This window comes from Somniosus microcephalus, chromosome 2, assembly GCF_052327205.1.
Source record: "Somniosus microcephalus isolate GS21.2 chromosome 2, FLI_Smic_1.0, whole genome shotgun sequence".
Taxonomy (NCBI): domain Eukaryota; kingdom Metazoa; phylum Chordata; class Chondrichthyes; order Squaliformes; family Somniosidae; genus Somniosus; species Somniosus microcephalus.
In genome coordinates, this window is record NC_140988.1 from 372,667,882 (window position 1) to 372,739,970 (window position 72,089).

Genomic DNA, 72,089 nt, shown 5'->3' on the forward strand with positions numbered 1-72,089 from the left:
CATAGCGAGAGGATTCGAGTACAGGAACAAGGATGTCTTGCTGCAGTTGTACAGGGCCTTGGTGAGACCACATCGTGAGTATTGTGTGCAGTTTTGGTCCCTTATCTGAGGAAGGATGTTCTTGCCATGGAGAGAGTGCAGCGAAGATTCACCAGACTGATACCTGGAATGGCAGGAATGACGTATGAGGAGAGATTGGGTTGATTAGGCTTATATTCGCTAGAGTTTAGAAGAATGAGTGGGGATCTCATTGAAACTTATAAAATTCTAACAGGACTAGACAGACTAGATGCAGGAAGGATGTTCCCGATGGCGGGGGAGTCCAGAAACAGGGGTCACAGTCTAAGGATAAGGAGTAAGCCATTTAGGACTGAGTTGAGGAGGAATTTCTTCACCCAGAGAGTGGTGAACCTGTGGAATTCTCTACCACACAGGGCCGTTGAGGCCAATTCATTAAATATATTCAAGAAGAATTTGGATATATTTCTTGAGGCTAAAGGGATCAAGGGATATGGGGAGAAAGCAGGGACGTGGTACTGAATTTGGATGATCAGCCATGATCTCATTAAATGGCGGAGCGGGCTCGAGGGGCCGAATGGTCTACTCCTGCTCCTATCTTCTGTTTCTATGCTGCCCGGGATGCCAGGGATGACCTCACCATGGCCAGATTTACTTCACTTGATGCTGTACACCCTGGCTGCCACATGATGCGCCAGGTTGGCACCACCCCACACAAACACCATAAAACATCCCTACAATGCCCAAGCCATTCCTTTCACACTCATCACCATTGCGGAGGGTACCGTTATGTCTCACCATTCATTGCAACTCACTAAGCCACTTCCAAAGGTGCACACAAATCTGATCAAGAACGCAAAGTGTTGAAAATAAAGATTTCAATGTTTGACACCACATTAACAGAAACTTCACATGAACATTGGCTAAAACACACAAATGCCTACCCTGGTGTGTTGTTAGTTGATATGATTGGACGAGGATGAGGGTGAGTGTGAGGGGTGGCTAGTGAGATGGGGAAGTGATAATGTCGATAGAGAGGGATGGGTGGAGGTTCAAGGTGAGTTGGTGTGAGTAACGGTGTGCAGGAGTAGGGTAGGGAAGGCAGAGTGATGGGGATGTGATGAGTGGCACAGCAGGATGAGGTTGAGTGTGGCATGGCAGTAACGTTTCATGATCGACTGAGATCATTGAAAGGTTTGTGCCACTGCAGCCAGGCACTCCTGACGACATCCCTGCTTGTGTCCCCCTGTGTAATGTGCAACCAGACTGCGTTGATCTCCTGGGGTGGTCTCTTCCGCCCATTGGAAGGGAAGAGAACCTCCCTGTGTGCTGTGACTCCCTCCATAAGCATATGGAGGGAGTCATGGGAGAGCCTGGGTGCAACCCTGCACCTCTGTGCAGTGATTGTCAGTGTTTGCAGCACCTCAAAAAGGGGTTGGAGGAGGCTCGTGTGGAGCATAAACACCGGCACGGACCAGTTGGGCCGAATGGCGTCTTTCTGTGCTGTAGACTCGATGTAAGTGAGAGCGTGTTCCCTTGGCATTGGTAACCCTGGGCTAAGTGTGGGGAGTGGGTGGGGAGGTGGGGGCTGGAATGTAGCCAGGGCTCCTACTCCTGATTACTATCTAGTGCCCAGTGCTACATATGTGTTTCTAACATGGTGCATACCACAGTCAAATAGCCTTCTGGTCGACACATGCAGGTGAGGTATTGGCATACCTGGCATGAGTCACCAGCCTCCCGAGAGGAAGGGAGAAAAGGGAAGAGAATTAGGTTGAAAATTGCTGTGGTGCATTCTCCTCTGGGACCTCCCAGTGGGTGTGCAACAGGGGCAATGCATGTGAAGTGCTGTGCACCTGCAAGAGGAGATCTGCTCCCAGCCTTCTAGTCACAGGCAGTTTTCAACACCTGGATGCTCCCTGTCAGTCTTGGCTCATTAGTAGCGCTCTCACCTCAAAGCCAGAAGGCCGTGAGATCAAGTCCCACCCCAGAGACTTGAGCTCAAAATCCAGGCTGAGACTCTCAGTGCAGTGCTGAAAGTGTGCTGCACTGTTGGAGGTGCCATCTTTCGGATGAGACGTTAAACCGAGGATCCATCTGCCCTCTCAGGTGGATGTAAAAGATCCCATGGGGTACAGTAGCATAGTGGTTATGTTACTGAACTAGTAATCCAGAGGCCTGGACTAATAATCCTTATAGATGATGGGAGATCAAATCCCACCATGGCAGTTGGGGAATTTAAATTCTGTTAATTAAATAAATCTGGAATTAAAAAGCTACCACCAGTAATGGTGAACCATAAAACTACCAGATTATTGTAAAAACCCATCTGGTTTACTAATGTCCTTAAGGGAAGGAAACCTGCCATCTTACCTGGTCTGGCCTATATGTGATGCCAGACCACAGCAATGTTGGTTGACTCTTAACTGTAATGATCAATAACATGTCATTCTATAGTGGGCACTAGGTGGAGTCGTAGAGCTGTGTAGAGCTGTATATAGCTGTATGTATATAAGACTACACTACCCAGCTGTATAGATATTAAGACTACATTACCCATGGGGCACTAGGCTACCCACAAGGCAACAGTCAAGATGGCAGCCTGCACACAGGAGCACACATGCTGCATCTCTACAGGTACTGTACCTGGAGAACGTGTACTGAGTAAATGACTAGCTAGAAGCTAGCTGTGTTCATAATAAGAATGTCTAGTTATTAATGAACATAACATTAACTGCCCTCTGAAATGGCCTAACGAGACACTCAATTGTACCAAACCGCTACAACAAAGTCAGCATTGTGGGAGCGCCTTCACCACACGGACTGCGGCGGTTCAAGGCGGCGGCTCACCGCCACCTTCTCGAGGACAATTAGGGATGGGCAATAAATGCTGGCCTTGCCAGTGATGCCCACATCCCATGAACGAATAAAACTGTTTCGGAGAAGAGCAGGGGAGTTCTCCCCAGTGTCCTGGTCTAATATTTATCCCTCAACCAACATCACTGAAATCAGATTATCTGGTCATTGTCACATTGCTGTTTGTGGGAGCTTGTTGTGTGCAAATTGGCTGCCGCGTTTCCTACATTACAACAGTGACTACATTTCAAAAAGTGCTTTATGAAGTCCTGAGTGAAAGGTGCTATAGAAATGCAAGTCTTTTTTTATTTTTGGATAGCTTCCCCTCCCTGTCCTGGCCCACTCCTTAGCAGGGTCTTGCAGTGGGATTGGAGGGGGAGTGGGCGGGTGGTGTGGCAGCTACAAGCCTGAGAAGCTTTCAACAACAACAACAACCTGCATTTATATAGCACCTTTCAAATATTAAAACATCCCGAGGAGCGCTTTCAGACAACCTTTGACACCGATCCACATTAGGAGATGAGGGCAGGTGACCAAAAGCTTGGTCAAAGAGTTAGGTTTTAAGGAGCGTCTTAAAGGAGGAAAGAGAGGTAGAGAGGCGGAGAGGTTTGGGGGGGGCGGGGGTGGAATTCCAGAGCTTGGGGCCCAGGCAGCTGAAGGCACGGCCACCAATGGTGGAGCGATTAAAATCGGGGATGCTCAAGAGGCCAGAATTAGAGGAGGTTACAGAGACAAACCTCTCCACCTCTTTACCTCTCTCTCCTCCTTTAAGCTGCTCCTTCTAACCTACCTCTTTGAACAAAGTTTAGAGTCATAGAGGCATAAGTCATAGAGTTATACAGCACAGAAAGAGGCCCTTTGGCCCATCGCATCCGCGCCGGACAGCAAGCCCTGTCTAATCTAATCCCATTTTCCAGCATTTGGTCCGTAGCCTTGTATGCTATGGCATTTCAAGTGCTCATCTAAATGCTTCTTGAATGTTGTGAGGGTTCCTGCCTCTACCACCCTTTCAGGCAGTGAGTTCCAGATTCCAACCACCCTCTGGGTGAAAAAGTTTTTCCTCAAATCCCCTCTAAACCTCCTGCCCCTTACCTTGAAACTATGCCCCCTTGTATTGACCCCTCTACTAAGGGGAAAAGTTCCTTTCTATCCACCCTATCTATGCCCCTCATAATTTTGTACACCTCAATCAGGTCCCCCCTCAGCCTTCTCTGCTCCAAGGAAAACAACCCCAGCCTGTCCAGTCTTTCTTCATAGCTGAAGCGCTCCAGCCCAGGTAACATCCTGGTGAATCTCCTCTGCACCCTCTCCAAAGCAATCACGTCCTTGTTTAGGTCATACTGTCTCATTATCTGGCTCGGTGTCAAATTTAATCTGATAATGTTCCTTGGGACGTTTTACTACGTTAAAAACAAGTTGACGTAAGAAAACTACTAGGCACTTGGTCTAAACGTTAAACAAAGCTTTAATCAACTGTTTTACAACATGGAGGTCTAGTTGTGTCCTTCACTAGTTCCTGTTAAGAATGTCCTGCGCAAGCTGGGCCCGTGCCCGAGTATTTATACTCTCCCTGGACAGTGCCACCCGCAGGCTCTGTATTCATAAGTCTTTCTTTCATGAATGACTGATTCATGTCAGAAGTTGCTGTTTTTTTTGCCACGTCTTGAACTCATTCTTAGCAGCCTTTGTCTATAAATGACGAAATTCACTTTCCTAATGCAAGGAAGTCCCCAGACAGCTGGGTAGGGTGCCGGAGAGACCCTGACATAACGTGTCAACCGCCCCTTCATTTTACTCTTTGCTGCGATCTGGGAACTCAGCATTGCCAAGGCACGGGGGGGAAGAGGAGAAGGTCCCCTACTGAGTCCGTCCGCATTCACAGCCCAACCTGTGCCTTGAGGTCGCGCCGGGGAGCCAGTATCAGCGCCAGCGTGCCGAACGCAGCTCTATGACATCCCGCCGTCCGCCATCTTGAACGCCCCTCTAAAAGGACACAAGGGGTGTAGGGGAAGGCAAAGCAGATTCAAGCAATTGTGTTAATGGCTCGTGTTACAGCCTGAAGAATCTAATTCAGTCACAAAACATGCAGTGCTCACTCACAAAGCCTCTGTGGGAGACTGCTGCCCAGATTAACATGGCACTAAATCATTCCAATTACAAATTTAGATCAGATTTGGCCATTTAAAGCTAAGCCTGCAATAATATCAGGATTCCCTGTAAGTGTGGAGCAGTTATGAATAGAAGCCCAGTGCAGGAAGAGAAATTGAGCCGGCTGTTTAACTTTATGCTGTTTAATCTTATTCCATTATGCTCAGCGCACTTAAATTACATGACGTTTAAATTTGGAATAATGTTTTTTAAATTAAATTCCAGGGATAATGGGAGTCGCTGGCAAGGCCAGCATTTCTTGCCCATCGCTGCAGGAGTTCCTCAGGGCAGTATCCTTGGCCCAACTGCTTCATCAATGACCTTCCCTCTGTCGTAAGGTCAGAAGTGGGAATGTTCGCTGATGATTGCACAGTGTTCAGTTCCATTCGCAACCCCTCAGATAATGAAGCAGTCCGTGCCCGCGTGCAGCCCGACCTGGACAACATCCAAGCTTGGGCTGATAAGTGGCAAGTAACATTCGCGCCACACAAGTGCCAGGCAATCTGGTCCCAGCAGATAAGTCACCAGGACCAGATGGGATGCATCCTAGGATGCTGAGGGAAGTGAAGGAAGAAATCGTGGAGGTACTGGCCATAATATTCCAATCCTCCTTAGAAACGGGGGTTGTGCCAGAGGACTGGAGAATTGCAAACGTTACACCATTGTTCTAAAAAGGATGTAAAGATAAACCCAGCAACTACAGGCCAGTCGGTTTAACCTCAATAGTGCGGAAGCTTTTAGAAACAATAATCAGGGACAAAATTAACAGTCACTTGGACAAGTGTGGATTAATTATGGAAAGCCAGTATGGATTTGTTAAAGGCAAATCATGTTTAACTAACTTGATTGAGTTTTTTGATTGGGTAACAGAGCGGGTTGATGAAGGTAATGCGGTTGATGTGGTGTACATGGATTTCCAAAAGGCGTTCGACAAAGTGCCACATAATAGGCTTGCCAGCAAAGTTGAAGCCCATGGAATAAAAGGGACAGTGGCAGCATGAATACAAAATTGGCTAAGTGACAGGAAACAGAGAGTAGTGGTGAATGGTTGTTTTTCAGACTGGAGGAAGGTACACAGTGGTGTTCCCCAGGGGTCGGCTCTAGGACCACTGCTTTTTTTGATATATATTAATGATTTGGATGTGGGTGGACAGGGCACAATTTCAAAATTTGCAGGTGACACAAAACTTGGAAGTATAGTGAACAGTGAGGAGAAGAGTGATAGACTTCAAGAGGACATAGACAGGCTGGTGGAATGGGCGGACACGTGGCAGATGAAATTTAACGCAGAAAAGTGCAAAGTGATATTGGTAGAAAGAATGAGGAGAGGAAATATAAACTAAAGGGTACAATCCTAAAGGGGGTGCATGAACAGAGAGACCTCTGGGTATGTGTGCACAAATCATTGAAGGTGGCAGGGCAGGTTGAGAAAGCAGTAAAAAAGCTTACCGGATCCTGGGCTTCATGAACAGAGGCATAGGGCTGGATATTCATTGGGCCGTGGAGGTGGGATTGGAGGCGTGTGGGGGGTTAAAATCATGAAATCGGGGGGCACGAACCCATCCCGCCCCCAACCCGCCTCCATGCCAGTTTCAAAGGAGGCAGGTACCCAATCTGTGCTGGGAGCCGCCTCCCCGAGGCGGGAAGGGGATTAGTGCCAATTAACTGCCTGTTAACAGGCAGTTTTTAGCCTAATCCCTATTTTTATTCCTGAAGTGTGGGATTCCCGACGGCTCCAAACCACGCCAAGTTAGCGAGGCGGACCGTCGGGCTGAAGGGCTTGGAGGGTTCGAGATGTCTGGTGTTCAGGTGAGTGATGGGTGCATGAGTGCAGAGGTAAGTGTGTTTGGTGTGTGTAAAGTGTTTAAATAAGTTTTACTTACCTTTACAGCCTTCTTTCCTTCAGGTCTCGGGAGTCCCTCATCTCACCGGCACAGAAAGCAGAATGGCCGCGAGCTGTCAAAAGTTGCAGCATTCAGCTTTCTGTTCTGGAGAGATCTCTAAATCAGCCTGAGAGGAAGGAATTAACTTGGAGTACAGATTGTCAGTTTTTGACAGCTTCAAACAGCTGTCAAACACTGATATTTCATCTGTCAAAATCTCTTGACAGATGAAATGTCAATCTGTGATATCACCTGTTGCCGGGTGGCCCTTAATTGGCCTGCTGAGCCCGCTGGGCGGGCTCAACAAGGTCAAACAAGTGAAATCACGTGGGTTGGCCACATCTCGATGGAGGCGGGACTACAACCCCAAAAGCTGTAGTCCCGCCTCCTACCCGACTCCAGTATCAAAATCCAGCCCATAGAGTACAAAAGCATGGAAATTATACTGAACCTGTATAAAACACTGGTTCGGCCTCAACTGGAGTATTGTGTCCAATTCTGGACTCCGCACTTTAAGAAGGATGTGAAGGCCTTAGGGTGCAGAAAAGATTTATGAGAATGATTCCAGGGATGAGGGACTTCAGTTATGTGGATAGATTGGAGAAGCTGGGGTTGTTCTCCTTAGAGCAGTGAAGATTGAGAGGAGATTTGATGGAGGTGTTCAAAATCATGAGGGGTCTGGACAACGTAGATAGAGAGAAACTGTTCCCATTGGCGGAAGGGTCGAGAACCAGAGGACACAGATTTAAAGTGGTTGGCAGAAGAACCAAAGGCGACATGAGGAAAAACTTTGTTACTCAGCGAGTGGTTATGATCTGGAATGCACTGCCTGAAAGGGTGGTGGAGGCAGACTCAATCACAGCTTTCAAAAGGAAGTTGGGTAAGTACCTGAAGGAAACAAATTTACAGGGCTACGGGGAAAGGGCGGGGGAGTGGGGCTAGCAGAGAGCTGGCACGGGCTTGATGGGCCAAATGGCCTTCTTCCGTGCTGTAACCATTCTATGATTCTAATGACTATCTGCATCTCCTTCCCTGAAGGACATTAGTGAACCAGTCTGGGTTTTTAAAACAATCCCACAGCTTCATGTTCACTTTTAATGAGACCAGCTTTTCACTTCCAGGTTTTTTTTACCACTAAATTCAAACTGCCATGGTGGGATTTGAACATACGTTCTCTGGATTACTAGTCCAGTAAAATAACCACTACACTAACATTACATATTACACAGAATTACATTGCACAGAAACAGGCCATTCGGCCCAACTGGTCTGTGCCGGTGTTTATGCTCCACACAAGCCTCCTCCCACCCCTCTTCATCTCACCCTATCAAGATATCCTTCTATTCCTTTCGTGTGCTTATCCAGTTTCCCCTTACATGCACCTGTGCTACTCTCCTCCACCACTCCCTGTGGTAGCGAGTTCCACATTCTCACCCTCTCTGGATAAAGAAGTTTCTCCTGAATTCCCTATTGGATTTGTTAGTGACTATCTTGTATTTTACAGCCCCTAGATCTGTTCTTGCCTGCATGTGGAAACATTTTCTCTACATCTACGTTATCAAACCCTTTCATAATCTCAAAGTCCTCTATCAGGTCACCCCTCAGCCTTCTCCTTTCTAGAAAAAAGAGCCCCAGCCTGTTCAGTCTTTCCTGATAAGTATAACCTCCCAGTTCTGGTACCATCCTTGTAAATCTTTTCTTGCACCTTCTCCAGTGCCTCTATATCCTTTTTTATAACACGGAGACCGGACCTGTGCACAGTATTCTAAACACCCAACGCAGGAGACTGCTGAGGGGAGAAACATAGAAACATAGAAGATAGGAGCAGGAGTAGGCCATTCGGCCCCTCGAGCCTGCTCCGCCAGTCAATGAGATCATGGCTGATCATCCAAATTCAGTACCCTGTCCCTGCCTTCTCCCCATATCCCTTGATCCCTTTAGCCTTAAGAAATATATCCAACTCTTTCTTGAATATATTTAATGAACTGGCCTCCACCGCCCTCTGTGGCAGAGAATTCCACAGGTTCACCACTCTCTGGGTGAAGAAATTCCTCCTCATTTCAGTCCTAAACGGCTTACCCCTTATCGTTAGACTATGACCCCTGGTTCTGGACTCTCCGGCCATCAGAAACATCCTTCCTGCATCTAGTCTGTCCAGGCCTGACAGAATTTTATAGGTTTCGATGAGATCCCCTCTCAATCTTCTAAACTCCAGCGAGTATAAGCCCAATCGACACAATCTCTCCTCGTACGTCATTCCTGCCATCCCAGGTATCAGCCTGGTGAATCTTCGCTGCACTCCTTCCATGGCAAGGACGTCCTTCCTCAGATAAGGAGAACGTCCTTCCTCAGATAAGGGAGGCTCCATTAATAAAAAAATAAATAAGTACTACTTATATTTCACAGAATCACACAGTGGAGATAGAGGCCATTTCGGCCCATCGAGCCTGCACCGACACATATCCCACCCTATCCCCGTAACCCCACGTATTTAATCCCCCTAACACTAAGGGTCAATTTATCATGGCCAATCAACCTAACCCGCACATCTTTGGACTGTGGGAGGAAACCGGAGCACCCCCACGCAAACACGGGGAGAATGTGCAAATTCCACACAGTCACCCAAGGCCGGATTTGAACCCGGGTCCCTGGTGCTAGTGAGGCAACAGTGCTAACCACTATGCCACCGTGCTGTTTCAAATAATCTGCGTGAATTTCCACGCCTTGACTCTGTGCCGTAAAATTGAAAAAAAACACCTCCAAAGGTGCCAAGTGCCGAGAGCTGGTCTCAGGGTTGTGAGCTTGCACGACACCAGGCAAAGCTTCGGGGGAGAACATTACTGCCCAGTTCCACCAGGTGGTGCCGTTAACACAGAATTGTTTCACGGGCTGCCCGTCAGTATTTTCAGCTGTGACAAACCTTGACAGTATTTACACAAAGGTCTCACTTTGGATTTAATCTGCTGTCGACACTATCCTGATGAAAGGGAAGAAGGACTCATAATCTATTTTCCCTTTCTTTATCAATTTCTTGGTCCTCCTTTGCTGAATTCTAAAATCCTCCCAATCCTCAGGCTTACTGCTCTTTTTGGCCACATTATAAGCCTCTTCCTTTGATCTAATACTATCTTTAACTTCTCTTGTTAGCCCCGGTTGGACCACTTTTCCTGTGGGGCTTTTTGTGCCTTAAAGGAATGTATATTTGTTGTAAATTATGTATTAATTCTTTAAATGTTACCCATTGCTTGTCTACTGTCATACCTTTTAATGTGGTTTCCCAAACTACGTTAGCCAACTTGCCCCCTCATACCTACATAGTTTGCTTTGTTTAGATTTAAGACCCTAGTTTCGGATATAATATAATATGATTGAATTTTACATTAAGTTTGAGAGTGATGTAGTCCAATCTGAAACTAAGGTCTTCAATCTAAACAGAGGAAACTACAAGGGTATGAGGGACAAGTTGGCCATGGTAGATTGGGAGACTACACTAAAAGGTATGAAGGTGGACATACAATGGCTAACATTCAAGGAAATAATGCATCATTTGCAACAAACATATATTCCTCTAGGGCATAAAAACCCAACAGGAAAAGTGATCCAACCATGGCTAACAAAAGAAATTAAAGCTAGTATTAAGTCAAAGGAGGAAGCTTATAAAGTTGCCAGAAAAAGCAGTCAGCCTGAGGATTGGGATATTTTTAGAAATCAGCAAAGGGGGACCAAGAAATTGATAAAGAAAGGGAAAATGGAATATGAGCACAAACTAGCGAAAAATATAAAAACGGATTGTAAAAGCTTCTATAGGTATGTGAAAAGGAAAAGACTGGCGAAGGTAAATGTAGGTCCTTTACAGTCAGAGACGGCAGAATTTATAATGGGGAATGAGGAAATGGCAGAGAAATTAAATAAATACTTTGTTTCTGTCTTCATGGAGGAAGACACAAAAACCCTCCCAGAAATACGAGAAAACCAAGGGTGTGGCGCGAATGAGGAACTTAAAGAAATTATTATTAGTAAAAAAACAGTACTAGCAAAATTAATGGGACTAAAAGTTAATAAATCTCAAGGACCGGATGACCTACATTCTAGGGTTTTGAAAGAGGTGGCCATTGGGATAGTGGACGCATTGGTTGTCATCTTCCAAAATTCTATAGATTCTGGAACGGTTCCTGCAGATTGGAGGATAGCAAATGTATCCCCGCTATTTAAGAAAGGAGGGAGAGAGAAAACAGGGAACTACATACCTGTTAGCTTCACATCAGTAGTTGGGAAAATGCTGGAACCTATTATAAAGGATGCAATAACTGGGCACTTAGAAACTAATAGTAAGATTGGGCAGAATCAACATGGATTTATGAAAGGGAAATCCTGTTTAACAAACCTATTGGAGTTATAGAGTCATAGTTATACAGCACAGAAAGAGGCCCTTCGGCCCATTGTGTCTGCGCGGCCATCAAGCCCTGTCTATTCTAATCCCATTTTCCAGCACTTGGTCCATAGCCTTGTATGCAATGGCATTTCAAGTGCTCATCTAAATGCTTCTTGAATGTTGTGAGGGTTCCTGCCTCTACCACCCTTTCAGGCAGTGAGTTCCAGATTCCAACCACCCTCTGGGTGAAAAAGTTTTTCCTCAAATCCCCTCTAAACCTCCTGGCCTAGAAATTCATTGTAGCCACTTTTGGGGCGGTAAAGTCGGGCGGCCGCTAAAGTTTGCGCCCGCCGCCAAATCGAGGCCACTTCTCCGATATTCATTAGCTTCGCCCTAAGAGTTTGCTCGAGCGCTAAAACTGGCGCTGGACGCCTCTCTTTAGGCGCTAAGCCGGAGGTGCTGAGCGAGAGCGCCGAGGCCGGGCGCAGCGCAGGTGCGGCCATCTCGTGATTGACAGCAGACACCCTGGCGCCGGCCAGCTCTTAAGGGGGAAGGGTCGACTTGGTCTGCTGCCACGCCCTGGATAGTGGAGCCCTCCAGCTAGGCCTGAACACTGCTGCTGGACCCAAATAGCGCCTGAAGCCATGCAGAAGGCCCGTGAACGAGCGCAGCGCTTCTCAGAGCGTGATCTGAGTGTGCTGGTTGGTGGTGTGGAGAAGAGGCGCCATATTTTGTACCCGGACAATGGCAGGAAGGCGCCGGTCCGCGTCTACCGGAGAGCCTGGAGGCATGTCGCCAGCAAGCTGTCAGCCAACAGCGAGGTCCCCAGGACCGGTGTCCAATGCCGCAAAAAGTTTAATGACCTCACTCGGATTGTCAGGGTGAGTACCCTTTACAGTGACCTCCTCATCCTTGCATGTGCACCTCACATTATGGGCAAAGGGACCTGAAAGCCCTAATGGCCAGCCCTCATCCAGCAGCTATGGGACAGGCATGAACATCAATTGCACATTCTGCACTTAACACACTGGCCAAGCTATTCCACCATGGGAGGCAGTGCACACAAGATCAGGGCGACACACTGGCCAGGCTATTCCACCATGGGAGGCAGTGCACACAAGATCAGGGTGACACACTGGCCAGGCTATTCCACATGGGAGGCAGTGCACACAAGATCAGGGCGACAAACTGGCCAGGCTATTCCACCATGGGAGGCAGTGCACACAAGATCAGGGCGACACACTGGCCAGGCTATTCCACCATGGGAGGCAGTGCACACAAGATCAGGGTGACACACTGGCCAGGCTATTCCACATGGGAGGCAGTGCACACAAGATCAGGGCGACAAACTGGCCAGGCTATTCCACCATGGGAGGCAGTGCACACAAGATCAGGGCGACACACTGGCCAGGCTATCCCACCATGGGAGGCAGTGCACACAAGATCAGGGCGACACACTGGCCAGGCTATTCCACCATGGGAGGCAGTGCACACAAGATCAGGGCGACACACTGTACTTAGAGGCCGTCCTTTCTCTTGCAGGCCAAGCTGGCCAATAACAAGAAGAGCCGGACTGCGACCGGGGGAGGCCGACCCCAGATCCAGCCGCTCACCGAGCTGCAACATCGCGTGGAGCGCATCATGGGTGGCCGGGTGATTGGCCCCGTTGCATGTGGAGATGCCGACCCTGTTCTGGGCACCAATGGTAAGGACATCACCTTTTGGACCTCTCTCGTCCCACTTGCGCATCAGATCTACATCCTTTGCCACTGTCCGACCAATGCGCTGAATGCCACCACTCATGCATCCCTCGCTGATGCCCTCTCCTCACTCAAAAGCTACTCTTGTGCCTTCCTGCTTTCAGATGGTGAGGAGGAGGTCCCTGAACTTGCCAGTGACAGCCCCTCAGAAGAGGAGGAGGAGGAGGAGCAAGAGGAAGGCGGCCCATCAGGGGAACCCTCAGCCGCGGCAACCCATGCGAATGTAGGGGACACGTCTTCCCTGGAGGGGAGTGTGGCGGAAGTGTCGGAGGGGAGGGGAGCTCATGGGACCTGCGGCCTGCAGAAACGTGGGAGGGGGGTGGAAGCTCGGTGGCCTTCTCCCCAGAGGGGGGAAGGGTCGGAGGGGAGTCCAATTGCTGGGCCCAGCGGCGTCCAGCAACGCAGGAAGGGTCAGCCAGCTCGGCGGCCTTCTCCCCAGAGGGAGAGTCCGGCCTCCAGTCCGGAGATGGTCTTCGCCGAGGAGATGGAACGCCTCGTGGACTTGTCCGCGGACTCGGAGCGCCGGCACACGGAGCTCATGGGGGTAGCGGCACGGTTGCCTCTCCCCCCTCCCTCTCTCCCCCTGTCCCACTCTCCTCTGTCCCACTCTCCTCCTGCCCCTCTCTCTTTCAGTCCCTCTCGCCCCTGTCTCTCTTTCACCCCGTCCCTCTCTACCCCTGTCCCTCTCTTCCCCTGTCCCACTCTCCCCTGTCCCTCTCTCCCCCTGTCCCTCTCTCTCCCCCTGTCCCTCCCTCTCCCCCTCCCTCTCTCCCCCTGTCCCTCTCTCCCCCTGTCCCACTCTCCTCTGTCCCACTCTCCTCCTGCCCCTCTCTCTTTCAGTCCCTCTAGCCCCTGTCTCTCTTTCGCCCCGTCCCGCTCTACCCCTGTCCCTCTCTCCCCCAGTCCCTCCCTCCCTTGTCCCTCTCTACCCCTGTCCCTCTCTCCCCTTGTCACTCTCTCCCCATCCCTCTCCCCCTGTCCCACTCACCCTCAGTTTCTCTCTTCCCCGTCACTCTATTCCCCGTCTATCTCTCCCCCGACCCTTTCTCCCCCTGACCCTCTCTCCCCGTCCCTCTCTCCCCCTGTCCCTCTCTCCCCCTGTCCCTCTCTCCCCGTCCCTCTCTCCCCCTGTCCCTCTCTCTCTCCCTGTCCCTCGCTCCCCCTGTCCCTCTCTCCCCGTCCCTCTCTCCCCCTGTCCCTCTCTCTCCCCCTGTCCATCTCTCTCCCCCTGTCCCTCTCTCTCCCCCTGTCCCTCTCTCTCCCCCTGTCCCTCTCTCTCCCCCTGTCCTTCTCTCTCCCCCCGTCCCTCTCTTTCCCCCTGTCCCTCTCTCTCTCCCCCTGTCCCTCTCTCTCCCCCTGTCCCTCTCTCTCCCCCGTCCCTCTCTCTCCCCGTCCCTCTCTCTCCCCCTGTCCCTCTCTCTCCCCCGTCCCTCTCTCTCCCCCTGTCACTCTCTCTCCCCCTGTCCCTCTCTCTCCCCCCGTCCCCCTCTCTCCCCCTGTCCCTCTCTCTCCCCCTGTCCCTCTCTCTCCCCCTGTCCCTCTCTCTCCCCCTGTCCCTCTCTCTCCCCCGTCACTCTCTCTCCCCCTGTCCCTCGCTCCCCCTGTCACACTCTCTCTCCACCTGTCCCTCTCTCACCCCCTGTCCCTCTCTCTCCCCCTGTCCCTCTCTCCCCCTGTCCCTCTCTCTCCCCCTGTCCCTCTCTCTCCCCCTGTCACTCTCTCTCCCCTGTCCCTCTCTCGCCCTGTCCCTCTCTCTCCCCCTGTCCCTCTCTCCCCCGTCCCTCTCTCTCCCCCTGTCCCTCTCTCTCCCCCTGTCCCTCTCTCTCCCCGTCCCTCTCTCTCCCCTGTCCCTCTCTCCCCCGTCCCTCTCTCTCCCCCTGTCCCTCTCTCCCCCGTCCCTCTCTCTCCCCCTGTCCCTCTCTCTCCCCCTGTCCCTCGCTCCCCCTGTCCTTCTCTCTCCCCCTGTCCCTCTCTCTCCCCCTGTCCCTCTCTCTCCCCCTGTCCCTCTCTCTCCCCCTGTCACTCTCTCTCCCCCTGTCCCTTTCTCTCTCCGTCCCTTTCTCCCCCGTCTCTCTCTCTCTCCCTGTCCCTCGCTCCCCCTGTCCCTCTCTCTCCCCCTGTCCCTCCCTCTCCCCCTGCCCCTCTCTCTCCCCCTGTCCCTCGCTCCCCCTGTCCCTCTCTCCCCCCCTGTCCCTCTCTCTCCCCCTGTCACTCTCTCTCCCCCTGTCCCTCTCTCTCCCCCTGTCCCTCTCGCCCCCTGTCCCTCTCTCCCTGTCCCTCGCTCCCCCTGTCCCTCTCTCCCCATCCCTTTCTCACTCTGTCCCTCTCTCTCCCCCTGTCCCTCTCTCTCCCCCTGTCACTCTCTCTCCCCCTGTCCCTCTCTCTCCCCCTGTCCCTCGCTCCCCCTGTCCCTCTCTCTCCCCCTGTCCCTCTCTCTCCCCCTGTCACTCTCTCTCCCCCTGTCCCTCTCTCTCCCCCTGTCCCTCGCTCCCCCTGTCCCTCTCTCTCCCCCGTCCCTCGCTCCCTCTGTCCCTCGCTCCCCCTGTCCCTCTCTCTCCCCCGTCACTCTCTCTCCCCCTGTCCCTCTCTCTCCCCCTGTCCCTCGCTCCCCCTGTCCCTCTCTCTCCCCCTGTCCCTCTCTCTCCCCCTGTTCCTCGCTCCCCCTGTCCCTCTCTCTCCCCATCCCTTTCTCTCTCTCTCCCTTTCTCACTCTGTCCCTCTCTCTCCCCTGTCCCTCTCTCCCCCTGTCCCTCTCTCTCTCTGTCCCTCTCTAACCCCAGGCCCTCTCTCCCCTGTCCCTCTTTCTTTGAGGATATAACTAGTGGAATAGACAAAGGGGAACCGGTAGATGTGGTGTATTTGGATTTTCAGAAGGTCTTCGATAAGGTCCCACACAAGAGGTTGGTGAACAAAATTAGGACACATGGAATTGGGGGTAATATACTAGCATGGATTGAGAATTGGTTAACAGACAGAAAACAAAGAGTAGGGATAAACAGGTCTTTTTCAGGATGGCAGGCTGTGACTAGTGGGGTACCGCAAGGATTGGTGCTTGGGCCCCAACTATTCACAATCTATATCAATGATTTGGATGAGGGGACTAAATGTAACATTTCCACATTTGCTGATGATACAAAGCTAGGTGGCAGTATCAGTTGTGAAGAGGATGTGAAGAAGCTTCAAGGGGATCTCGACAGGCTCAGTGAGTGAGCTAGAACATGGCAGATGGAATATAATGTGGATAAATGTGAAGTTATCACTTTGGTAGAAAAAACAGAAAGGCAGAGTATTTCCTAAATGGTGAAAGATTGGGGAATGCAGATGCTCAAAGGGACCTGGGTGTCCTTGTACATGAGTCACTGAAAGTGAATGTGTAGGTGCAGCAAGCCATTAGGAAGGCAAATGGTATGCTGGCCTTCATTACAAGAGAATTTGAGTACAGGAGTAAAGAAGTCTTACTCCAATTATATAGGGCCTTGGTGAGACCACACCTGGAGTACTGTGTACAATTTTGGTCTCCTTATCTAAGGAAGGATATACTTGCCATAGAGGGAGTGCAACGAAGGTTCATGAGATTGATTCCTAGGATGGCGGGACTGTCGTATGAGAAGAGATTGAGTAAACTAGGCCTGTATTCTCTAGAATTCAGAAGAATGAGAGGGGATCTCATTGAAGCATACAAAATTATTACAGGGCTTGATAGGGTGGATGCTGGGAGAATGTTTTCCTTAGCTGGGAAGTCTAGAACCAGGGGCCATAGCCTTAAGATAAATGGTAGGCCATTCAGGACTGAGATGAGAAGAAATTTCTTCACACAGAGGGCGGTGAATCTTTGGAATTCTCTACCCCAGAGGGCTGTGGAGGCTCAGTCATTGGGTATATTCAAAACAGAAGTCAATTGATTTTTGACTAGTAAGGGCATCAAGGGATATGGCGATAGGGCCGGTGAATGGAGTTGAGGCAGAAGATCAGCCATGATCTCATTGAATGGCGGAGCAGGCTCGAAGGGCCGAATGGCCTACTCCTGCTCCTATTTCTTATGTTCTTATTTAACTAAATCACTTTCAAACTCAATATAAAATTCGATCATATTATGGTCACTCTTCTCTAAAGGCCCCTTAACAACAAGGTTATTAATTAACCCTTTCGCATTGCACAATACTAGATCTAAAATAGCCTGTTCCCTAGTTGGTTCCTCAACATACTGATCTAGAAAACTATTTGATTCAGATTCAGATTCAGATTCAGATTAGATTTATTTGCCATATGTACCAAGTACAATGGAATGCTTGTTCCCCGTAGGGACGCGTCAGCTATACATACAGCGCCGCGTTCAGAGTCAATACAATGGCTTCCCGTGGCAGTGGGAGCACGATGTCCCTCAGCCGCTCCGTCCTCCTCTTCACCGCGGCCTCCTCCTCACTGTTGCCGGCTCCACGTGTGGTGACCTGCTTCTCCCGCTCTGGGCCACCATGCCCGGCTCCCCTCCTCCCATCCGGACTGCGAGTTACCCGAAATGGAGCTGCCGGCCGACGTGCTGTAGCGTGTCGTGAGTCTGCTGCTGCTGCTCGTTGCGCTGCGCTCCTCTGCCCGACTCGCATACATTCCATGAATTTGTCCTCCACACTATTACTGCAAATTTGGTTTGCCCGGTCTATATGTAGATTAAAGTCCCCCATGATTATTACCCATGATACATACGCCTCTAATTTCCTGATTTATACTCTGCCCTACATTACAACTATTGTTTGGGGGCCTGTAAACAATTCCCATCAATGTCTTCTGCCTCTTGCTGTTTCTTAGCTCCACCCAAACTGATTCTACTTCTTGATTTTCGGACCTAAGATCCTTTCTCTCTACTGTCTTTACCCCATCCTTTATTATCAGGGCTACCCATCCTCCTTTTCCATTTTGCCTATCTCTTCTAAAAGTTAAGTATCCTGGAATATTTAGTTCCCAACTTTGGCCACATTGCAACCACGTCTCCGTAATGGCTATTAGATCAAACCTATTAATTCCTATCTGCGCTATTATTTCATTTATTTTGTTGCGAATGCTTTGCGCATTCAGATATAGTGCCTTTAGCTTTGACATAATTCTATTTTTCCCTGATGTCACCTTATTACCTTTGTTACTCTCTCTGTCCCTTCCTGACACACACTGCTTATTTTTACCCAAAACTCTACTCTGCTCTAGAGCCTTGACATTTCTCTCGCTGCTTTTAAATTTACTCTTACCTGCATCCTCCCGCCTACCCTTCATTAGTTTAAAGCCCTGTCTACTGCCCTAATTATTCGGTTTGCAAGGACGCTGGTCCCAGCCCGGTTTAAGTGGAGCCCGTCCCAAAGGAACAGCTCCCTCTTTCCCCAGTACTGGTGCCAGTGCCCCATGAACTGAAACTCCTTCCTCCCACACCACTCTTTGAGCCACGCATTTAAACCTCTAATCTGTTTGTCCCTGTGCCAATTTGCGCGTGGCTCAGGTAACAATCCAGAGATTATTACCTTTGAGATTCTGCTTTTTAATTTGGATCCTAGCTCCTCAAACTCCCTCAGCAGAACCTCATTCCTAGTTCTACCTATGCCGTTTGTTCCGACATGGACCACGACAACGGAATCCTCCCCCTCCCACTCCAAGTTCTCCTCCAGCCGCAGGAGATGTCTTTAACGCTGACACCAGGCAGGCAAAACAGCCTTCAGAACTCTCGGTTACGGCTGCAGCGAACGGAATCTATCCCCCTGACTATACTGTCCTCTACCATAGAAACATAGAAACATAGAAGATAGGAGCAGGAGTAGGCCATTCGGCCCCTCGAGCCTGCTCCGCCATTCAATGAGATCATGGCTGATCATCCAAATACAGTACCCTGTCCCTGCTTTCTCCCCATATCCCTTGATCCCTTTAGCTTTAAGAAATATATCCAACTCCTCCTTGAATATATTTAATGAATTGGCCTCTACTGCATTGTGTGGTAGAGAATTCCACAGGTACACCACTCTCTGGGTGAAGAAATTCCTCCTCATCTCTGTCCTAAATGGCTTACCCCTTATCCTTAGAATGTGATGCCTGGTCCTGGACTCCCCGGACATCGGGAACATCCATCCTGCATCTAGTCTGTCTAGTCCTGTTAGAATTTTATAAGTTTCAATGAGATCCCCTCTCATTCTTCTAAACACGAGTGAATATAAGCCTAATCGACCCAATCTCTCCTCATATGTAATTCCTGCCATCCCAGGTTTCAGTCTGGTGAATCTTCGCTGCACTCTCTCCATGGCAAGAACATCCTTCCTCAGATACGGCGACCAAAACTGCACACAATACTCAAGGTGTTGTCTCACCAAGGCCGTGTACAACTGCAGCAAGACATCCTTGCTCCTGTACTCAAATCCTCTCGCTATGAAGGCCAACATACCATTTGCCTTCTTAACCGCCTGCTGCACCTGCATGCTTACCTTCAGCGACTGGTGCACAAGGACACCCACATTGTGAATAGCTGGTGCCCTAGCACCGATCCCTGCGGTACCCCACTAGTCACTGCCTGCCACTCAAAAAAAGACCCGTTTATTCCAACTCTTTGCTTTCTGTCCGCCAACCAGTTCTCTATCCAAGTCATTACCTTACCCCCAAACCCATGTGCTTTAACTTTGCACTATAATCTCTTATGTGGGACCTTATCGAAAGCCTTCTGAAAGTCCAAATGCACCACATCCACTAGTTCTCCCTTATCTATTCTACCAGTTACATCCTCAAAAAATTCCAGTAGATTAGTCAAGCATGATTTACCTTTTGTGAATCCATGTTGACTTTGTCCGATCCTGTCACTGTTTTCCAAGTGCTCTGCTATTACATCTTTTATAATGGACTCTAGCATTTTCCCCACTACCGATGTCAGGCTTACTGGTCTATAATTCCCCGTTTTCTCTCTACCACCTTTTTTGAACATTAGCTACCCTCCAGTCCATGGGAACTGTTCCAGAGTCTATAGAATTTTGGAAGATGACCAGCAATGCATCTACTATTTCTAGGGCCACTTCCTTAAGTACCCTAGGATGTAGATTATCAGGCGCTGGGGATTTATCGGCCTTCAATCCCGTCAATTTCCCTAACACCATTACCCTACAAATACTGATTTCATTCAGTTCCTCCCTCTCATTAAACCCTATGTTCCCCGACATCTCTGGGAGGTTATTTGTGTCCTCCTTTGTGAAGACAGAACCAAAGTATGTATTTAACTGGTCTGCCATTTATTTGTTCCCCGTTATAAATTCCCCTGATTCTGACTGCAAGGGACCTACGCTTGACTTCACCAATCTTTTTTCTCTTCACATATCTATAGAAGCTTTTACAGTCAGTTTTTATGTTCCCTGAAAGCTTACTCTCATACTCTATTTTCCCCCCCTTAATTAATCCCTTTGTCCTCCTTTGCTGAATCCTAAACTGCTCCCAATCCTCAGGTTTGCTGCTTTTTCTGGCCAATTTATATGTCCTCTCCTTGGATCTTATGCTATCCCTAATTTCCCTTGTTAGCCACGGTTGAGTCACCTTCTTTGTTTTATTTTTATGCCAAATGGGATGAACAAATTCTGTAGTTCATCTATGCGATCTTTAAATGTTTGCCATTGCCTATCCACCGTCAAACCTTTAAATAATGTTCCTCAATCCATCCTAGCTAACTCGCGCCTCATACCATCATAGTTTACTTTATTTAAATTCAGAACCCCAGTGTCTGTGTCAAATACTTCACTCTCCATCTTAATGAAGAATTCTATCATATTATGATCACTTCGCCGCAAGGGGCCTCGCACAACAAGATTGCTAATTAATCCTTTCTCATTACATAATACCCAGTCTAATATGACCTGATCTCTAGTTGGTTCCTCGACATATTGGTCGAGGTAACCATCCCGTATACACTCCAGGAATTCCTCCTCCACAGTATTGTTACTAATTTGGTTAGCCCAATCTATATGTAGATTAAAGTCACCCATGATAACTGCTGTGCCCTTATTGCATGCATCTCTAATTTCCCCTTTAATGCCATCCCCAACCTCAGCATTACTGTTTGTGGGTCTGTGTACAGCTCCCACTAATGTTTTCTGCCCCTTGGTATTTCTCAGCTCTACCCATACAGATTTTACATCATCAGAGCTAATATCCTTCCTTACTATTGTGTTAATCTCCTCTTTTACTAGCAATGGTACCCCACCTCCTTTTCATTTTTGCCTGTCTTTTCTGAATATTGAATACCCCTGGATGTTGAATTCCCAGCCTTGGTCACACTGGAGCCATGTCTCCGTAATCCCAGTTATAGTGTTTAAGGGATGGTTATCTGGATCAATATGTCGAGGAACCAACTCGGGAACAGGCTATATTGGACTGGGTACTGTGCAATGAGAAGGGACTAATCAGTAATCTTGTTGTACGGGGACCCTTGGGTCAGAGCGATCATAACATGATCGATTTCTCACTCGAAATGGAGAGCGAAGAAATTGACTCAGAGACTAAGGTCCTGAATTTAAACAAGGGGAATTATGATGCCATGAGACGGGAACTGAGTAGGTCTGATTGGACAACGTTCCTGAGAGGACTGGAGGTAGATAAACAATGGCAAACATTTAAAGATAGAATGACAAAATTGCAAAAATTGTTTATACCAATCTGGCATAAAAGGAAATCTAAAAAGGTGACTCAACCGTGGATAACAGGGGAAATTAGAGACAGCATAAAATCCAAAGATAGGGCGTATAAAATAGCCAAAAAAAGCGCCAGAGCGGAAGATTGGGAACAGTTTAAGATAGAGCAAAGGAGGGCAAAGGGCATGATCAAGAGGGGCAAAATAGCTTACGAAAACAAGCTGGCGGAAAATATAAAAACTAACTCCAAAAGCTTTTATAAATATATCAAAAGGAAAAGACTGGTGAAAACCAAAGTTGGTCCATTGCAGTCAGATACGGGGGAATATATAATGGGAAATAAGGAAATGGCAGATCAACTAAATGCATACTTTGGGTCAGTCTTTACGAAGGAAGACACAAAAAACCTCCCTGGGATATCGGGAAAAATAGGGACATTGGCAAAGGAGGAACTGACGCAAATCAATATCTCTAAGGATATGGTGTTAAGGAAGCTAAAGGGATTGAAGGTGGACAAATCCCCAGGGCCTGATAACATGCATCCTAGGGTACTGAAGGAGGTGGCCCTAGAGATAGCGGATGCACTAAGGATGATTTTTCAGAATTCATTAGACTCGGGAACAGTGCCGATGGATTGGAGGGTAGCTAACGTTACCCCACTATTCAAAAAGGGGGGTAGGGAAAAAGCAGGTAATTACAGACCTGTAAGCCTTACATCAGTTGTGGGCAAAATGCTGGAGTCCATCATTAAGGATGAAATAGCGGAGCACTTAGCAAATGGGGACAGGATAGGACAGAGTCAACATGGATTTACAAAGGGTAAATCGTGCTTGACTAATCTATTGGAATTTTTTGAGGGAGTAACTGGTAGAATAGATGGGGGAGAGCCAGTAGATGTGGTGTACCTGGACTTCCAAAAGGCCTTCGATAAGGTCCCACATAAAAGATTAGCATGGAAAATTGAGGCTCATGGGATAAAGGGGAAAGTTTTGGCGTGGATAGGGAACTGGCTGTCAGATAGAAAACAGAGAGTTGGAATAAACGGCTCATTTTCTGAATGGCAGGCAGTAACAAGTGGGGTACCACAGGGATCTGTCCTGGGCCCCCAGCTGTTCACAATTTACATTAATGACCTGGATCAGGGAGTCGGATGCAGCATTTCCAAATTTGCAGACGACACTAAACTAGGAGGTGGGGTGGGCTCAGAGGAAGAGACCAGGAAGCTCCAGAGCGATTTGGACAGACTGGGCGATTGGGCGGATAAATGGCAGATGCACTATAATGTGGACAAGTGCGAAGTTATCCACCTTGGGTGCAGGAACGGGAGGGCAAATTATTATTTAAATGGCAATAGATTGGGAGAGGGGGAAGTACAGAGAGACCTGGGTGTTCTTGTACACCAGTCACTGAAGGCGAGCATGCAGGTGCAACAGGCGGTCAAGAAGGCAAACGGTATGCTGGCCTTCATAGCAAAAGGGTTAGAATACAGGAACAGGGATACCTTGCTGCAGCTGTACAGGGCACTGGTGAGACCACACCTCGAGTACTGTGTACAGTTTTGGTCGCCTCATCTGAGGAAGGATGTTCTTGCCATGGAGGGGGTGCAGCGGCGATTCACCAGGCTGATACCAGGAATGGCGGGAATGACCTATGAGGAGAGACTATGTAGTTTAGGGATGTACACACTGGAGTTTAGAAGATTGAGAGGGGACCTCATAGAAGTGTATAAAATTCTGACAGGTCTAGACAGACTGGATGCAGAAGGAATGTTTCCCTTGGCGGGTGAGAACAGAACTAGAGGACATAATTTAAGGATAAGGGCTAAACCATTTAGGACAGAGATGAGGGGGAATTTCTTCACTCAGAGAGTGGTGAACCTGTGGAACTCATTGCCACAGAGGGCAGTGTACGCCAGCTCATTAAATATATTTAAGAGGGAATTAGATATATTTCTACGGGCAAAAGGGGTTAAGGGTTACGGAGAGAAGGCGGGGACGGGATACTGAATTAAAGGATCAGCCATGATCTCATTAAATGGCGGAGCAGGCACGAAGGGCCGAATGGCCTACTCCTGCTCCTATCTTCTATGTATCTATGTATCTATATATATCATATCCATTTACATCTATTTGTGCAGCTAATTCATCCACCTTATTATGAATGCTCCTCGCATTAAGACACAAAGCCTTCAGGCTTGGTTTTTTAACACTCTTAGACCTTTTAGAATTATTATTTACTGTGGCATGTTTGATTTAAACCCTTGCTTTCTCTGACTACCACTTTTGCTTTTCTCCTTCCTGTCTTTTGCTTCTATCCTTGCTTCCCTTTCCTCTGTCTCCCTGCACAGGTTCCCAACCCCCTACCATTTTAGTTTAAACCTTCCCCAACAGCACTAGCAAGCACTCCCCCTAGGACATCAGTCCCAGTCCTGCCCAGGTGCAAGCCATTCCGGTTGTTCTTGTCCCACCTCCCCCAGAACCGGTTCCAATGTCCCAGGAATTTGAATCCCTCCCCCTTGCACCATTCCTCTAGCCACGTAATCACCTGAAATATCCTTCTATTTCTACTCTGACTAGCACGTGGCACTGGTAGCAATCCTGAGATTACTACCTTTGAGGTCCTATTTTTTAATTTGCCTCCTAACTCCCTATATTCGGCTTTTAGGACCTCATCCCGGTTTTTACCTATATCGTTGGTACCTATATGCACCATGACAACTGGCTGTTCACCCTCTCCCTCCAGAATGCTCTGCAGCTGCTCCGAGACATCCTTGACCCTTGCACCAGGGAGGCAATATACCATCCTGGAGTCTCGTTTGCGGCCGCAGAAACGCCTATCTATTCCCCTTACAATAGAATCCCCTATCACTATAGCTCTCCCGCCCTTTTTCCTCCTGTCCTGTGCAGCAGAACCACCCACGGTGCCAGGAAGTTGGCTGCTGCTGCCTTCCCCCGATAAGCCATCTCCCTCAACAATATCCAAATTGGTATATCTGTGTGAGAGGGGGATGGCCACAGGGGACTCCTGCACTACCTGCCTGCGCCTACTACTCTGCCTGTTGGTCACCCATTCCCTTCCTGCCTGTGCAGCCTTTACCTGCGGTGTGACCAACTCCCTAAACGTGCTATCCACAATGTCCTCAGCATCGCAAATGCTCCAGTATGTATCCATTCACAGCTGTCAGAGGCTGCAGCTGGATACACTTCCCGCACACATGGTCGTCAGGGACACAGTAAGTGTCCCTGATTTCTCACATAGCGCAGGAGGAGCATGCCACAGGGCTGAGCTGTCCTGCCATGACTTACCCTTTAATTATTTCAAATTAATTTAAATCAAATCAATACCACTAATTACACTACAATTAAATGATATTCTCAAGGGCCCTTGGTTACTAGCACTCCCCGATACACAACAGGGACCTTAGAAACTAACCACAAAAATTAAGACCTTCTAAATTTTATAAACTATTAATCTTAACTGTCAAACTATAGAGTAGTATAAATACTCACCTGGCCGTACTCACCCAACCCTCTGCTTCCTCTTGCCCGCGTCACTTTTTGAATCGTGACGTGGCTCCAGAACGCTGCCGCCGGTCTGTGAGATTGGTAAGCCTTGCACCGCCGCTCTCTCCGCCCCCGACACTGGCTTCAATCAGTTCCCTCCCCTTGTGCCGACGTCACTTTTGACTTCTGACATCACTCTTTGAAAATTCTGCCAGTGTTGTGTTGGTACCGCCACCGCCACCTCGCCGCTCCTCCCAGGTCCGCGCTGCCGCCGCTGCTGCTGCTGCTGTGGGGCCTACCTGCGCCTCGGGCTCACTTTATACCGCCGCTGCCGCCTCGCCATTTCTCCCAGGTCCACTCTGCCGCCGCCGCTGCTGCTGCTACCAAAACTACATTCCCTTTCACTCCCCCCACTTGAATGGCCTCCTGCACCATGGTGCCATGGTCAGCTTGCTCATCCATCCTGCAGGCTTTTCCCTTGTCCACACAGGCAGCAAGAACCTCATACCTGTTGGACCAGGGCAAAGGCTGAGGCTCCTCCAGTACTGCCCCTGGGGTTCCCTTACCTGCCTGAGTTGCAGTCACACCCTCGTGTTCCTGACAATAACCAGACCTGTACCACTGCCTAACCTAAGGGGTGTGACTGCTTCCTGGATCAAAGTAAGATCCAGGTAACTCTGCCCATCCCTGATGCCCCGCAATGTCTGCACCTCGGGCTCCAGCTCAAAAACTGTGAACTGATGTTCCTCAAGATGCAGGCACTTACTGCAAACGTGGTTGTCCAGGATCACAATGCTCTCCACAAACTCCCACGTGCTGCAGTTGCGACACACCACCTGCACTGCCATCCCTCTATGAACTTGTTTTATTTAATTTCATTTAATTAAATCTGTAATTAGGTAACTTGACTACTTACATGACCTAGATTAAGTTATGGGTACTGAAATTAAATATCTACCTATAACACAAAGCACTACAAGTGTAGGCAAAAAGCAACAACTCCTTCCCTCTCTTCTCCAAATTCCCAAATAAAACACACTGTTTAAATACACTCCATTTTAATCCCGCTCTGTGCAGACCGCTCTGTGCTCGGCAGACGTGTTTACTCTTATACTCTAGGAGCCTCACCCAATTTACAAGTGATGACTCAGCTCCTCTGCTCCTGGTGATGAGCGCCTGTTCAAGACAAACACTAACAGCTGACTGACAGTTAACTGCCACAGGCAGGCAGCTTCTGCTAACTACAGTTTTTAAAGTTCTAGGTTAAAATCAAAATGTTAAACTAAATTTCACTTTTTACGTCTACTACTTACCCAATAATTACCAGAAATTCCCACTCTTTCCAAATTCCCAAATAAAAGTACACTCCATTTTAATCCCACTCTGTGCAGACCACTTCAGCCACTCCCTGTGGTAGCGAGTTCCACATTCTCACCACTCTTTGGGTAAAGAAGTTTCTTCTGAATTCCCTGACATAAGAAAACTACTAGGCACTTGGTCTAAGCATTAAACAAAGCGTTAATCAACTGTTTTGCAACATGGAGGTCTAGTTGTGTCCTTCACTAGTTCCTGCTAAGAATGTCCTGCACAAGCTGGGCCCGTGCCCAAGTATTTATACTCTGCCTGGACAGCGCCACCCACAGGCCGCTCAGTATTATTTCATAAGTCTTTCTTTCATGAATGACTGATTCATGTCATTTCCTATCTTAATCTGTATCTTAACTTCATCTACCCACCATAACCCTTAATACCCTTGCCTAACAAAAATCTATCAATCTCAGTTTTGGAATTTTCAATTGACCCCCCCCCCCAGCCTCGACAGCTTTTTTGGGGGGAGAGTTCCAGATTTCCACCACCCTTTGTGTGAAGACATGCTTCCTGACATCACCCCCTGAAAGGACTGGCTCTAATTTTAAGGTTACGCCCCCTTGTTCAGGACTCCCCCCACCAGAGGAAAGAGTTTCTATCTACACGATCAATGCCTTTTTAAAGATCTTCAGGCAGTGTTCCTGGGCTAGAGAGCACGAGGACAGATTGAGTTTGGCCATGATTGGTTCTAAGTTATCCGAGAAGCTGCGATGCGGGGAATTGCAGACATTGAAAGAAGAATGAGCTAGATGGGCTGAATGGGCTCCCTCGTCTGTATTTATCTTGGGATTCCTTCTACAGTTAAATTATCTTCGGATAAGAACATAAGAACATAGGAGCAGGAGGAGGCCATTCGGCCCTTCGAGCCTGCTCCACCATTCAATAAGATCATGGCTGATCCTCTACCTTATCTCCACTTTCTTGAACTATCCCCATATCCCTTGATTCCCTTAATATCCAAAAATCTATCGATCTCTGTCTTGAATATATTGAACAACTGAGCCTCCACAGCCCTCTGGGGTAGAGAATTCCAAAGATTCACCACCCTCTGAGTGAAGAAATTTCTCCTCATCTCCGTCCTAAATGGCCGACCCCTTATTCTGAGACTGTGACCCCTGGTTCTAGACTCCCCAGCCCGGGGAAACATCCTCCCTGCATCTACCCTGTCAAGCCCTGTAAGAATTTTGTATGTTTCAATGAGATCACCTCTCATTCTTCTAAACTCTAGAGAATATAGGCCTAGTCTACTCAATCTCTCCTCATAGGACAATCTCCTCATCCCAGGAATCAGTCTGGTGAACCTTTGTTGCACTCCCTCTATGGCAAGTATATCCTTCCTTAGGTAAGGAGACCAAAACTGTACACAATACTCCAGGTGTGGTCTCACCAGGGCCCTATATAATTCCAAGTGGATAGCCACTGTTTAGTTTCATGTGGAAAGAGTGGTCACGTGATCTGCTGGTATCTCTTGGAAAGTACACCAGCAAAGGGATTATAGAGTTATATTATATTTCCAGCTGTTGATTAATTTTACAGATTTAGGCCCTGACTAAACATTGTGTGAAAGTACTGCATAAACCCATTTATTTGGTCGCAAGCGTTGCAACAACACTGTTCCATTCTGATGCCCGTACCCTAACTCACACCAGGTCCCGTTCACCCATCGCCCCATTGCTCGCATTGACTCCCGGTCCGGCAAATCCTCAATTTTAAAATTGTCATCCTTGTTTTCAAATCCTTCCATGGTTTTGCACCCTCCCTACCTCTGCAACCTCCTCCAGCCCTACAACCCTCCAAGATCTCTGCGCACCTCCAGTTCTGGCCTCTTGCGCATCTCCAATTTCCTTCGCCCCACCATTGGCGGCCGTGCCTTCAGCTGCCTAGGTCCTAAGCTCTGGAATTCCCTCCCTAAATCTCTCCACCTCTCTTTCCTTCTTTAAGATGCTCCTTAAAACCTACCTCTTTTACCAAGAGTTTGGCCACCTGTCCCAATATCTCCTTATGTGGCTCAGTGTCAAATTTTGTTTGATAATGCTCTTGTGAAGCACCTTGGGACGTTTTACTATGTTAAAGGCGTGATATAAATGCAAGTTGTTGTTGTTGTTGCTAATCTTATTGAAATGGAAATGGTCACGTGAAGCATTAAACGGTGAAAATATACTGTTGGTGGTGGAGGAAGTGAACGTTTAAGGTGGTGGATGGGCTTCCGATCAAGCGGGCTGCTTTGTCCTGGATGGTGTCGAGCTTCTTGAGTGTTGTTGCAGCTGCACTCATCCAGGCAAGTGGAGAGTGTCCTATCGCCCTCCTGAATTGCCTTGTTGGTAGTGGTGTCAGGAAGTGATTCACTTGCCGCAGAATATCCAGCCTCTGACCTGCTTTTTTATCATGGTATTTATGTGGCTGGTCCAGTTGAGTTTCTGGTCAATGGTGACCTCCAGGATGTTGATGGTAGAGGATTTGGTGATGGTAATACCATTGAATGTCAAAGGGAGCAGGTTAGACTCTCTCTTGTTGGAGATGGTCATTGCCTGGCACTTGTATGATTCAAATGTTACTTGCCATTTGTCAGCCTAAACCTGAATATTGTCCAGGTCTTGCTGCATGTGGGCATGGCTGGGTTCATTTTTGACGAGTTGCGAATGGAACTGAACACTGTGCAATCATCAGAAAACAAACACTTCTGACCTTATGATGGACGAAAGGTCATAGATGAAGCAGCTGAAGATCGTTGGGCCGAGGGCACTGCCCTGAGGAACTTCTGCAGCGATGACCTGGGGTTGAGGTGATTGGCCTGCAACAACAACAGCCATCTTCCTTTGTGCTAGGTATGACTCCAGCCAGTGGAGAGTTTATCCCCTGATCCCCGTTGACTTCATGGAGTTCCTTGATGCCACACTCAGTCAAATGTTGCCTTGTTGTCAAGGGCAATCACTCTCACCTCACCTCCAGAATTCAGCTCTTTTGTCCATGTTTGGACCAAGACTGTAATGAGGTCTGGAGCTGAGTGGTCCTGATGGAATCCAAACTGAGCATCGGTGAGCAGATTATTTGTGAGTAAGTGCAGCTTGATAGCACTGTTGACGGTTCCGTCCATCACTTGGCTGATGATTGTGAGTAAGCTGAAGGGACTGTAATTGGCCGGGTTGGATTTGTCTTGCTTTTTGTGGACAGGACATACCTGGGCAATTTCCACATTGTCGGGTAGATGCCAGCGTTGTAGCTGTACTGAAACAGTTTGGATAGATGCGTGGCTATTTCTGGAGCACAAGTCTTCAGTACGAGAGCCGGGATGTTGTCGAGACCCATAGCTTTTGCTGTGTCCAGTGCACTCAGCTGTTTCTTGATGTCACGTGGAGTGAAGCAAATTGGCTGATGACTGGCTTCTGTGATGGGGGACCTCAGGAGATTTAGAAGGGTCATCCACTTGGCACTTCTGGCTGAAGATGGTTGGAAACGCTTCAACCTTGTGCTTTATACTCACAAATCAAATCAAATCAACTTTTATTGTCATTGTTAGTGCACAAGTGCAGTACAACGAAATGTAGGCTTGCGGCTCCCGAGAGTGTACATTTAGATTAAGACATTTAAACATTCAACATACATTTGGCTTGTAATACATTAACATAAACATAACCATAATAAAGTGCATTGGCAGATGTGCAGGCTTTAGAGTTTATTTGTGGAGTTCAGTAGGATGACAGCCCTGGGAAAGAAGCTGTTCCTAAATCTGGTCGTACGGGTGCGAATGCATCTGTAGCATCTCCCAGATGGCAGGAGGGTGAACAGACTGTGGCTGGGGTGGGTAGGGTCTTTGATGATGGTCCGTGACCTCCGTAAACAGCGTTTCTGGTATATGTGCTCTATGGTCGGTAGCCGGGTGCCAGTAATGCGTTGGGCAGTTTTGACTACCCGCTGCAGGGCTTTCTGGTCATAGTAGCTACAGCTGCCATACCATACTGTGATACAGTTTGTCAGGATGCTCTCTATTGTGCAGCGGTAAAAGTTAGAGAGGATCAGGGGTGACAGGTTACGTCCCTTCAGCCTCCTTAGGAAATATAGGCGCTGCTGGGCCTTCTTCACCAGAGAGGAGGTATTGAGGGACCAGGAGAGGTCTTCCGTGATGTGGACTCCAAGGAACTTAAAGCTGTCCACCCTTTCCACCACAGCCCCATTGATGTGGAAGGTGGTGTGACTTCTGCCACATACGAGGTTCTGCCATCGTTGAGGATTAGTATGTTCATGGAGCCTTCTCCTCGTGTTAATTGCTTAATTGTCCACCACCACATCTGGATGTGGCAGGACTGCAGAGCTTTAAGCTGAATCGTGCTAATGCATTCCATAGTAACCCATCTGTTTTGATCGCCCTGAGCCTATGTCCTCTTGCTATCAATTCACTGATCAGTGAGAATAATCTTTTACTCTTTGCTCTTTCAAAACTTTGAACAGATCTGTTAGATTTCTCTCTTGAGCTTCTCTGCTCCAGTGAATTTCAAGTGTCTTGCTATGACTATATCCTCTCATCTCTGTCCCAGTGAATCTCCACAACATCATTTTCCATGACTCCAATATCCTTTTTATAATGAGCTGTCCAAAACCGGCACACAGTCTTCCAACTGTGGCCTGACCAATGTCTTTTAAACCATCTTCAATCTGTTCAGGAGGAATGCAGCAGGAATAGAAAGAACATGGGAACAGAGCAACATAGGAAAATATGAACTTAGGAAGAGAGGAAGGGAGGGACTGAGGAACAGATTAAGAGAGGAACAAAGGAATGGGGAAGAGAGGAACAGAGGAACATAGGAACTTAGGAACCTAGGGACAGAGGAGCTGAGGAACAGGAGTGGGCCATTCAGACCCTCAAGCCTGTTCTGCCATTCAATCAGATCATGGCTGGTCTGTATCTCAACTCCATTTAAAAAAAAATGTTTTATTCATTGATGGGATGTGGGCGTCGCTGGCTAGGCCTGCATTTAGTGCCCATCCCTAATTGCCCTTGAGAAGATGGTGGTGAGCCGCCTTCTTGAACCGCTGCAGTCCATATGGTGTAGGTACACCCACAATGCTGTTAGGAAGGGAGTTCCAGGATTTTGGCCCAGCGACAGTGAAGGAACGGCGATACAGTTCCAAGTCAGGATGGTGTGTGGCTTGGAGGGGAACTTGTAGGTGGTGATGTTCCCATGCGTCTGCCTTTGCTCCGTATCCCTTGATACTCTGACCCAACAAAAATATATCAATCTTAGTTTTGAAATGTTCACTTTGACATAGCCTCAACAGCATTTTGGGGGGTGGGGTGGGGGGAGAGTTTCAGATTCCCACTGCCCTTTGTAGGAACATTAGGGAGAAGCAGGAAGGGTTAACCCTGAGTCGCTATTTGAAATGAACCTACAACTGCAGGACAAGGGAAATGGGTAGAAATTGGTAGAAACATTGAAACATAGAAAACATTAAAAATAGGAGCAGGAGTAGGCCATTCGGCCCTTCGAGCCTGCTCCGCCATTCAATATGATCATGGCTGATCCTCTATCTCAATACCATATTCCCGCTCTCTCCCCATACCCCTAGATGTTGTGTATGTACCTTTAAGAGAAGAACTGATTTTATACTGCAGTGCCGGCAGCGACCACACCTGTATATAAAGCCATAGCAGGCTTCTGTACTTCAGTCTTAAGTTACCCTCTGTTCAGTAAATACCTGTTATTATTGTTCTCCTGCAGTCCGTGTATTATTGATACTCGGACACTACACTAGATGCCTATTGTGTCTAGAAATCTATCCACCTCCTTCTTAAATATATTCAGTGACTTGGCCTCCACAGCCTTCTGTGGTAGAGAATTCCACAGGTTCACCACCCTCTGAGTGAAGAAATTTCTCCTCATCTCAGTCCTAAATGTCCTACCCCTGGTAAAAAGCATGTTCAGGACTGGTTGTCAGGAACTAGTTCTTCACACAGAGTGATCACTATCTCAAATGGTCTCCGCGTAGGGCAGTAGAGGTAAAATCCTTAGAGACGTTGATGAGGCATTTTGATGGTGTAATGGAAGAATTGTAGGTTTCTATCAAGGATTGAGCTAGATGGGCAGAATGGCCTCCCACATCTGCCCTTATCTTTGTGAAGCAAGGTCACAGACTGTACTCTGGGTGAGGGACTTCCATGTCCACCACTAATGGTGGCTTGGTAGTGCCAGCATTGACCGAGCCAGGCTGAATCCTGAAGGACACAGCTCTCAGACTGAGCAGTGAGGGAACCAATGTGAGGGAAAAAAAGAAAGAAGGACTTGCATTTATATAGCACCTTTCATGACCTCAGGAGGTCCCAAAGTGCTTTACAGCCAATGAAGTACTTTTGAAGCGTAGTCACTGTTGTAATTGTTATGTCTGACATTGGTGATAGGTACTTGATTGCCTTGGCCTGAGCACATGGAGTTTGATAGTGCTGTTATCGTTGTATTGTGTCTGACATTGGATATAGGTATTCGATTGCTTTTGCCTGTAAGAGTGTGTTTGGATCAGCCATTAAAAGCAACATGAATTGAGCTCTGCATACGACCTCTGGATTATCTTTGCAAACGCAACATTTGGCGACGAGGATGGCTGAAATCTCTCTTCCACCACCTCCTCCCTTCCTCGCACTACCTGGTGAGCCCCCGATCCCATGGGTTCGCTGGTTACAGTCCTTTGAAACCTACCTCACCTCTCTCTGACTAGAAAATGTGAGTACAGCACGGAAAAAGGCACTGTTATCCCATTGCTTGGGAGCAGAGGGCCAGCGTGTTCTTGGGACATTAGGCACAGCAGACTCAACTCAAACATATGATGTGGCTGTGGCTCTGTTAAGCACACACTTCTCTGTCCCACAAAGTGCCCTCCTGCGGCGAGTCATTTTTAGACAGCGTCACCAACTTCCCGGCGAGTCTGTGCATCAATACGTGGCGAATTTGAGGGGGTTAGCTAACTCGTGCAAGTTCGGTGCACTACAAGACGAGATGGTGCGTGATCAACTAATAGAGCACACCAACAACGTGAGAGTGCGTGAAAGACTGTTACTCGAGTCCGACGATCTGTCGTTGTCACAGGCAGTTAACATAATAATAATAATAATAATCAACTTTATTGTCATTGTTAGTGCACAAGTGCAGTACAACGAAATGTAGGCTTGCGGCTCCCGAGAGTGTACATTTAGATTAAGACATTTAAACATTCAACATACATTTGGCTTGTAATACATTAACATAAACATAACCCTAATAAAGTGCATTGGCAGATGTGCAGGCTTTAGAGTTTATTTGTGGAGTTCAGTAGGATGACAGCCCTGGGAAAGAAGCTGTTCCTAAATCTGGTCATACGGGTGCGAATGCATCTGTAGCGTCTCCCAGATGGCAGGAGGGTGAACAGACTGTGGCTGGGGTGGGTAGGGTCTTTGATGATGGACCGTGACCTCCGTAAACAGCGTTTCTGGTATATGTGCTCTATGGTCGGTAGCCGGGTGCCGGTAATGCGTTGGGCAGTTTTGACTACCCGCTGCAGGGCTTTCCGGTCATAGTAGCTACAGCTGCCATACCATACTGTGATACAGTTCGTCAGGATGCTCTCTATTGTGCAGCGGTAAAAGTTAGAGAGGATCAGGGGTGACAGGTTACATCCCTTCAGCCTCCTTAGGAAATATAGGCGCTGCTGGGCCTTCTTCACCAGAGAGGAGGTATTGAGGGACCAGGAGAGGTCTTCCGTGATGTGGACTCCGAGGAACTTAAAGCTGTCCTTTCAAGTGGAGTCTGCAGCTGAATGTGCAGCGAAACTAGCACACACACCCAGTGACGGCGCCCTCGGCCCCGACAGCCCTGACACTGCAATGTTCGCGTGATGGCAGCAACGCGCGCTACCGCGGCAACAGTGTGGAAACTGTGGATCTCGTTCACATGCTACCAGAGCGCAGAATTGCCCCGCGCATGGCCAAGCCTGTTGCAATTGTGGAAAACAAAATCACTTTGCCAATGTCTGCCGCTCTGCCCCGGCTGCTACAAATGAACACTCTCAGTCCTCAAGCACTATAATTCACAACATGAGCTCTGGGCCAGTAGTGGCTTTCAAGTCATGCACAATTAACCTGAATGATGTGTGCATCCCTCTGATGTTGGATACCAGCGCCAGCGTCTCACTGCTGAATGTGGACACATTCAAACGCTTTTTCAGCTCCCTGCCACTCTCTGCGCCCTCCACTGCCCTTTGCGGGTATGGTAATTCGAAAATTGGACTAGTGGGCTCAGTCAACCTCACTGTACGCTATGGAACAAAAGTTTTGCCAGATTTTTGTTTTCATGTGGCACGCCAAGGAGCTAACCTGATGGGACTGGATCTTTTCACTGACCTGGGCTTTTCTCTCTTGGACACCGGCGGGTCTGCGATTCTGCACGTCGCCTCACCGTGGCGCCAAACATGGCCAGCACTCTTCGAGGGTCTGGGCTGCCTGACTGCCTTCACCCACCAGCCCATGGTTGACTCCACCATTACCCCTGTCATTCAGCCACTGCGCCACATCCCGCTTGCTCTCCGTGACGGGGTCACAGCTGAACTAAAGCAGCTACTGGAAGCTGGCATCATCGAACCAGTTGATGCCTCCCCATGGGTCTCCAACCTGGTGGTCGCAACGAAAAAGTCAGGTGGTCTACGCGTCTGTGTCGATCTTCGAGCAGTGAATAAGGCCATAGTCCCTGACAAATATCCACTGCCCGCGTCAGAGGAACTCACAGCGCAGTTCTATGGTTCCATCCTGTTCGCGAAACTGGACCTTCGACAGGGCTATCTACAGGTTCCCCTCCACCCCAGCAGCAGGGACCTCACTGCTTTTGTGACACATGCTGGCATCTTTCGGTACACCAGGATGCCATTTGGACTTAGCTCTGCACCCAGCTGCTTCCAAAAGGTGATGTCCTCTGTGCTCGCGGGCATTCCTGGGGTGGCCATCTACCTGGATGACATCGTCATGCATGGGCCCTCGACCTCCACTCACGATGAATGCCTTCACAGAGTTTTCACGGCTCTAGCAAAACACAAGCTCACACTGAATGGCGAAAAGTGTGTCTTTGCTGTTTCAGAGATCGAATTTGTGGGGTTTCGGTTGTCGGCTGACGGTATATCCCCACTCCAGTCAAATGTGGATGCCATTCACAGCATCCCAGAACCCAGCTCTGCAGCACAGGTTGCCTCCTTCCTTGGCATGACTGGGCACTACCTGAAGTTTTTGCCCCAGTACTCAGCCACCACAGCCCCACTGCGCCAGCTCCTGCGAAAGGATGAGCCCTGGGTGTGGTCACAAGCCTGTACGGAAGCTGTTCGCCTCCTCAAATCACAGCTCACATTGCCTCCAGTGTTGGCTCACTTTGACGTCGCCAGCCCCACCCTCGTCACCTGCGACGCGTCCGCTGCAGCTGTGGGGGCAGTGTTATCGCAGATACAGAAGGGAGTGGAGAAACCAATCGCCTTTGCCTCCCGAGCCCTTAGCCCCACTGAACAGAAGTACTCAGTAGGCGAGCGTGAGGCGCTGGCGTGCGTCTGGGCATGTGAGCGGTGGCACCTGTACACGTATGGCCGTGCCTTCACCCTGCGAACATATCAGGCTCTCACTGCCCTGCTGTCGACATCCGGCACGGGCCACAGACCACTGCGTCTACACCGCTGGTCTGACCGCCTCCGCCAATACAATTTCAGTCTCCAGTTCACACCAGGACGTGACAATGTTGTTGCAGATCTGCTCTCCCGCACTGCCTCTGCCCCAGCCCCACTCGTCGGGTTTGAACATGTGGAACAGGATATCGCCCAGATGCTGCACACGCCCCTCCAAACCACAGTCTCTCTCCAGGAGCTCAGAGAGGCCTCTGAACAGGATCCGGCCCTCTCCCATGTGTGCACCTTCATCAGAGATGGCTGGCCTCGCAAGGTGCCTGAGGAACTGTCTGCCTACTCCAGAGTTAAAGAGGAGCTCTCCTGCTGGAATGACTCCTGTGTTGCACGTGGGCTCTGCACTGTGGTCCCAAGTGCCCTTCATGCGTGTGTTTTATCCATGGCGCAAGAGGACCACTTGGGCATAGTGAAGCTCAAACAACGATGCCGAGACCTAGTGTGGTGGCCGGGTATCGACAGGGAAATTGAGGCCCTGGTCAAGGACTGTGCAGCCTGCCTTGTAAGTGGCAAGACTGGCCACCAAGCTCCCCCACCCCTGCAACCCCTTGCCTGGCCCTCTCAGCCCTGGGAGCATATGCAGCTGGACGTCTGCGGGGAGATCCATGGTGTCCCCCACCATCAACGGTTCCTAGTGGTGACTTATGACCTGCACTCAAAATGGCCAGAGGTCACTGCCGTGGGTCCGTCACCTCTCGGGTCATCATCGATATCCTTGAATCCCTCTTCTCCCGCTGGGGGCATCCAAAGGCCATCACCACAGAAAATGGGCCCCAAATGGTCTCTTCGGAACTCTCCTCTTACCTTGAGAGCAAGGGCATCCGTCACATACAGCGTACTACCACCCCGAGTCAAATGGGGGGGTAGAGCGTTTTAACCAGACACTGAAAAATGGCCTCAGAGCACACCTATCCCAGGGGTGTGCGTTTGACAAGGCCCTCCTCCACACACTGCTGCACTACAGAGCCTCCCAGCATTCCACTACAGGTGTCTCACCCGCATCCCTCATGCTAGGCCGTGGGCTCATGCTGCCCCTTGGCAGGCTCCGCCCCTCGCTAGCTCAGAGCCCTGCTTCACGGGCTCAAGCCACAGTCGCTAGACAGCAGGAGAAGATGAAACTCCGCTTCGACCAGTCGAAGAGGGCCAAGGCGCCCAACATCTCAATCTCCGATTGGGTCAGAGTCCGCTGGCCTCACCGCAACAATAAGATGGCCTCATTCTGGTCCTCCCCTCTCCAAATCAGCCGCCAACTTGGACCAGCCACTTTCTGCCTCACTGACGGCACTCGGTGGCATGCCAGCCGCCTTCGGAAGGTGCCAGCACCCCCTGATGCGGGATTATACGGATCTAATCCCCAAGCCTTACCCCCAGAGTGGCGGGATGCACATGTGGCTCAGCCAGCCAACCCTCAGGCAGATGTTGTGCCTCAGCCTGCTCCTCACCAGTCCCCACCACGGCCTGCTCTTCACCAGTCCGCACCTCGGCCTGTTCGTACACGTTCTCGCCCTGGCCACCTACAGGACTTTGTCACTACATTTCATGTTTGAAATTCTGTGAGGGGGGAGGAAATGTTATGTCTGACATTGGTGATAGGTACTCGATTGCCTTGGCCTGAGCACATGGAGTTTGATAGTGCTGTTATCATTGTATTGTGTCTGACATTGGATATAGGTATTCGATTGCTTTTGCCTGTAAGAGTGTGTTTGGATCAGCCATTAAAAGCAACATGAATTGAGCTCTGCATATGGCCTCTGGATTATCTTTGCAAACGCAACAGTAATGTAGGAAATACAGTAGACAAATTGTGCACAGCAAGCTCCCACAAACAGCAATGTGATAATGACCAGATAATCTGCTTTTAATGATGTTGATTGAGGGATAAATATTGGTCAGGAAGTAACTTACTTGACCTCGTCCTCACCAACTTACTCGTTGCTGACTCACCCGCCCATGACATCCTTGGCAGATGTAACCACCGCACAGTCCTTGAGAAGACAAATTCCTGCCTCCCCATGGACCATGTAGCACAGCAAGCCCAACGTGATAAGTGGGACAAACTAAGAACTGATCTCGCAGCCCAAAACTGAGCACCCATGAGGTTTCTGTGGGCCATCAGCAGCAGAATTGTCTACCACCAGAATCTGTAACCTTATGGCCCAGGATATTCCTCACCCCTTGATTACTATCAAGACAGGAGACCAATCCTGGTTCAAAATGGATTGTAGAAGGAGCAGCACCAAGCATGAGAGTGAGGTACTGACCGATTAAAGCTACTGTACAGGGCTATCGGCATGCTAAACACCAAAAGCAGCAGGGTATAGACAGAGTTAAGCAATCCTACAGTTAACAGATCAGATCAGAGCAAAGCTCTGTAGTTCTACCTTATCCAGTCAAATGTGATGGTGGACGATGGTAACTAAGAGAAGGAGGAGCTTTCCCATCCTCAAACATGGTGGAGCCCAGCACGTGTGATGTGCCTCAATAAATCCGAGACTCGATGTTAGCGAAACAAAACAAGGCTTTTATTGACTTAGAAGGTAACACACAGAGGAGAATGTATCTTCCATCCAGAGGTCTGCCGTACTGGATGTGCTGCAGGCTGGGCCAGCTTACATAGGAGCCAGGTATGGGCGGAGCCCTACACACAGTACAATACAATGGAAATGAAACTGAAAGCAACCACAGTCACAGGCAGAGAAATACTGATGAGTGATGAATGGAATATTTCATCACATTCACCCCTTCTATAGATTTAGTCTGTTCGGGGGTTTGATAGTCCTCTGCGACCGACGTGGCTGTTGTGGTGCCGCGGGTGTCGGCTGGGTGTCCCCGGTGGCCTCCTGGGTCTCTGCCGGGGGTGCCGCCAGGGTTGTTGAAGGGGTAGTTGGTGGGGGTACCGTTGGTCGATGTTCTCCCGGGGGTGATGAAAGAGTAGTGGGTGGGTAAGAGTTGCTGTGGTCGTTGTTGCTGCTGTTGTTGTGGTTGTTGTCGTTACCGGCTGGGGCGACGTCTTTTATGGACACGGTGTCCTCCCTTCCGTCGGCGTGCCGGACATACGCGTATTGGGGGTTGGCGTGGAGTAGGTGCACTGACTCCACGAGAGGGTCCGTCTTGTGGCCCCTCACATGCCTTCGCACGAATACCGGACCTGGGGTGGAGAGCCATGACGGCATGGATACGCCTGAGGTGGATTTCCGGGGAAAGACAAACATTCGCTCGTGAGGCGTGGCATTGGTGGCAGTACACAATAGCGACCGTATCGAATGGAGCACATCTGGGAGGACTTCCTGCCAGCGGGAGATAGGGAGGCCTTTGGTCCTTAGAGCTAGAGTGACTGCTTTCCATACTGTCCCGTTCTCTTGCTCCACTTGACCGTTACCCCGGGGGTTGTAGCTGGTGGTACAGCTCGTGGCGATCCCCCTGGACAGCATGTACTGGCGTAGCTCTTCACTCATGAAGGACGCCCCCCTATCCGTATGGATGTAGCTCGGCATACCGAACAGGCAGAACAGGCTGTTGAGGCATTTAATGACTGTGGCGCTGGTCATGTCTGGGCAGGGGAAGGCGAATGGGAAACGAGAGTATTCGTCCACAATGTTCAGGAAGTAAACATTGCGGTCGACGGACGGGAGGGGGCCCTTGAAATCTAAGCTGAGCCGCTCAAAGGGCCATGTAGCTTTGATTAAGTGGGCTCTATCTGGGCGGTAGAACCGAGGCTTGCACTCAGCGCAAGTGCGACAGTTCCTGGTCAGGGACCGAACTTCCTCAATCGAGTAGGGTAAGTTGCGGGACTTTATGAAGTGGAACAGCCGCGTGACCCCTGGGTGGCAGAGGTCATTGTGGAGGGTCTGTAGCCGATCCCCGGTGGCGCTGGCACACATCCCTCATGAGAGGGCGTCGGGGGATTCGTTAAGGGCCCCTGGCCGGTAAATGATGTCATAACCGAAGGTGGAGAGCTCGATCCGCCACCTAAGAATCTTATCATTTTTAATCTTCCCCCTCTGTTTATTATTGAACATAAACACTACCGACCGCTGGTCGGTAAGTAGGGTGAAGCGTTTGCCGGCTAGGTAGTGGTGCCAGTGGCGCACTGCCTCCACGATGGCTTGGGCCTCCTTTTCTACGGAGGAGTGTCTGATCTCGGGCCCTTGGAGGGTCCTCGAGAAGAAAGCTACGGGCCGCCCTGCCTGGTTGAGGGTGGCCGCCAAGGCAAAGTCAGACGCATCACTTTCCACTTGAAAGGGAGTGTTCTCGTCCACTGCCTGTAGCGTGGCCCGCTCAATATCCTGCTTAATGCTTTTGAAGGCGGCATGGGCCTCAGCAGAGAGCGGAAAAGAGGATGCTTTCAAGAGGGGGCGGGCTTTGTCGGAGTAGTTGGGGACCCATTGGGAATAATAAGAAAATAACCCCAGGCACCTTTTCAGGGCTTTGGGAGTGTTGGGCAGGGGCAGCTCCCGTAGGGGGCGCAATCGGTCGGGGTCTGGTCCGATTTCCCCATTCTCCACCACGCTGCCTAGTATGCAGAGGCGCGTGGTGTTGTAAACGCACTTGTCCTCGTTGTAGGTGAGGTTGAGTTTTTGTGCGGTTTTCAGGAACCTCTCGAGGTTCGAGTCGTGATCCTGCTGGTTGTGACCGCAGATGGTGATGTTGTCGAGGTAGGGGAAGGTTGCCTGCAAGTGGTGGTCATCGACCATGCGGTCCATCTCCCTCTGGAAGACCGAGACCCCATTCGTCACCCCAAAGGGGACTCTGAGGAATTGGTAGAGGCGTCCGTTCGCCTCGAAGGCGGTGTACGGGCGGTCCTCTGGTCTGATAGGGAGCTGGTGGTACGCTGACTTGAGGTCGATGGTGGAGAACACCCGGTATTGGGCGATTTGGTTCACCATTTCTGATATGCGGGGTAGCGGGTAGGCGTCTAGTTGGGTGTACCTGTTGATCGTTTGGCTATAGTCGATCACCATCCGTTTCTTCTCGCTACCCCTTACCACCACCACTTGGGCGCGCCATGGGCTATTGCTGCGTTCAATAATGCGCTCTTTCAGGAGCCTGTCTACCTCGGTCACGATAAACCACCTGTCCTCCCAGCTGTACCTCCTGCTTTTGGTCGCTATTGGCCGGCAGTTAGGGGTAAGGTTCGCGAAGAGCGAAGGCAGCTTTACCTTCAGGGTAGCCAGACCGCACACTGTGAGGGGCGGCTGGGACCCACCGTAATTGAGCGTGATGCTTTGGTGGTAGCACTGGAAATCCAGGCCCAAGATCACGCTCGCACATAGATTCTTCATGATTAATACTTTAAAATTATCGTATACAGTTCCGTTAACGGACAATTGTACCGTGCAGTAACCCATAATGGTCGATGTCTGGGTTTTATCAGCCATAGAGATGGTACCCCGAGTAGGGACCACCTTTAGGGAGAGTTGTTGTACCAGTTCAGGGTGGATAAAACTCTCCGTGCTTCCACTGTCAATTAAACATTTAACCCTGCACCCGTTTACCTCGATGTCCACCATTGATTTGGATAGCGGGTGCGGCCTGGTCTGGTCCACTGTGACCGATGCCACTGTAGGGCCCTGATCGAGACAAGATGGCGTCCATGCTGTCTGCTCACAAGATGGCGGACCCCACGAGGTCGGGCAAGATGGCGTCCAAGATGGCCGCTCCCACGGCGCACACGCGGCGGTGGCGGGTTTTCCGGCGGGGTTCCCTCTGCACACCTTCCCGAAGTGCCCCTTCTTACCGCACTTAAAGCAGGTGGTGCCTTTCGCTGGGCACAGGTTTCTGGTGTGCTTCGGCTGCCCGCAGAAGTAGCAGTTGGGTCCCCGACGCGTCGCGGCTGTCGTAGGGCTTCTGGGGGGAGAGCGGGGCCCCGACGGTGTCGGGCTGCCGGGCGGGGAAGATGCCTTCCAAGATGGCGGCGCCCTTGGTGCACACGTGGCGGCGTGGATGGCGCCGGCTGAAGAGTAGGCGTCCGAGTTTCTCTGGGCCACATCCAGGGATCGTGTTGTGTCCGCAGCCTGTTTCAGGTCCAATCCCGTTTTTTCCAGCAGTCTCTGCCGGATGTAAGTGGAGCTGAGGCCTGTGATAAAGGCATCGCGAACAAGCTCGTCAGTGTACACTGCGGCTTTTACATCTTGGCACTTGCAGTCTTTGCCAAGCGTTTTCAGGGTGCCTAGGAACTCTTCCACCGATTCCCCAGGTCGCTGTGCGCGAGTAGCGAGCAGGTGCCTAGCATACACCTCATTCGTAGGCTGCTGGTAATGCGCCTTTAAGATGTCGCAGGCGGCCGGGTACGTGTCGGCGTCTTGGATGAGGGGGTAAACCCGGTGGCTTACCCAATTCCGCAGAATTCCGAGTTTCATACTCGCAGCGTCCGTAGCGTCTTTGACGGCTGCGGAATTGTCCAGGAAGAATTCCATACACATAAACCAGTGTCCGAAGCGTGCCGATGCGTCCGAAGCATGCTGGTCCAAATCCAAACGTTCGGGTTTCAAGAGTTGATCCATTGTGTTGAAAATTAAGTCAATAAAATTGATGTGCCTCAATAAATCCGAGACTCGATGTTAGCGAAACAAAACAAGGCTTTTATTGACTTAGAAGGTAACACACAGAGGAGAATGTATCTTCCATCCAGAGGTCTGCCGTACTGGATGTGCTGCAGGCTGGGCCAGCTTACATAGGAGCCAGGTATGGGCGGAGCCCTACACACAGTACAATACAATGGAAATGAAACTGAAAGCAACCACAGTCACAGGCAGAGAAATACTGATGAGTGATGAATGGAATATTTCATCACAACGGTGAATGCATGATACAAGGCTGAAGTGGTTGCAAGTGTCTCCAGCCAAATGTGGCAAGTGGATGATCATCATTGACCAAAACGTTAAGAGCATCAGCCATATCAACACCGTGACTATAAGAGCAGAACAGAGGCTGGGTACTCTGCGATGATTGGCTCATCTCATTACCTCTCAAAGCCTCTCCACCACCCATGAGGCTTAAGTCAGGAATATTCACCAATCACTGGGATAGGTGCAGCTGCAACAATATTAGACACCATCCAGGACAGAGATCGGTTTGATCGCTGGCTCTGTTACTCGACTCAATATGCACCCCGTTTACCATTGGTGCACTGTGGCTGCAGTCTGCACAATCTACAGGATGCACTGCAGCAACTCACCAAGGTTACACCGATAGCATCTCCCTCCCATGCAATCTCCACCACCAAGAAGGACAAGAGCAGCAATGTCGTGCAGACACCATCACCTCTTAGTTCTCCAAGCCGCACACCATTCTGATTTGGACATATATCGCCATTCCTTTATCGTCGCCTGGTCAATATCCTGGAATTTCCTACCGAAGACCACCGTGGGAGCACCTTCACCACAAGGACTGGAGCAGTTCAAGGAGAAGGTGCACCAACACTCAGAGGAACTAAGGGTGGGCAATAAATGCTGGCCTCGCCAGCGTCACCCATATTCTAAGAACAAAAGCCAAAGCAAGTACTTCTCTTCACCTTTGAACTTTTCCAAAGCAATGCTCACTGATCCTCATCGCTGGGTCAAAATCCTGGAACTCCCTACCTAACAGCACTGTGGGAGCACCTTCACCACATGGACTGCACCGGTTCAAGAAGACGGTTCACCACCACCACCACCTCAAGGGGCAACTAAGGATGGGCAATAAATGCCAGCCTTGCCAACGATGGCCACATCACAAGAATGAATGGGCTGACTTTTGACTGATATTTGGTCTGTGTATCTCTTCCTTCTTGGGCAGTCCCTCGGAACCGAGGATGACTTGCTTCCATGCTAAAAATGAGTTCTCGGGTGACTGAGTCCAATGCGAGGCCTACAGTCTCTGTCACAGGTGGGGCAGACGGTGGTTGAAGGGGCGGGTGAGTGGGGTTCTTGGGTTGACGTCCGCTCCTTCCGCTGTTTGTGCTTGGCTTCCGCTTGCTCCCAGCGAAGAGACTCGAGGTGTTTGACTCCTTCCTAGATGCTTCTCCTCCACTTTGTGTGGTCTTGGGCCAGGGATTCCCAGGTGTCGGTGGGGATGTTGCACTTTTTCAAGGAGGCTTTGAGGGTGTCCTTGAAGCATTTCCTTTGCCCACCTGGGGCTCTTTTGCCGTGTCGGAGCTCCGAGTAGAGCGCTTGTTTTGGGAGTCTAGTATCGGGCATGCGGACAATGTGATCGAGCGTGGTCAAAGCTTCGATGCTGGGGATGTTGGCCTGAGCAAGAACACTGACGTTGGTGTGCCTATCCTGCCAATGATTTGCAGGATCTTGCGGAGGCAGCATTGGTGGTACCTCACCAGTGACCTGAGGTGCCTGCTGTACATGGCCCATGTCTCTGAAGCATACAGCAGGGCGGGTATCACTACTGCTCTGCAGACCATAAGCTTGGTGCTGGGTTTGAGGTCCTGGTCTTAAAACACTCTCTACCTCAGGCATCCGAAGGCTGCACTGGCACACTGAAGGCGGTGTTGGACTTCGTCGTCGACGGCTGCCCTTGATGACAGTAGGCTCCCGAGATACGGAAAGTGGTCCACGTTGTCCAAGGCCTCGTCATGGATTTTGATAATTGGGGTATATGGTTGTGCTTGCATAGAAACATAGAAACATAGAAGATAGGAGCAGGAGTAGGCCACTTGGCCCCTCGATCCTGCTCCGCCATTCGATGAGATCATGGCTGATCATCCAAACTCAGTACCCCGTACCTGCTTTCTCCCCATCTCCCTTGATACCTTTAGCTCTAAGAAATATATCTAACTCCTTCTTGAATATATTTAAAGACTTGGCCTCAACCGCCTTCTGTGGTAGAGAATTCCACAGGTTCACCACTCTCTGGGTGAAGAAATTCTTCCTCATCTCTGTCCTAAATGGCTTACCCCTTATCCTTAGACTATGACCCCTGGTTCTGGACTCTCCGACCATCGGGAACATTCTACCTGCATCTAGTTTGTCCAGACCTGTCAGAATTTTATAAGTTTCGATGAGATCCCCTCTCATTCTTCTAAACTCCAGCGAGTATAAGCCCAATCGACCCAATCTCTCCTCATACGTCATTCCTGCCATCCCAGGGATCAGCCTTGTGAATCTTCGCTGCACTCCTTCCATGGCAAGAACATCCTTCCTCAGATAAGGCGACCAAAACTGCACACAGTAGTCAAGGTGTGGTCTCACCAAGGCCCTGTACAACTGCAGCAGTACATCCTTGCTCCTGTACTCAAACCCTTTCGCTATGAAGGCCAACATACCATTTGCCTTTTTCACTGCCTGCTACCCTTCAGCGACTGGTGCACAAGGACACCCAGGTCTCGTTGCACTTCCCCTTTTCACAATCTATTGCCATTCAGATAATAGTCTGCCTTTCTGTTTTTGACACCAAAGTGGATAACCTCGCATTTATCCATGTTATATTGCATCTGCCACGCTTCTGCCCAATCAGCCAACCTGTCCAAATCATCCTGGAGTTTCTCGGTATCCTCCTCGCAGCACACACGCCCACCCAGCTTTGTGTCGTCTGCAAACTTGGAGATATTACATCTAGTTCCCTCGTCTAGATCATTAATGTACATTGTGAATAGCTGGGGTCCAAGGACCGATCCCTGCAAGCCTGTATCTGATTAACGTATTGTCCCCATCTCTCCTGGAGGCTTGCCCTGGGGTTCCACAGGCATCGACAGACCTGCTGTGGGTCACGCCAGTGGCCATTCAGCGTGTGAGTTTGTTGCGAGTAGTTTATTCAACCAGGTAGGGTATCATCGAAGAGCTTGAACCTATCCCCACTCAAGAACTACACACACACAAAAGGCACATACATAGTTACACATAGAATCATATAGCCCAGAAAGAGGCCATTCTGCCCATCGTGCCTGTGCCGGCTCTTTGGTAGAGCTGTCCAATTAGTCCCTTGACCAGCCATGATCTCATTAAATGGCAGAACAGGCTTGAGGGGCCGAATGGCCTACTCCTGCACCTATCTTCTATGTTTCTATGTTTCTCTCCCCCCTGCTCTTTCCTCATAGCCCTGTCAATTTTTTTCCCTTCAAGTATTTATCCAATTCCATTTTGAAAGTTATTATTCAATCTGCTTCCACTGCCCTTTCAGGCAGCGCGTTCCAGATCACAACAACTCGCTGCGTAAAAAATATTCTCCTCATCTCCCCCTCTCTGGCTCTTTTGCCAAGCACCTTAAATCTGTGTCCTCTGGTTACCGACCCTTCTGCCAGTGGAAACAGTTTCTCCGTATTTACTCTATCAAAACCCTTCATGATTTTGAGCGCCTCTATTAAATCTGTTAACCTTCTCTGTGCTAAGGACATACTTTAAAAGGGGGGGTTACAGGACAATGATCAGGAGCAGGCATCCCAGCTGATTATTTTCTCCCTTCTCTAGCCCATGAGGCAGGGAGACCAGTTTTGCAGGCCAACTGCTGCCCCAGCTGTGAACAGCCAACAGAGTGGGATAGAAAACCTGGGATCTTGCTTTTCTGTGGGGCTCAGTACCGGACCCAGCAGTCCATCTCACCGCACAGCCATTCGGGCAGAATCACGTCACAATCCTTGAAATCACTCATTCATTAAAAAAAAAATAGCCTGGCGCTCGGCATTGATCTGACCTTGGTGAGTGCAAATATCTCACACGCACAGCAACCGTACTCCCAGCAGAATTACCTTCAATCTAATGAGTCTGAAACAAAGACACTCAAGATTACAATATTCCCTTCTGCTGGAGCGTGGAGCCAAACACTTGATCTATTGTATGATTGTTTGTCTTTTTATAGTCTTAATCCAGCAAAGCATACATCTAAATTAAAACCCCATTCGCAATCCGTCTTGCCAATCACGAAGCATCCGAGTGGCTTTGTGATAGCTGCCCCCTTTCATTGCCTGCGGTGCTTGTCCCAGAGGGGCCTGTTGGCTTCTGATGGAGTCCGATCACCTCCTCATCTGCCATCCCATGATTTATGACGCTAGTCCCTCTCTGACATTTTAATGTCTCCCATTGAGAGCAAGGGAAATGCCGGTATATCTACATTTGACACCACTGATAGCATTGCAATAAAACACTCATCTCAGTTACAAAGCACCTTTGATGTGCTCTTAACCTCACATCATTATTATATAGTCTTTTGCTGCTGCGTTCAGTTACCTTGAAGCTCGCTTTGCTTCGTTTTGTTGGAGCTCTTTTCATTTTCTTAATCGTTATGATGCCTGCTGAAAGGATTGAGCATTGTAGACGAGTAATTAAATGGAATTGGGCGGATGCTGTAGAGATATGTTAGTGGTTGGGATCAGTCATTAACACACCTCATCCATCACATTCACATCCAAGCAATGAACGTGAGTCGTTTAATGCAGCTGGTGTGAAACCAGAGGGAGGTAGCTTTCAGAGGAATCTTCGGTGAAGGGACCATTCAGGGTTAAGATTGGTTCTGCCCTGCAGGGACTAATAAGGATTGAGATGATTCCATAAGAGGGGACCAATCTTGAGGTGATCCTGTTCTGAGGGGGTCCTGTTAAGCCTGAGGGGGATCCTGAGAGGACTGATCAGGATTGAGAGGATTCTGCCCTTACTGAACCAGTCCTAAAAGGATCGTGACCTGGGAAGACCGCTCAGAACTGAATGGATCTTACCCTGAGAGGGCTAAACTGAGAGGCTGCTGTCCGGAGAGGTCAATTGAGATTGAAAGGATCTGGCTTTTATTTTTTCTGAGATGTGAGCCATTGTGGGAGTCCCATCAGCACATGGACTTGGCTTTGGAAAGATGTGCATAGGAAGGCCACAAGATTAATTCCCAGTTTAAAGCATCTTAGTCACCCAGATAGGCTCAAAGAGCTGAGTCTCTACAGTTTAGAGAAGTGTAGATTTAGGGGTGATTTGACCCAGGTTTATAAAATGATGAAGGGATTTTCTTTCTTTCTTTCTTTTCTACCCTTCGGCCAATTGCTTATCCATTCCTGGGTTTACCTGGAATCCCTACAGCTTTGAATGTAGCTGAAAGCCTTTCATGTGAAACTTCGACAACTGCTTTTTCGGAAGCCTAGGTCGCAGTGCTTTCAACGGTCCACTTGGGTTGTCATCTCCTCTAGGAAGCCACTTAGGTTGGTCAGCAGAATTTGCCTTCTTTGAAGTAAGGTCGACTGTAGTTTACGAGGTCATTATTGCTCGGGAAGACCTCCGGTTTTCTTCTGTTATTCAGTTCCATGATTTTACACAGAATTGAAGTTAAACAGTTGGTCTGCGGTTGCCTGCATCTCACTCTTCTTGAATATGCGCACCCAGTTAGCCTCTCTCTGACATCTCCTCAATGTCCAGTGACTCTCCCTCGTATGCACTGTTTAGGGAGGGCATGTTGCTTGATGTAAGAAAACTACTAGGCACTTGGTCTAAGCGTGAAATGGTGACGAGCAAGCGCCTAGTAGTTTTAGTACGTCAAGTTAATCAACTGTTTTACAACATGGAGGTCTAGTTATGTCCTTCACTAGTTCCTGTTAAGAATGTCCTGTGCAAGCTGGGCCCATGCCCGAGTATTTATACTCTCCCTGGACAGCACCACCTGCAGGCTGCTCAGTATTATTTCATAAGTCTTTCTTTCATGAATGACTGATTCATGTCATTGCTCATGTCCGTAATCATTCAATTTATTGGGCTCATCCACAGTTTCAAGCCTGTCTTTTATGCTTCTCACCTCTTCACAGAATCACAGAGCACAAAAGAAGGCCATTTGCCCAAGAAGCCATTCTTCATGTGGGAGCCGAGACAGTGATTGTTGGCAGGTTAGTCAACCATGGAGGGGGAACGTCACAGCTAAGCCCCACCCTGTCCTTACCTCATCACCCACATGCACATGCACCTTCTAGCAGCTATCACCGGCTAGGGGTGGAAACCCTAACTATTCCACCCAGCCGAGGATCACTGTGGCACCATCCAGGACAAAGCAGTCCGACATCATCCAGAATGAAGCAGAAAATGCTGGAAAAACTCAGCAGGCCAGGCAACATCCGTGGAGAGAAAATAGAGTCAACGTTTCGAGTCAAACCCTTTGTCAAGACTGGAAAGGCACAGGAAATGAAATAGATTGAAAGGCCAGGCTGGGAGAGAACAAAAGAGAAGTGAAGGGACATTAAGAGGTATTCAAAATGAGACGAGATGGTGATAGGACTAGTGGAGACAAAAGGCGGCTCTAGATGAGGTGTGAAATGTTCTGGCAGAATGAGAGACAGCTGCCATGTGGGAGAGAGAAAAAAAAAGGGGGGGGGAAGGGCCAAAACAAAGGTGGGGATAAAAAATAAGTAAAAATATAATAGGGGCCGAGGTTATGATCTGAAATTGTTGAACTCGATATTGAGTCCGGAAGGCTGTAAAGTGCCTAATCGGAAGATGAGGTGCTGTTCCTCGAGTTTACGTTGAGCTTCTGTGGAACGAAGCAGAATGAAGCAGCGTGCTTGGCCAGCAGCTCATCTACTAGCCTAAACATCCACCCCCGGCACACCGTGGCTGCCGTGAGTACTATCTACAGGATGCACTGCAGCAAGTCACCAAGGCTTCTTTGCCAGCACCTCCCAAGCCCGCAACCTCCACCACCAAGATGGAGAAGGGCAGTGGGTGCATGGAAACTCCATTGCCTCCAAGTTCCACTCCAAGTCACACACCATCCCTTGGTGTATATCACCGCTTCTGGGTCAAACCTCCGAGCGAAAATTATTGCGGGAGAACTTTCACCAAAATTGACTGCAGCAATTCAAGAAGAAAGCCCATCGTCACCTTCTCAAGGGCAACTTGGGATGGACAATAAATGCTAGCGACGCCCACATCCCGAGAATGGAAGAAATAAAAATTAAATTTTCCCAGCCTATTTGACCCTGTGCTGAGCTTCCGACCCCATATCCTCTCCTACTGCCTACTTCCACCTCTGGAATATCGCCCGTCTCCACCCTTGCCTCAGCCTATCTGCTGCTAAAACCCTCATCCATGCTTTTGTTACCTCCAGACTCAACTATTCCAACAGCCTCCTGTCCAGCCTCCCTCCTTGAACCCTCCGCAAACGTGAGCTAATCTGAAACTCTGCTGCCCGTATCCGAACTCGTACCAAGCCCCGTTCACCCATCACCCCTGTACTCGCTGACCTATATTGGCTGCCGGTCCTCCAATTTAAAAGTTCTTACCGTCGAGTTCAAATCCCTCCATGGCCTCGCCTCTCCCTATCTCTGTAACCTCCTCCAGCCCTTCAACACTCCGAGACCTCTGCGCTCCTCCAACTCGGGCCTCTTGAGCACCCCCATTTCCTTCGCTCCGCCATTGGCGGCCGTGCCTCCAGCGGCCTGGGCCCTTAAGCTCTGGAATTCCCTCCCCAAACCTCTTCGCCCCTCTCTACATAGAAACATAGAAGATAGGAGCAGGAGTAGACCATTCGGCCCTTCGAGCCTGCTCCGCCATTCAATGAGATCATGGCTGATCATCCAAATTCAGTACCCTGTCCCTGCCTTCTCCCCATATCCCTTGATCCCTTTAGCCTTAAGAAATATATCCAACTCTTTCTTGAATATATTTAATGAACTGGCCTCCACCGCCCTCTGTGGCAGAGAATTTCACAGGTTCACCACTCTCTGGGTGAAGAAATTCCTCCTCATTTCAGTCCTAAATGGTCTACCCCTTATCCTTAGACTATGACCCCTGGTTCTGGACTCCCCGACCATCGGGAACATCCTTCCAGCATCTAGTCTGTCCAGGCCTGACAGAATTTTATAGGTTTCGATGAGATCCCCTCTCAATCTTCTAAACTCCAGTGAGTATAAGCCCAATCGACCCAATCTCTCCTCATACGTCATTCCTGCCATCCCAGGTATCAGCCTGGTGAATCTTCGCTGCACTCCTTCCATGGCAAGAACATCCTTCCTCAGATAAGGACGTCCTTCCTCTCTCTCCCTCTTTAAGATGCTCCTGAAAACCTACCTCACTGACAGAGACTTTGGCCACGGGTCCTCATGCCTCATTACGTGGTTCGCTGTTAATTCTTCTCTGATTCATAATCCGGTGAAGCGCCTTGGGGTGCTTTACTACGTTAGAGGCGCCATATAAATGCAAGTTGCTGCTGTTTGGGCTGCCCCAGCTGACATCAGCAAAGTCAGCACAGACCAAGAACCAAACTGAGACAATGCTGATGATGCATTTACCAACTCGTGCATGTGGGGAGCTGGGGAGCACTGTAAGTGGCATTTCAGTAGAGATGTATGAAGTAAAGAGATTTTGATAATGCTTCACAGCTCACAAATATGAAAGGAAAAAAATCCAATTATGATCCCCCGCCACAATGCTGAAAATATATTATTGACGGTAAAATGATTCCACTATTTCTTTCGGGTTTTACAGTAAATGTTTCGAACTTGATGAGAAAAAGCTCTTGCCACACAGCAATTCGATACAAGATTTAATTAGAAACTGGCTGTGATTGTCCCTGTTAATCATTGAATTGCATTATCCAAATTGGTTCAATGTTAATTATCAATTCGAGCTTGTCTAAATTACTTTAATGATCCGAGGGTTCATTGTTTTTGTCAGGGATGTAATTCTAAACTGTCGACGATCACTCCCCTGATGGCTGAGCTGCTGAGGAGCTGAGCCAAGCAGAGAGACCTCAGAAAGAAAGAAAGTAGTAAGTTGCATTTATACAGCGTCTTTCACGACCTCAGGACATCCCAAAGGGCTTGACAGCCAATGAAGCACTTTTTGAAGTGTGGTCACTGTTGTAATGTGGGAAACGCGGCAGCCGATTTGCACACAGCAAGCTCCCACAAACAGCAATGTGATAATGACCAGATAATCTGTTTTAGGTGATGGCTAAGGGATAAATTTTGGCCGGGACATAAGAACATAAGAAATAGGAGCAGGAGTAGGCCAATCGGCCCCTCGAGCCTGCTCCGCCATTCAATAAGATCATGGCTGATCTGATCCTAACCGCCAATCCACTATCACAGAACCATCTCCTGAATCTAACAGAATTAGACACACGAAATTGGAGCAGGATCAGGCTACACGGCCCCTGGGCCCACTCCACTACCCACAGGGCCATGTCCGATCCGAACCTAGACTCATGTCCAAATTCCTGCCCGCTCCCCATAACCCTTAATTCCCTTTACTTCTAGGACACCGGGGATGACTCTCCTGCTTTTCTTTGAAATAGTGGCCGTGACATCTTTTACGTCCACCTGAGAGAGCAGACGCCGGGGGCCTCGGTTTAACGTCTCATCCGAAAGACGGCACCTCCGACAGTGCAGCGCTCACTCAGCACTGCACTGGGAGTGTCAGCCTGGATTTTGCGCTTGAGTCGGGGTACATGAAGGGGGTCAAGGCCTTAATAGAAAGAAAGAACTTGCATTTATACAGCGTCTTTCATGACCTCAGGACGTCCCAAAGCGCTTTACAGCCAATGAAGTACTTTTTGAAGTGCAGTCACTGTTCTAATGTAGGAAACGCGGCAGCCAATTTGCGCACAGCAAGCTCCCACAAACCTTCTCTCTCTCTCTCTTGAGCAGTCCCTCGGAACTGAGGATGACTTGCTTCCACATTAAAAATGAGTTCTCAGGTGACTGATGAGTCCAATGCGGGACCTACAGTCTCTGTCACAGGTAGGGCAGACGGTGGTTGAAGGTGCGGGTGGGTGTGGTGCTTGGGTTGACGTGCGCTCCTTGCGCTGCCTGCGCTTGGCTTCCGCTTGCTCCCGGCAAAGAGACTCGAGGTGCTCGGCACCTTCCCGGATGCTTCTCCACTTTGTGCCGTCTTGGGCCAGGGATTCCCAGGTGTCGGTGTGAATGTTACACTTTTTCAAGGAGGCTTTGAGGGTGTCCTTGAAGCGTTTCCTCTGCCCACCTGGGGCTCTCTTGCCGCGTCGGAGTTCCGAGTAGAGCGCTTGTTTTGGGAGTCTCGTATCGGGCATGCGGAAAATGTGACCCGTCCATCGGAGCTGATTGAGCGTGGTCAAAGCTTCGATGCTGGGGATGTTGGCCTGAGCGAGAACACTGACGTTGGTGCGCCTATCCTGCCAATGGATTTGCAGGATCTTGCAGAGGCAGCGTTGGTGGTACCTCTCCACTGCTTTGAGGTGCCTGCTGTACATGGTCCATGTCTCTGAGGCATACAGCAGGGCGGGTATCACTGCTGCTCTGTAGACCATAAGCTTAGTGCCGGGTTTGAGGTCCTGGTCTTCAAACACTCTCTTCCTCAGGCGACTGAAGGCTGCACTGGCACACTGAAGACGGTGTTGGACTTCGTCATCAACGTCTGCCCTTGTTGACAGTAGGCTCCCGAGGTATGGAAAGTGGTCCATGTTGTCCAAGGCCTTGTCATGGATTTTGATAATCAGGGGGCAGTACTGTGTGGCGGGGGCAGGTTGGTAGAGGACCTTTGTCTTACGGATGTTTAGTGTAAGGCCCATGCTTTCGTACGCTTCGGTGAAGGTGTTAACGATGGCTTGGAGTTCGACCTCCGAGTGAGCGCAGACGCAAGCATCGTCTGCATACTGTAATTCGACGACAGAGGATGGGACGACCTTGGATCTGGACTGGAGGCGACGGAGGTTGAACAGTTTCCCGTTTGTTCTGTAGATTAGCTCCACTCCAGCGGGGAGCTTACTGAGGGTGAGATGGAGCATTGCAGCCAGGAAGATCGAGACAGCAATGTGATAATGACCAGAAAGTCTGTTTTAGGTGATGGCTAAGGGATACATTTTGGCCGGGACACCAGGGATAACTCTCCTGCTCTTCTTTGAAATAGTGGCCGTGACATCTTTTACGTCCACCTGAGAGAGCAGATGCCGGGGGCCTCAGTTTAACGTCTCACCCGAAAGACGGCACCTCTGACAGTGCAGTGCTCCCTCGGCACTGCACTGGGAGTGTCAGCCTGGATTTTGCGCTTGAGTTGGGGTACATGAAGGGGGTCAAGGCCTTAATAGAAAGAAAGAACTTGCATTTATACAGCGCCTTTCACGACCTCAGGACGTCCCAACGCACTTTAGAGCCAACTAAGGACTTTTAAATTGTAGTCACTATTGTAATGTAGGAAACGCGGCAGCCAATTTGCACACAGTAAGATCCCACAAACAGCCATTGTGATAATGACCAGAGAATCTGTTTTAGTGATGTTGGTTGAGGGATAATTATTGACCAGGACACCGGGGGGAACCTCCCCTGCTCGTCTTTGAAATAGTGCCGTGGGATCTTTTACGACCACCTGGGAGAGCAGACGGGGCCTCGCTTTATCGTCTCGTCCGATAGGCGGCACCTCCGGCAGTGCAGCACTGGGAGTGTCAGGCTAGATTACGTGCTCAAGTCCCTGGAGCATAGAAACATAGAAGATAGGAGCAGGAGTAGGCCATTCGGCCCCTCGAGCCTGTTCCGCCATTCAATGCGATCATGGCTGATCATCCAAATTCGGTACCCTGTCCCTGCTTTCTCCCCATATCCCTTGATCCCTTTAGCCATAAGAAATATATCTAACTCCTTCTTGAATATATTTAATGAATTGGCCTCCACTGCCTTCTGTGGTAGAGAATTCCACAGGTTCACCACTCTCTGGGTGAAGAAATTCCTCCTCATTTCAGTCCTAAATGGCTTACCCCTTATCCTTAGACTGTGACCCCTGGTTCTGGACTCCCCGGCCATCAGAAACATCCTTCCTGCATCTAGTCTGTCTAGTCCTGATAGAATTTTATAAGTTTCAATGACAACCCCTCTCATTCTTCTAAACTCCAGCATGTATAAGCCCAATCGACACAATCTCTCCTCATATGCCATTCCTGCCATCCCAGGTATCAGTCTGATGAATCTTCGCTGCACTCCCTCCATGGCAAGAACATCCTTCCTCAGATAAGGCGACCAAAACTGCACACAATACTCAAGGTGTGGTCTCACCAAGGCCCTGTACAACTGCAGCAAGACATCCTTGTTCCTGTACTTGAAACCTCTCGCTACGAAGGCCCAAATACCATTTGCCTTCTTAACTGCCTGCTGCACCTGCATGCTTACCTTCAGCGACTGGTGCACAAGGACACCCAGGTCTCGTTGCACTTCCCCTTCTCCCAATCTATTGCTGTTCAGATAATAATCTGTTTTCCTGTTTTTGCCACCAAAGTGGATAACCTCGCATTTATCCACATTATACTGCAACTGCCATGCTTCTGCCCAATCACCCAACCTGTCCAAATCATACAGGAGTTTCTCGGCATCCTCCTCACAGCACACACGCCCACCCAGCTTTGTGTCGTCTGCAAACTTGGAGATATTACATCTAGTTCCCTCATCTAGATCATTAATATATATTGTGAATAGCTGGGGTCCTAGGACCGATCCCTGCGGTACCCTACTAGTCACTGCCTGCCACTCGGAAAAAGACCCGTTTATTCCAACTCTTTGCAAGGTGTCCTTGTGCACCAGTCGCTGGAGCGAGACTTGAACCACAGCCTCTATGACTCAGAGAGCAGAGTGCTACCCACTGAGCCACGACTGACGCTGCCAGCACGGTTTGTGACTGAGGCGTCGGCTGAGCACCAACATGGCCGGTGCAAAAACGGAGATCAGTAGCGCTGGTGGAAAACTTGTCATCAGACATGCTCCGATGTGAGACCTCAGTCCTTTAAGCCTCAAGGATAAAGCACTGGTTGATGTATTGTCCACAACAGGCCCCATATGGTGACTGGTGAGAGCATATGTCAGCCAGGCACAGCTGCAGGAACTATAATAAAGAGCCAGGGCTACATGGATAATGTCCTGTTGACAAAACAGCTACTTAGGGTGATTTACACTGACAAGCAGAGATGAAGATTATTGCTGCTTTTTACACTCAATTCCTTCTAAGGAAATATTTACGCCCCAGAATTCTATTTAGTTCGCTGTATTATTTATGCTGCAGGAGCTCCGACTGAGATTGTTAACTATTTAAAGGGAGATTCTTAAATGGAAGTGTTTCTAAATCACTAAGCGAAGGCAGATAATGCTAGTCTTTCTCCTTCTTCTACTCACGGCCTTTCCTTTGCCTTTATAACTCATGTTGGTAGCACCCTCGCCTCTGAGTCAGAAGGTCGCGGGTTCAAGTCCCCACTCCAGAGACTTGAGCACAAAAATCCAGGCTGACACTCCCAGCGCAGTGCTGAGGGAGTGCTGCACTGTCGGAGGTGCCGTCTTTCGGATCAGACGTTAAACCGAGCCCCCCGTCTGCTCTTTCAGGTGGACGTAAAAGATCCCGCTGGCACTATATCGAAGAAGAGCAGGGGGAGTTCTCCCCGGTGTCCCGGGCCAATATTTATCCCTCAACCAACATCACTAAAAACAGATTATCTGGTCATTATCACATTGCTGTGTGTGGGAGCTTGCTGTGCGCAAATTGGCTGCCGCGTTTCCTACATTACAACAGTGACCACACTTCAAAAAGTACTTCATTGGCTGTAAAGTGCTTTGGGATGTCCTTGAGGTGCTATATAAATGCAAGTCTTTCTTTTTTTTCTTTTTGCAGTCTGCTGCCATCCCACAGCCCATCTTCTGGTGAAACCCTCATTCATGCTCTTCTTACCTCCAGACTCGGCTATTCCAATGGTTTCCAACCGGCTTCTCGCCTTCCACGCTGCTCGACAAAAACTCTGCTGCCCGCGCCCGAACTCGCACCAAGTCCCGTTCACCCATCAACCAACCCCTGTGCTCGCTGACCTACATTGCCTCCCGGTCCCCCGACGTATCGACTTTTAAAGTCTTATCCTTGTTTTCAAATCCCTCCAAGGCCTCGTCCCTCCCTATCTCTGTAACCTCCTCCAGCCCCACAGCCCTCCCAGATCTCTGCGCTCCTCCAACTCTGGCCTCTCGTGCCTCCCCCACTTCCTTCGTTCCACCGTCGGTGGCCGTGCCTTCAGCTGTCTTGGCTCCAATCTCTGGAATTTCCCTCCCTAAACCTCTCCAGCCTCTCTCTCCTCCTTAAAACCTACCTCTTTGACCAAGCTTTTAGTCACCTGTCCTAATATCTCCTTCTTTGGCTCGGTGTCAGTTTTTGTCTGATAACCACACGTGCGAAGCTCCTTGGTATGTTTTACGGTGTTAAAGGAGCCGTATCAATGCAAGTTGTTATCGCTGCTGCCAACTACCCAGTACCTGAACCAAGAGGAAGCCAAGGCAGTGAGTTTCGGCAGAACGTTATTCATGCTTCCTCCTACTCCAGGGAGTGCACATGCTTAGTTGGTAGGACTATTGCCTCTGAGATGGATGGTTGTGGCTTCAAGCCCCACACCAGCACTAAGTCGAGGCTAGCACTCCATCAGTACTGAAGGAGTGTTGTGTTGTTTTTTTTTTAAATTCAGTCTCGGGATGTGGGCGTCACTGCCATGAAGGCCGGCACTTAGCTGCCCTGAGAAGGTGACGGTGAGCCTTCTTCTTAAATCACAGCAATTTGTAACAACTGAGTGGCTTGCTAGGCCACTATCAGAGGGCAATTAAAAGTCAGTGAGACAACTGACCATTTAAGCGGTCTTAGTGGTGTTGGTTGAGGGATTAATGTTGGGCGCGAGGATCCCATATTCAATCCGCAGTCTACGCCGCATCAGTTGATGTGAATTGGGGGCATGAATTGGGGGCATGAATTGGGGCATGAATTGGGCTGCCCTATCTGCCCACAGCACCCCCTAGGCCAGGAAGAGGAAAATCCAATCAGCATTTGCACTGTGCATTGGCCGGCAGGGAAGATTGGACGTTGGATAAGGACAGGATTGGGCTCGACTGTGACGGTCTTCATGGTAAAATAGCCTGTCCAGAATCACTGGGGAAGGACCAGTAATCAATCCGAAAGGTGCGGGCGGGACATATGGCTGGGGAAGGAAACTCAGATCGAGTGAAGTCAGTCCGTGGAGGGATTTGAAAACGAGGAGAGACCAAGGGAGACGGGTATTGGTTGGTTGTTTAGGCTCACGTGTGAAGAATGAACACTGGGCATTGGGCAGACAACACCCAGGGAACTGTAGAGCAACACGAGAGGAGAGGAGGCAAATTAACTTCAGGTTCTGGCCTGATCAGTTATATACGTTGAAGGATATACAAGACCAAAAATGAAGATAGTACTCAGGGCAGCTGCAACAACACTCAAGAAGCTTGACACCATCCAGGACAGAGCAGCCCACTTGATTGGCACCCCATCCACCGGGCCAGAAATTCGGGTCGGAGGCTTCCCGCGGGTGCAAGCCCCCGACCTGCACTTACCACTTACCTAGCGCGCCGGCCGTTGTGCTGTGGGCCCGCGTGGGATTCCGATCCTGGACTTGCTCCAACTGCCGGCGCGCAGTGCTTGCGTATCCCAGGGGTGCAGTTAGTTGGAAGCGTCCCCTGGGATCACGTGGGCCATGGAGAGCCAATGGTAGCAGGGAATCTCTGTTCATAGATTTGACAGGAAGAGCTGTCAAACCTATGAATAGAGATTGGCCCCAAAACCTAACTAAAACTTCAAATAATTTTTTTTTAAAACATCACATTTTTAAAATAACTATAAATTACATAAAATAACTATTTTAAACAATAATTAAAATTTTTGAAAAAATTAATTACATTTTCTAACGGGGCTAAAAATAAACTTACCTTTCTTTAAAGTATTTAAAAATAATAAACCTGTGGAAAAAATGTTTTAATTTTATTTAATTCACCACTTACCTTGTTAAAAGCCGGCCTTGCGACTGCTTTTTAAAAGTGTAGCTCCTGGAGACTTACCCTCCCGGAGAAACCTGGAAAAAAAACGAAAGTTCCAGGCGTACGCGCTGCCTCTCCGGCGCATGCGTTTGACCTCTGAACCCCTTCCTTCAAGCGAATGGAAGTTCCGGTTTCCAGCGCATGCGCAGTGCATGCACGAAACCGGCACTTTCGTTGGCCCTACGCGTGAGTACACAGCGCGTACTCACCCGTGGAGACCCGAATTTCTGGCCCATTCACTCCCTCCACCACCGGCGTACCGTGGCTGCATTGTGTACCATCTACAAGATGCACTGCAGCAACTCGTCAAGGCTTCTTCGGCAGCACCTCCCAAACCCGCGACCTCTTCCACCTAAAAGGACAAGGGCAGCAGGCGCACGGGAACACCACCACCTCCAAGTTCCCCTCCAAGTCACACACCATCCTGACTTGGAAGTATCTCGCCGATCATTCATCGTCGCTGGGTCAAAATCCTGGAACTCTGTCCCTAACAGCACTGTGGGAGTACCTTCACCACACGGACTGCAGTGGTTCAAGGAGGCGGCTCACCTCCACCTTCTCAAGGGCAATTAGGGATGGGCAATAAATGCTGGCCTGGCCAGCGACGCCCACATCCCATGAACGAATAAAAAAAAAGTAGCTTCGAAAAGGGAATTCGATACTTAAAGGAGAAAAAATTGCAGGGCTATGGGGAAAGAACAGGGGAGTGGGACTAACTGGATTGCTCTTCGAAAGAGCCGGCGCAGACTCGATGGGCCGAATGGCCTCTTTCTGTGCTGTGTGATTCTATGTCGTTCTCCCAACCAGATTATTGTAGAGCAGCAACAGGACTCACATTTATATCGGAGTTCTCCTGTCTTAAAGTACAATCAAGAGATAGGTTTAAGGGAGGCTTCTGAGGAAATGGCGGGTAGGGAAGTCCAAAGAATGGGCGTAGTGACTGAAAGACCAGCCTCCGGTGGTGGAGTGGAACGTGTTAAAATTTGGCCCAAGCATGCTTTATATCGCGGCTTTCACAACCTCAGGACAGCCAATGAAGTACTTTTGAAGTGCAGTCACTGTTGTAATGCAGGAAATGCGGCAGCCAATTTGTGCACAGCAAGATCCCACAAACTGCAACGTGATAATGTGCAGATAATCTGTTTTTTAGTGATGTTGGTTGAGTTATAAATATTGGCCCAGGACACCGGGGATAACTCCCCTGCTCTTCTTCGAAATAATGCCATGGGATCTTTTACATCCACCTGAGAGGGCAGACGGGGCTTCGAAAGACGGCACCTCTGACAGTGCGGCACTCCCTCAGTACTGCCCTGGGAGTGTCAGCCGAGATTTTCCACTCAAGTGGGATACGAACCCACGACAACAACAACAACAACCAGTTGCATTTATATAGCGCCTTTAACGCAGCAAAACGTCCCAAGGCGCTTCACAGGAGCGTTATCAGAGAAAATTTGACACCGAGCCACATAAGGAGATGTTAGGGCCAAAAGCTTGGTCAAAGAGGTAGTTTTTAAGGAGCACCTTAAAGGAGGCGAGGGAGGTAGCGAGGCGGAGAGGTTGATGGAGGGAATTCCAGAGCTTAGGGCCTCAGCAACTGAAGGCACGGCCACCAATGGTGGAGTAATTAAAATCGGGGGTGCTGAAGAGCCCAGTATTAGAGGAGAGATCTCGGGGCGGGGGTGTGGGGGGGGTTGTGGGGCTGGAGGAGATTACAGAGATAGGGAGGAGCGAGGCCGTGGAGGGATTTGTAAACAAGGATGAGAATTTTAAAATCGAGGCGCTGCTTGACCGGGACCTTCTGACTCAGAGGCGAGGGGGCTACCCACCGAGCCACAGCTGACACCAATAAAACAAGTCATTAAAAAGAAAACGTTAGCAAGAATACAGCAGTAACTCCCTGGAGCAGGGAGTGGATCAGTAACCAGCAAGTAGCTCAATAAATAAAACATATCATTAACCCTAATTAGCCCTTTAATCCAATCACCAACTGAACAGGTAAACAGATTTGGTGTCCTTTAACTGCTTTTATTGTCAAGCCTGCGGCAAGATGGCACAGCAGGACCCCATGGGACGCCCTGCCTTGAATGATTGGTGTCTGATCCCTGATCAAGGGGAGGGGGCGAGAATGACTGGTTGGTGACAGTTTAAAGATCATGTCGGTTTGTTTCCTTTCCAGATCTGTGTGTAGAAACCGCAAATTGCTTTTGTTTGCTTTGGCGCGGTGCGGAGGCGGGGACAGGAGGTGAAGGAGTTGCCTGATAGTCTCGCAGAAGGCTGTCTGCCTGGTAAAGGGCAGGAGACAGTTGCTGAGTGCTTAAGGTGCGATCGTAGCGTGTTAGTTCTGTTGTTGCTCTGAATTTGCCGAGTGAGGTTCAGAGGACCAGCAGACGGGGACATTTGCCCTGTGTACTGTTGAATCCGTGAATCTTTAGGTAGTGTGTCCTTCAAATAATCGACAGAGACTGCAGAGAACAATCAACAGGTGTTTACTGGATGAGGGTTGCTCTAAAACTAACAATACAGATCCCTACTCAGGGTTATATACAGGTGTGGTCACTGCCGGTACTACAGTATACAGGAGCTGTAAAAAGTAGTTCTCCCCTTAAAGGCACATACACTACATGTACCAGCTCGGACAAGATCATAAACGTCTTTATGAAGAGCAGTGTTAAGTTTCTGCTACACCGAGCACATAGGTGTCTGCCTTCTACATGGGCAATCTGTGTCTCCTATCTCCTTTCCCTCCCTCTTTCTTGCCTTTTCTTACAAAATTTCCCTTCTATCTCTCCTCCCTCCTTTCCAAACACTTTCTTACATACTTCCACTTTCCTATCCCTTTTCCCTCCCTCTCTTCAACTCCTTGCTCACACATTTCCGGTTTCCTATCCCTTCTCTCTCCTTCTCTCCAACCCCTTTCTCACACACTCCCCCTCTCCTATCCCTTCTCCCTCCTCCTCTCCAATCCCGTTTTACATACTTTCCCTCTTTCTTTACCATGCCCTCTGCCAGTTTCTCTGCCCACTGTTGCCTCTCTCCTTCCTGTACCCTCTCTCACATACCGCCCCTCTCTTCGACACTCCAGCCTCTCGGAGCCCGAAGGTTGTGGGTTAAAGTCCCACTCCAGGACTTGAGCATGTAGACTGAGCCTCCATTGTAGTACAGCGGGAGTGTTATATTGTCAGAGGTTGTGTCTTTCAGAACAGACGTTTGTGGTAAACCACTGTTTGTATTCCACTGTGTACATGCCTGGACATGCCTCGGCTGACTCCTCCCACAAGTCCTAGTATAAAGGTGACTGCTCCCCAGCCCCTTTGTATTTCTGGACCGGTCGACCACTCGAGGCAGACCTTCATTCTTTTGTTAATAAAAGCCTTTAGTTACTCTCTTAACTCTCAGGCCTAGAAATTGAGTGGGCTTAGCGCCCAATTAGTGGCGCTAGAGGGCCTTGCGCCGGACTTATAGCCGTTTTGCAAATTGACTTGGGCCTTACCATCGGCGTTAGCCGGTAGCGCTGCGCCGGCACCGATGACGTCATCGGTGTGCGCAGCGTCCCGGTTGCCGTGGTAACCCGGCCCCAAGCCCAAATTCAGTTGCGCCCGCCTCGCCCGTGGCAGGCGCAACTAACGAATGTGAAAAGTGTTCTTACACGCCTTTGCGCCGGCGCATAAAGGTGGAGCGGCGGCCGGCCGCGTTCCCGGCGGCCGCCTGCCCGCACCTCCCTTCCCGGACTCCTGCATCACCCCCCCCGCGGCCCTGATGAGTGTGTGCTGCGAGCCCGGCACTTCCCCGAGGTGCCGGGCTCAGATGTCGGGGGAATCCGCCAGACAGTTGTCGGCTGCAGGCAGCTCCTCCTTAACAGAAGGAAGAGGCCTGCAGTTCCCCAGCCTGCCGCACCGCATCGGGTGCCGCAGCGGGGGATTAGCGCCGGGAAACCCAATTCAACGCCCGTTTTCAGGCGCTAAAACCCTCCTTTAGCGCCCGCCGCCGTCTGGGGCCGGCACAACCGAATTTTCGTCGGGCGCTGCCGCATTAACGCTGGCGCAAAATTTCTGGCGCTACAGCCCTGGCGAGCCCACAACCCAATTTCTAGGCCTCAGTCTTTTATGAGTAATTGATAGCGCATCAATTTTATTAACAAAATTTTTATAATGGAGAAGATCCTCACACCAGCATGCCTGGACTTAGATCATCGGGAGGCGGACTCAGCCACCAAGTTTACTCACTGGCTGAAGTGTTTCGAAAAATTCCTGACCGCCTCCGCAGCAATCAAATCGGACGAGGACAAACTGGATGTCCTGACCTCCAAAGTGAACCAACGAGTGTACTCGGTCATCCAAGACGCAACCTCGTACGCGGACGCTATCAAGCGCCTCAAGGACCAGTACACGCGCCCAGTGAACGAAGTGTACGCCAGGCACCTTCTGGGGAGTCGTAAACAACAACCTGGGGAATCGACCGTGGAATACCTTCAGGCACTGTCTGTGCTTGGCCGGGCCTGTGGTTGTAAGAATGTAAAGGCCGCCGTGTACACAGAGGAACTTATCCGGGACGCTTTTGTAGCGGGCCACAGATCCAATTACACCCGACAGCGACTGTTGGAGCAGAGTGACCTCGACCTCAACAAGGCCTCTGAACTCGCACTATCATTGGATGCAGCCTACCGGGGCATGGATGCCTACTCCTCTGCACCGTGGACGCCGCGGGGAACGACAGCCTGGGACACGGTAGGACCACCTCATAGCGCCGTGCCACCCCAGCCACACCCCAGCAACGGCCCAACTACCGCAGCAGTGTCCCAAGGCCAGACAGCAGTGCCCCAAGGCCAGAAATGCTACTTCTGTGGCCAGGCAAAACACCCCAGAGCGGGCTGCCCGGCGAAAAACGCGATCTGCTCGGGCTGCGGGAAGAAGGGACACTACGCTAACGTCTGCAGGGCCAAAGCCACCCCGAACCCCAGCAGCGCCGCGTGTGGGCCATGCGGGCCGCCATCTTGGGCCTCCCCGGCCATGTGCGAACCACCGGTACAGCAGCCATTTTGGATGCCTCCAGCCACATGGGGATCATGGATGCCGCCATCTTGGACGACAGCCAGAACGCAGCAGGCCCCCAACACCGCCTCATCTGATACCCGCAGCGACACACCGACCCCTACGCTGGCATCCGTTACACTGGACCAAGCGAGACCGCACCAGCTGGCCAGTTCCACAATGGACATTAAGGTAAACGGCCACGATACAATCTGCCTTTTTGACTCTGGGAGCACGGAGAGCTTCATCCACCCCGACACGGTGCGGCGTTGCTCTCTCCCAGTCCTGCCTGCGCACCAGAGGATTTCTATGGCCTCCGAGTCCCAGTCGGCGGACATCGGCGGCTACTGCGTAGTGACACTCGTAGTAGACGGGACCGTGTACGATCATTTTAAACTTCTGGTCCTGCCCGACCTCTGCGCTGCCGTCCTGCTGGGGTTAGATTTTCAGTGCCACCTTAAAAGCGTTACGATGGCGTACGGTGGACCCCTACCCCCACTCACAGTCCGCAGCCAGCAGCTTCCAAATTGCCCGCCGCGCACCAGGTGCAACCTCTCCACACTCAGAGTCACCCCCCCCCCACCACTGTTTGCTAACCTCACCCCCGACTGTAAGCCCATCGCCACAAAGAGCAGGTGATACAGTGCCGGGGACAGGGTTTTCATTAAAACCGAAGTGGAGCGGCTCCTGAAGGAAGGGATTATTGAGGGCAGCACCAGCCCCTGGCGAGCCCAGGTTGTGGTCGTTAAGACCGGCGAGAAGCAGCGCCTGGTCATCGACTACAGCCAGACAATAAATCGCTACACCCTGCTGGACGCCTACCCACTCCCCCGCATAGCTGATATGGTCAACCAGATCGCACAGTACCGTGTCTTCTCGACCATTGACCTGAAATCAGCGTACCACCAGCTCCCTATCCGCCCTGAGGACCGCCAGTATACTGCCTTTGAGGCAAACGGCCGCCTCTATCACTTCCTTAGGGTTCCCTTTGGCGTCACCAACGGGGTCTCCGTCTTCCAAAGGGAGATGGACCGGATGGTAGATCAAAATGCGTTGCAGGCCACTTTCCCATATCTGGACAATGTGACCATCTGCGGCCGTGACTTGCAGGACCATGACGCAAACCTCGAAAAATTCCTCCGCACCGCCCAACTCCTGAACCTGACATATAACAAGGAGAAGTGCATATTCTGCACAAACCGCCTCGCCATCCTTGGCTGTGTTGTGGAACACGGGGTCATCGGCCCCGACCCCGACCGGATGCATCCCCTTATGGAACTCCCACTCCCCCACTGCCTCAAGGCCCTGAAGAGGTGCCTAGGGTTTTTCTCCTATTGTGCCCAGTGGGTCCCCTACTATGCGGACAAGGCCCATCCGCTGATCAAGTCCACCTCTTTTCCCTTGACGGCAGAGGCCCGCTTAGCCTTCCACCGTATCAAGGAAGACATTGCCAAAGCCACCATGCACGCAGTGGACGAATCCATCCCCTTCCAGGTGGAAAGCGACGCGTCAGACTTTGCCCTGGCCGCTACCCTCAATCAGGCGGGGAGACCCGTGGCCTTCTTTTCACGAACCCTCCAAGGCCTGGAGACCAGACACTCCGCTGTTGAGAAGGAGGCCCAGGCGATTGTGGAGGCTGTGCGTCATTGGAGGCACTACCTGGCCGGAAAACGATTTACCCTGCTCACTGACCCTCCTCCGACCGCAATGTGTACTTCCTCAATATTATTGATGAGTACTCCCGTTTCCCGTTCGCCATCCCCTGCCCAGACATGACCAGTGCCACGGTCATTAAATGTCTGAACGACCTCTTCACCCTGTTCGGTTTCCCCAGCTATATCCATAGCGACCGGGGCTCATCGTTTATGAGCGACGAACTCCGTCAGTACCTGCTAACTAGGGGTATTGCCACAAGCAGGACCACCAGTTACAACCCCCGGGGGAACGGACAGGTGGAAAGAGAAAATGCGACAGTTTGGAAGGCCGCCCTGCTAGCCTTAAAGTCTAGGGGCCTTCCAACCTCCCGCTGGCAGGATGTGCTCCCCGATGCGCTCCACTCTATTCGGTCACTGCTCTGCACTGCCACTAACGCCACCCCTCATGAGAAAATGTTTGTCTTCCCAAGGAAGTCCACATCGGGGACATCGCTACCGCCATGGCTGACGTCCCCAGGGCCGGTCCTACTGAGAAGGCACGTGAGGACCCATAAAACGGACCCCCTGGTCGAGAGGGTCGACCTCCTCCACGCCAACCCCCAGTATGCTTACATTGCATACCCGGACGGGCGGGAGGACACAGTCTCCATAAGAGACCTTGCACCCTCGGGGGCCGCAGTAACCCACTACTCACTACCACCCCCCCCCACGATCCGATATCCAGCCCCAGCAGACGGCAGGCCTGGGCCCAGCGACCCGCTCGACATCTACGAGGACGACACGCCTGTGCCACAGCCTACGCGGGACTCGACGCCGGAAGCTCCACTACCCCTGCCGTCGCCACGCCGATCACAGCGGCAGACAAGACCTCCGGAGAGACTCCAATACACTAACTTTTAATACACTTCACCCCGCCGGACTCAATTTTAAACAAGGGGTGAATGTGGTAAACCACTGTTTGTATTCCACTGTGTACATGCCTGGACATGCCTCGGCTGACTCCTCCCACAAGTCCTAGTATAAAGGTGACTGCTCCCCAGCCCTTTGTATTTCTGGACCGGTCGATCACTCGAGGCAGACCTTCATTCTTTTGTTAATAAAAGCCTTTAGTTACTCTCTTAACTCGGAGGGCTAGATTTTCATTAGCTTGCGCCAGCAGTTAGCGCCTTAAGAGAAGTGATTTCCGGGCGCTATGCGTGTAGCGCCCGGGCGCAGCGCAGTTTGCGCCCCGCCCCAAATTAAGTTGCCCGTTAGCGCCGGCGCAAAGTTTAGCGCCCGCCCGGATGCGCGCGCAGAAAATGACGTCACATCCTCGTGCAACGCCCTTTGGCCGCCCCGATTGCAAACTTCAGTCGGACCGCCCCATTGTGCGGCGGGCGGCCGGAGCGTTTGGAAAAAGGAACGCAACACAACCAGCGCGGGCCCTGGGGGGCGCTAATTAAAGGGAACGTCCTCTCCAGTATAAAGGCCATCCTTTTTTCAGAAAACAGTCTTGTGCAACGCATTTCTGGAGACACAACAAGGAGGATAGCTAACTGGTTTCAAGCAGCAAGAGCCAGGTATTTTTGGACTCAGGCAATAGCGCTGCAAGTGGCCATTTGGAAATTAGACTGTTTGCCAGGATTTGATGGGGGCTGCATGGGGTGCCAACGCGCAGCTGCAGCGCCATATCCATAGGGCTCGCAGACGCATTGTGAGAGGGGCAGCCCTGGCTAGAGGCAGAGGGGGCTACAGGCGTCGGCCACGTAGGCCTTACCCAGTCAGGCTATACCGCCAGCAGTGCTCCTACCTAAACATGAGTGCCGCGCGATGTGTTAGAAGGCTCCGATTCCGAAAGGAGGTGATTGCAGAGATCTGCCACCTGCTTCGCCGAGATCTGCGGCCAAAGCTCAGGTGCAGGACGTCTCTGTCGGTGGAAGTGAAGGTGACGGTGGCATTGAACTTCTATGCCACCGGCTCCTTCCAATACGCTGCTGGGGACATAGCAAACATCTCCCAGTATGGCGCGCATCGCTGCATCCGCCACGTGACCGAAGCACTGTTCAGAAGGAGAAGCCAATTCATCTCCTTCCCCATGGCCCTGGAGAGCCAGCATCAGCGCGCATTGGGATTTGCCAGACTCGGGGAATTCCCCTTGGTGCAGGGCGCCATTGACTGTACGCATGTGGCTTTGCGGGCCCCTCTGGAGCATGGCGAGCAGTATCGCAACAGGAAGGGCTACCATTCTCTGAATGTGCAGCTGGTCTGTGACCACAAGCAGCGCATCATGGCAGTCAATGCCAGCTTCCCAGGCAGCAGCCACGATGCGTTTATCCTGCGGCAGAGTACTGTGCATGACATGTTCCAGGCACAGCCTTCCCCAAGAGGATGGCTCATCGGGGACAAAGGCTATCCTTTGTGCACCTGGCTCATGACCCCGCTCCGCGCGCCCAGGACCACTGCTGAAGAGGCCTACAACGAGAGCCATCAAACCACCCGCAACATCATCGAGCTAACTATTGGGGTCCTCAAGCAGCGGTTCCGCTGCCTTGATCGCTCCGGAGGAGCTCTCCAGTATTCGCCGGACCGGGTCTCCCAATTTGTGGTGGTTTGCTGCATGCTACACAACCTGGCTATCCGCAGGACTCAGGCACTGCCACCTGATGTTGGACCAGCACCTCAGGAGGAGGAGCAGGAGGAGCATGAGGAGGAGGAGGAGGAGCAGGAGTACGTTCCCAGGAGGGAGCGACCAGGGCCAAGGGCCGCACGACGCCACCTTATTACACGGTACTTCTAAGCCCCCTGTCAGGGAATGGCCAGGGGCCATGAGGGAAGATGAATGCAGCCGCTCCGCAAGCCCTCAGCCGGCGAAGCCAACAAACACTAAGAAGAACAACCATGGAGACTGCATGAATAAAGATAACTTTTTATTGCACAAAAATGAAAAGCCCTTCCCACATGAATCCCCAAAAACAATAAACGGGCCCCACAAAAAGCCCAACAAACGACTCACTCGCACAAACTGGGGAGGAGCCACTCCACCTTTATTCAAACCGGGCCTCAACGTCGGCCTAACGCAAAAAATAAGCCCTCCAAAAGCACAACCATGGGCAAAATAAAGATGGCCACCGCCATATTAAAGGAAAGCTGCCCACACCCTCTACTGAGTGGCCCGCGAGGGCAAGACCTTGGCCAGCATTTTGCCTCCCCTGCCCTGCCTGCTGCTCCTTCGCAAGCTCTGCCCAGTGGCTGCTGCGAGGCTGGGGGAAGGCGCCTGAGGCTCAGATGCCCTTCCGCCAGATGCCGCTGGGCGGCGGCCTACACGGCGTTTGGGCCTCGAGGGGCCGTCTGCTGAGTGGCGCACCTGAGCCTGGCCACCATCAGCTGCAGCCGCTTGCCGTTGACGCCCCAGAGGGGGAATGGCGGCGACGGATGGTGCAATGTGGGCCAGCTGGTGTCTGGGATGCGCTGGCTGGTGCTGTGGCGCGGTGGCACTCGGCCGGGCCCGCACTGCAGGATCCGCAGCAATCAGCCGACGGGCGGCTTGCTGGGATGGTCCAGTGCGGCGCCTGCCCTGGCGATGCCTGCCTGAGACAGCGCGTGTGGCAGCAGTGAGTGGCCCTGTGGTCCTGGTGTGCGCGCGCATCACATCCGCCAGGGTCTTGATGGCATCAGTCAGCATGCGGCCAGTCGCGGCAGTTGCTGCCCCGAACTCGCGCACACTGGTCGCCAGCGACTCGATGGCCTCAGGCATGCGCCCCACCACGCTCATGAGCTCCGTGTGGCGCCGGTCCGAGTCGTCGGCCATCTTATCCAGCTTCCGCACCTCCTCCGAAGTGAAGGTGTCCGGACTGGAGTCGCGACTCTCCCGCTGGGGAGGAGGGGGCCGAACTAGGGGACCCTTGCCGCGTTGGTGACGGCGAGTGTGCCGAGCAGCAGCACTCCCCTCTGATCCTTCCCCCCTTTGGGGGGAAGGCCACGGGCCACGCGCACGGCTGCTGGGTGGCTGGACGCCACTGGTCCCAGAAGCTGCATTGCCCTGCGACAGTTCCTCCAGGCACTCGTCCAGTGAGGAGGTGTCAAGCATTTCCTCCTCTCCTGCGGGACGTGACTGTTCCCCCGAAGGTCCGGCTTGCTCCTCCTCCTCCTCCTGGTCGGAGGTGCTGTAACTGGCAGCTTCAGGGTCCTGGTCGTCACCAGCTGAAAGCAGGAATGCACAAGAGTAGCTTCAGAGTGAGGAGACGGCGTCAGCGAGGGAGTTAGGACTGGTGGGATTCAGCGCATTGGTGGGACAGTGGCAAAGGAGGTAGCTCGGTTGGGCCAGTGCAACGCGAGAGGGCCAAAAGGCGAGGTCCTTACCATTGCCGGGCAGTGGAGGGTCGGCTACTCCGCACGCTGTGGGGACAATCACACGGGCTCCCATGAGCACACACACGCGCTCCTCCAGCCGAGTGAGCTTCTGCAGCTTGGCGCGGCCACCCCTGGCACGGGCCTGGCGATTAAACGCTACTTTAGCCTGCAAGAGAAAGGACGGGCTGTAAGTGCGCAGTGAAGCCCTGATGTAGTGTGCACTGCCTCCCATGGTGGAATAGCTTGGACAGAGTGAAGCCCTGATGTAGTGTGCACTGCCTCCCATGGTGGAGTAGCTTGGACAGAGTGAAGCCCTGATGTACTGTGCACTGCCTCCCATGGTGGAATAGCTTGGCCAAAGTGTAGAGTGCCGAATGGCCATTTGATGCTCATGACTGTCCCAATGCTGCTGGCTGAGGGCTGGCCAATAGGACTTTCAGGTCCCTTTGCCCATCATGTCAGGTGTACATGCAAGAATGAGGAGGAGACTGGAAAGGCTACTCACCTTCACAATCCTGGTCAGATCGTTGTATTTCTTACGGCATTGTTTGTGGGTCCTGGGGGCCTCGCCGGTGAATGTCACCCTCTGGGCGATCTGCTTCCAGGCTTTGGTGTAGTCATGGTGGGTTGGATTCCTCCCACTCTCTGGAAACAAGATCTTGCGCCTCACCTCCAGAGCTGTGACCATTATGTCCAGATCACCCTCTGAGAAGCGCAGGGCACGCTGACGGGCCTTCTCTGGCGTTGCCATGACTCCCTGGGGCTGAGCAGCAGTGTTGAGGCCTCTTTGCAAGGCTGCAGTGTGCAGGGCGTGGCAGCAGACCAATTCGTCCCTTCCCCCTTTAAGAGCTGGTCGGCACCACGGGGTCTGCTGTCAGTGCAAAAATGACCGCACCCGTGCTGCGCCCCGCCTGGGCGCTATCCCTCTGGACCGCCGGCTTAGCGCCTAAAGGTAGGAGTGCAATGCCTCTTTTAGCGCTCCACCACTCTCTTAGGGCGAAGCCACTGAATTTCCGGCAACGGGGCGCTACTTTGGGGCGGGCGCTAACTTCGGGCGGGCGCTAAGGTTAGCGCCCCAAAACTGTCTATACTGAAAATCTAGCCCTCAGTCTTTTATGAGTAATTGATAGCGCATCAACGTTAAACTGGGGGCCTTGCCCGGTGGTTCAGGTGGATGTTAAAGGTCCTGTGCTCTTGTGGCCAGTGTTCCTTCTCCAACCATTAACTTGCTCTTGCTGGGACCTTGTGGTTGACCATATAACGACAACTGCAGCCCCAATTTTAACCTATCAACAACAGAACATGCATTTATAAAGCACCATTAATGCAGTAAAATGTCCCAAGGCGCTATCAGATAAAATTTGACACCGAGCCATACAACGAGATATTAGGATAGATGACCATAAGCTTGGTCAGGAGAGGTAGGTTTTAAGGAGCACCTCAAAGGAGGAAAGAGAGGTAGAGAAGCGGAGAGGTTTAGGGAGGGAATTCCAGAGCTTAGGGCCTCGGCAACAGAAGGCACGGCCGCCAATGGTGGGGCGAAGGAAATCGGGGATGCTCAAGAGGCCAGAATTGGAGAAACTCAGATATCTTGGGGGTGCTGTGGGGCTGGAGAAGGTTACAGAGATAGGGAGGGGGCGAGGCCGTGGAGGGATTTGAAAACAAGGATGAGAATTTTAAAATCTAACCCACCTGGCGGAAACTGTGGGGGGTTGGGGGGCGAGGTGTGTGTGTGGAGGAGGGAGTTGGGTCAGGCGGCCATTTTACATCCTGCCCCATTTTAAGTACATTGAAGTTCCATAGGGCGGGTATCAAACAGGCGTCCGCCGGACAGGTTAGTTTAAAACTGAGCCTTACATTTCGAAAGTCATTCATTGGTGGAGAAGCGCTTTGTATCCACCTGAGGTTGTGATAAGGTGCTTTAGAAATGCGAATTGTTCCTTCCTATACGCCACCTCATGCTCTCCTTTTCCCTTAATCCCCTTCTCTCCAGCAATCAACACATACCTACACTTTAAATAGATCACAGCAGGCACAGGGGATGGTTCAGACAGCACTCGGTGCCCGAGCCTATGATTATCCTGTTTGGAGCAGCTACTAATCCCCTGCCTCCTTCCCCCCATCTGCTGCTTAATCCAGGGAAACAGCAACATC